This window comes from Pteronotus mesoamericanus, unplaced genomic scaffold (genome assembly GCF_021234165.1).
Source record: "Pteronotus mesoamericanus isolate MK-2021 breed Mesoamerican mustached bat unplaced genomic scaffold, CSHL_Meso_final contig_105, whole genome shotgun sequence".
Lineage (NCBI taxonomy): Eukaryota > Metazoa > Chordata > Mammalia > Chiroptera > Mormoopidae > Pteronotus > Pteronotus mesoamericanus.
Window position 1 is genome coordinate 12,695,611 of NW_026555006.1, and position 72,089 is coordinate 12,767,699.

Genomic DNA, 72,089 nt, shown 5'->3' on the forward strand with positions numbered 1-72,089 from the left:
AGGATTCCCCTCCCTCTTCGTCACTCCCCACTGTAGCTTAGATAAAAAATTCAGCTCCTTTTTCCTGTGCTCTGCACTCATTGTCAGTACTTCTCATAAGGTAGGCAGATCTCCACATGTGGGGGCTTCCAACCTCCAAGTCATGAAACAGGGCTGAATGCTGATACAATAAAATGAGCTGAGAGTTTGCCCATATTCCAGAGATTCCAGAGGAGGGTGCATTGTATGCAAAAGCATAGCCTAGGTAGGAAACTCAGCTCTCTCACTTAGTCATATAACTGTGGGCAGGCCACTCAGCCTCACTGTGCCTCAGTTTTCTCATCTGTGAAATGGGAAAGAATAACAGCATCTACTTCATAGGATATTATGAGGATCAAATGAATTAATATTTGGTGCTTGGTATGTGGTCAGAGCCATATAAGAGTTAATTCCTGTTGTTATTTTTTTTGTGTAACTCTCAAAGTAGAGACTGAGACAATGATCTTAAAATTTTGGCTCAATCCAGATTGTCAACGTGGATAAAGAGACCAGGATGCTTGCGCTCATTACTACTAGGAGAACTGGGTGGCCTGTAGAATTGGCCTCCTCCAGTTCTGAAGTTATCTGGATATGCCCCAAATGTAAACATGCCCACAAAATTGTGCAATTTACATATTTGTGAGATATATCGCTCATTCAACAAAAATGTCCTGTGTTCTTGCTCTGGACCAGGCAGGTACTAGAGACACACGCTGAACAAGGCTTGACCCTCATTCCCACAGAACACACAATCTAGATGGCAGCAAATAACCTAACCGTAATGCAACATGTCAAGTGCATAAATGTTTCAAGAAAAGCATGAAAACACAGATTTTTGTACTGCTGTATCAGAATAGTCATTGAGGGCTGGCCAAAGAAGGTAACACTTGAGCTGGGGCTTGAAAAATGAGTTAGAATCTGCCTGTCGGAGGTTGGGGGTTGAATATGGTCATCCAAGCAGAAAGGACATCTTGAAGGCATGCATGAAGCTATACAAATTCAGACAGTGTTTGGGGAGCGTTCTACGTAGGACATGGGGGTGAAAAGGAGAAGAGAAGCAGGCTCTGAAGGGAAATACTTGTTTCCTAAAGGGAAAAAGTAATAATGTTTCACTTCTTTGGTTGTAAGCAACAGAAATGGAATCTGGCCACTTAAGCAAAAGGAACTTAACGGGAATGATTTGGGGCACCAATACGAGAGAAGGTAAGGCTGTTCTATTTGTGCATTTTCCTACTGCTTTTATTATCTTTGCTTCACTCTGCCTGATTCAAAGTCCCAGGAGAGAAATTCTGATTGGCTGAGCTCAGGTCACAAGGTCACCTCCTGCCTGTACACGTGATGAAAGGAAAGATTGGGTGGGCAGAGCCCCCTGAGACCCCTTCAGCTTCCAAGGTAGACAATTAGCACACTAGAGGGCACCAAGACAACACCTAATCAGGAAAAGTAATTCCCCAAAAGGAAATCAGGGTGCTAATAGGAAGGGCAAATATTTAATGGACAGACCCAACATTACCGATGTTCATTAGAAATGATTATAATAGCATATGTTTGTTAACCATATGTTGTATATTATCTTGAACACTTTGCTTTTAAAATAAAACACATGCATGTGTTTTATTTAATCCTCATATCAATTGTAGGAGTAAGTGTCCTCCCACTTTGCAGGATTGGAATAGGTATATTCCATTTATACAAATGAAAGAAATGACAGCTCAGAGAGGTTAGGCTACTTGCCCAAAGTCACACAGCTAGTAGGTGAGCAAGTCAGAACTCAAACCCAGATGCCTCTGATGGCAAAGTTCTCAACCACAGCATGTTGTACATGAAGTTTTCCGGTGAAGTAAAAGCACCTTCATGTTGGCACTGGCTCCCCGCTGCCCCATCCCAGCCTTTCCTCCTGTGCTACTATCTCTGGATAAGCATAGTCAACTTGGCAGACCCAGAGATCTGCTCATGGAAAGGAAGAGACAAGAGCCTTTCTCAGTTGTCCTACCCGTATGTTGTATGAAGCAGCTGAATAACATCCTTTGCACTCTGGTGAAAACCCAGGCTCTCAAGACCTTTGTGGGTGTCACTTGGAAAACCCCAAATCAATGCATTCTAAAGCAATTTACAGCATCGCTTCCTTTTGAGCCCCCAGGATGGAAAGTTACACATCCCCAGGGCTCTGAAGTATGTTGTTTTAATTAATGACTGAGCAGAAGCTTCTGCAATCCCTGTGGGCAGATCTGCCCACTTTTTTTTTAAGAAGTCCACAAGAATTAAACTTACCTCAGAAGGTAGCGGGGATAACTTGTTCCTCTGGTGGTAACAGTTCCCAAAGTGCTGTGCCTGCCATTTTCAGATGGAGAACCCCGTATTTAGTGTAGCTCAGGAAGACTGTTTTTTCATGTCATCCAGTCGTTCAGTCAGCCAGTGAGTCATTAGTTTCTATGATCTGGAGGGCCCTGTGCTAAATGCTTATAAGTGTTACTTTACTCAGCTACACAGTACAAGGTGGGGATAAGATCATCCTTTATAGACAAGGAGATAGAATCTCAGAGAAGTTAAGAAGCTGGCTTAAGGTCACACAGCAAGGAAGGGACTCTTTCCACGATGCTATGCAGTATTCTAAATGTCATGAGCTCTCAGCAAATGTTCACTGACCTGGAGCTTGTTACAGATTTTGATCAACAGTGACTGCCCTGTGCCAATCTTCACAGACACCTTCCCTTGTACCATCCAGAAAGGACCCATGATGCCGGCTGTCACGAAAGGATGACTGAGAGTTTCAGCAAAATGGAGTCTTTTGAACTGATCTCCCCATTCCCAGAACTGTCTTCTTCAATTCACCATCCACACTGGCCACTAGAAATGTGTCTAAAATGCAAAACCAATCATGCTACTTCCAAGCTTAACATCCTCCAATGGCTCCCAGTTAGTTTCCTTCAATAAAAAAAAAAAAAATCCACATTCATATAGAGTGCAAGACCCTTCATGATCTGGCACTTGCCTTTCTCCTCTGTCTCACCTACCAAAACATGCCCCTACTCAACTCTCCCAACACTCTGGAAGGCACCAACACACCTCTGCTCACTTGTTCTGCTCTTTAGAATCCCCTGCCCTTCCACATCTGCCCAGCCAACTCCTATGCAGCCATCAAACTTCAGCTCACGCATCTCCTCCTCTGGCAAGTTCCAGCAGCATGACTCTGCCCACCCTGTGTGCTCCTCTGAAGATTCCCATAACCTACCAGGGGGACTAGTACTCTGGGCTGTTATAACATGGGTGACAGGAAATTTTGCGTGCTGCATGGGACATAAATTCCTACTCAAACAAGAACAACACAAAAGGAAATAATATATCTATATCACATAAAGGCCATTTTGAGGTAGAGTGGGCTTCAGAGGGTTCCATCAGGATTTCTACTTCCTTTCTCAGTAATTTTCTCAGATCTGCCCTCCCAAGTGTCCTAGCTTTGTCCTCAGGCTAACTTCCCAAGGATAGCAAGGCAGTTGCTAATAGCAATTGGGACAATACACTTAGAGGAGAAGAGAGAGAACCTTCCCTCTAGTCCTCCTTCCCTTATGAAGAAAGAGGCCAATTTAGGTCGCTTGCCCATTCTTGGACCAATTACTGTCACCAAGGGAATGTGGAACAATAATAGGCTGAAGTCAGGATACGCGAACCAATCACAGACAAGGGCATATGTAGGATTCCTACAATTGGTTTAGCCCAGTCAGGGTCAGCTTCGCCCGAATCACATAGCTTATGTGGAGGAGGGTGGGCACCTGAATAAAAATGGAGTTCTGCCCGGAGGAAAGATGCTGCCTAAGCCACTGCATTGGCCATGTGGGTGTGAGCGTATATCTGTCCTTTCGTGAGACTATAAACCTCCTGAGGACAATGACCATGATTCATTTACCTCAGTATTCTACTGTCTAGCACAGTACTGGAAAAAAATCTTGGGGGAAGAAAATGAGATGAGTTATCATTGTTAAAATATTGCTGGAACTGATATTTATTCAAAGTAAATTAGAAGTTCGGGTTTGCATAGGGGAGAGACATTATTCCTACCTGCTGGATCTCTGTTTGGTATATAAATTAGATATTTTAAAAAGACCTGTTTCTGTCTGCCAGGCTTTAGAAACAGTGATCTAAGAGTCAGACATTTTCTATTAAAGTTTTAAAAACATAGCTTTAAGTCATACATTATACTGAACGCTTTCATATCTCATCTGATTCAGTAAGTTTTAAACTTCACAGAGGTCACATTTTGAAACAGTAGTCACTTTTATAACATCTCCAAACATTAAATAAAAATAAAAATAATTATGAAGACTAGGGATGTCTGTAGAAACCATGAGCATGACACTTGAATATGATTATTATTAAGGACAGTCTTATTTGGGTTCTGGAGTTATAATGGCTGGTTCATTGCTAAGCTTCTTCTTTTTTTTTTTTTTCCTTTTATTGAATTGAAGAAGGAAGGGAAGATTCTATCAATGTTCATCTGTTTGTTTGTTCATTTGTTTTTTAAAACACCCCATTTTAGAATACAGGTTCTTAACCTGCACTAACCTCAAGGATACTACAAATGCCTAAGATATATGCAGAATTTTGTGCGTGTGAACATTTTTCTCCAGAGAGCGATCATAACTTTTGTTACATTCTCAAAAGGGTTCTTGATCCACAAAAAGGTTAAGAACTGCAGATATTGGAGAGAAATCCCCTCAACACGGTGGCTGTCCCACTAACTAGGGTTTCACACAAAGAAGAAAAACTATTCCCAGGGTCAGATTATTAACTTAGATTGATCGCTTCCAGGGAATAGGTCATTCCTGGGTTTTTTAGGATGTTTTAACTTAGAGTCACAGAGTTAGTAGAAACTCTAAATGAATGGGGCTCTGTAAGGAGAAATCAGCGGAGCAATTTCAAAGCTCACACATTCCCCCACGGCCATGCTGAGCCTTTCTTCGGCCTTCTCCTAAAAGGCCTATTCTGATGCTCAGGCCCACCATCGCTAGCTCCTACAGTTACGGGGGACAATTTGGAGTTTGCCCAGCCAGGTAGGGACACTTTCTCAGCTATCATTCGTAAACAGAAATAAAGCTAGTGGTTTATCGTTTGCCTCTGGAACCTTGCCATTTTGATGTGTCGTCCCCTCTGCCATAAGAGGTAAATAGTAAAAGGAAAGTCAAGTCAGGAGGGAGTGTGGATGTGTGTTCTTGCGTGCCTATGTGCATGCCCTGGGTGTGCACTTGGGTGCTGAGAAAGGTGTTGTTTGTTTTCCCCCCATGAAGAAGGATTTGTATTGTTAGTTCTCTGCTTTTTCTTTGTTTCCCTTGTTTCCGTTGCATTTTACTGTTCAGAGCTGGAAGGATGCATTCAAACTTATGGAGCATGACATTTTAACTCTCTCATTTCACCATGATTCATCTCAATTTACTTTCCTCCAAACTAGGCTTGAGGAAGTGCACCATCTCCGGATTCTCCAGTGGGTAGAAGACCATAAACAGCATTAAATGAGCCCAATGTCAGTTAACTTGTGAGCAAAGCTCACTCATTAGGTTCTTATTGTTCTCCTAATGAGATGTTTTACTTTAGGATGGGGAGGTGGGGAACATCAGCAATGGCTTCTGCAGCGCATTGCTGCACGTTCAGTATGAACCAGCTGAGGTTACAGGCTATGAGGAATCAAACAATCCCACAGAAATGTGGGCATGTGCTGAGCCCATTGGGGCCCAGCAGATCCTAACACTTCATGTTTGAGGCTTCTGTTTCCGCGAACCCTTGCTTTGCCCCCTAGAAGATGCATTACCTGCAAAATGTATCAATCCCAGGACCCAATGATATATGGCTGCCAGTATATATTTTTCTGTCATTAGTTGACTTCCTTTTTAGAGTTCAACCTCAAGTGAACTTTGGTGGTAAAAAATCAACTCTGTCTTCATTTGCTCCAGGAGCCTCTGCTGCTGAGTAGAATGAATCGATAATGAGGTCATGAACAAATATTATTAATGCCTTTTATTATTTATATGGATGTTAATGTGTCCAATTGACACACAACTTCCTACCTCTCTAGTCTAACAAGACTCTTGGCACCCCCTTCTCTTCCCCCCTCTCTCCCTCCCCATTCAGTCACAGTTACAGTGAGAGAATAATATATCACAAGCCATGACCCCTTGGCCTTTATGAATTATCTGTTTAGAAAGATGTGAAGCCACCTTTTATATCCACCATAATAGATACTTAGACAGAGTGGATCAATAGTGAACAAGTTTGCTGGTTATGGTTAATGGGCACCAAAGGGACACTCTGACAGTGACCTCTGACATTGTGTCTGACAAGAAATCTTTAGAGCAAAAAATAAGGAAGACGGACAAGTTATGAATGTAGATCCATAGCAAATCATGATAATTTTCTTCGGGTAATTTAGACTTGCAAGTAGTCACTCATTTCTGCAAGGATCCCTGATCTAGAAATGGCAGGCCACTTCTACTCTATTTTGGAAACAGCTATGGTGCTGGGCCTGACCCAAGCCCGTTTGTTATCCAAGGAGAACCCACTGATGTTTTCCTGTCAAAGAGGACTTTTCTCTTTGTGAAATAGGCTGTCATTTATAATTTTAAGCAGGCACAGATTTGTTAAACAGCCGCATGGTAATGGGTTTCTATAAGAAGATCCACAGACCCATAGTTCTGGAAAGAAACTGAGCTTATGAGAGATTTAAAAACCTAATGGGAATGGAATATTTTGGGTTTCTTGAAAAGATGGTTTCTGCTCTGCATACTGTCAAGGGAATTTAACAATAAATCCATTGTTGTGTGTCTGAGAGTCTGTTTGAGGCAATTATATTTTCATACATTCTATGGAGTTGATCTGAGGGGAATCCGCCAGGGTGCCAAGCCCACCTTTTTGTGTCACGGCATGCGGGGGACTCCCAGGGACAAACGTCAATGGTGGCGAGCAGGTTTAAAAGGAGTCAAGGCAACGGAGCTACTCTGAGAGTGGTCTTGAAGAGAGCCTACTGCAGCCTTCTGCCTGGCAGAGAAATTAATATGCACGGCATCCGATCCAAAAGAGACGGGGGTGTGTGTGTGTGGAAAGTCCTTCTACTGCACTCCACGCGTGCATAACGTATTATGATGTCACACTCCGGCAGCATTGCTCTGAAGTCTCAATGGTCTCCCTGCTGCTAAGCACCATTGAAAACACATTTGTCCTGACTGTTCTTTTCTTTGTATCCCCCTCTCCTCTGTGTAAGATGAATCACTCCTGGATCCAGACTGCCTCTGAGGGCAGAGCCGGGGCCTGACGAGGTAGCCAGCCTCCTATGGCTTAAACATTTTAATTAATTTCAACACTAACGCACAAATGAGAGTTAATCAACCTGCTGCCGTGCTTTCTAATTTACTCAGTTTATTCATTAAAACTTTCCTTACTGAACTTTGATTGAATGTCATGCTTTTTGGGAAGCCTTTCAAACTGCCTTAAGGGTTTTAAAGTGGTATCTCAGGCAGCGGCTGAAAGCCTTCAGTGTTTGCTTAAAGAGGGAAAATCTCCTCAGCAAGAAATCTTCTCTGTGCTGAACAAAGAGCCTTTTGAGCAGCAGGAGGCTTGGAAAAGCAGGCTTGTTTTTAAGCAATATATAAGAAAGAAAGGGAAACTTAAGTATCTAATAAAAGAAATAAAATCAGTCACCTTAATACTTGGCAAAACTTGGAAATACATTACATGGTCAACTGCAGCCATCCTTTAAAAACCAACGAAAGGATAGCAGCGCTTTGTATTCATGTAAGGAGAGAGATTTTATAGTGGGTGTGCCAACCTAATTATTTTGGAATCAGTGTAATACAAATGTTAGGTACACCGTTTTACCCATTCATTTCTAAAGTCCGCGTTTTTACTGAGATATTGTTTCAATGAAGCCTTTGATTTAAAATTAACTCAAATTAACTTCACAGGATGGTGGTTACCAGAGCAAAGGGGGCAGGGGGTCGTAAAGGGTAAAGGGGGGCAAACACGTGGTGACGGAAGATGATTTGACTTCGGGTGGCGGGCGCACAATGCAACAAATGCCCACTTGAAACTTATATGACCCTGTTAACTGATGTCACCCCAATAAATTTAATAAAATAAAAAAATTGTACAGGGGAATATAATAAAATTAACTCAAGAAAAATGCAACCTCTGCCTCTGTAATTAACAGTATTTAATATTAGGGGACAACATAGCTCATCCTGTCAGTTACATCAAGTCAGCTCTCAGGATGACATGCAAAATACACGCCATGGCTTATTCAGTAACGGAATATTAACGTCTTTAGGAATAGGCTTCTTCCCTTTTCCTACCTTCCCACTCCCCAATCCCCCCTCCCCCGACAGAAAAATACTTTTAAAGTTTAATAAACATTTCAATAATTTGGGAGGAAAAATTCAAGTCAGAGTTATTAATGAAAGCACCACTTCTAATATGCCATGAATCAAAAGACAAGTTTTCATATTCATTTCCACGTTCTATAAATACTGCTCAGTGTTATGCAACAAGACATGACAAACTCATTTTTAAAAGGTATTTTTAACTTCAGGGAGCGAGAAAGGTCACTCAAATTCACTCTGCCTTGGAAAAATGAAGCTTGATTGGGAAGGGCGCCCCTTCTCACGGGCAGAGGGCAGGTCTTACCGCTACGAGCTGGCTCACAAAATAGTCCAGCTTCCCGGACTCTTCCCAAATTTCTGTAGTAGAATCCTTTCTTCAGATATTTAGTCTTAGAGTCCGCCCAAACACAAGCAAGAAAGGAATATGTTAGCAGAAGACAAGGAGCATTAGAGCAAGGTATCTGAGCTCCGAAGTCAGGCCACCTGGCTTGGAATCTTGATTTTGCTGTCTGTTAGCTGTGTGACCTTGAACAAGTCATGTAACCTCTCTGTGCTCGCTTTTCTCAGCTATTAAATGAACATTATTATAGTAGCTATCTCACAGGACTTGTGTGAAAACTAATAGTTAATGCTTATGTAGCATTTGCTATAAATAGTAAGTGGCATTGGGAGATGCCAAACATCATTTGCCCCTCACCCCCATCTCAGGAATCAGTATTATTATTACTCCTGATTTACAGAGGAGGAAACTGAGTCACAGAGATGCGAAGCAACTTTCCCATAACCACGCAGCCGCTGAACTCCTTTGTTATGTTTAAAAGATAAAACATATGCAAATGATCTCTCATGCCTGGCCCACGGAAGTGGTTAGTAAGAGTTAGTAATTGTTAGCTTTTATTATTATAGGTGTTGCATGAACTTGCGTTGACTAGTTGACTAAATGAATTTTGTTGGGGATTCTTAAAATCCCAGAGTCCAAGTACTTCTGCTACTGAACTGCTGACACTGGGAATCACGAGGAGTGCCTTTCAGTCCCCAGTCCTTTCAGTGGCATGGAACGATCGGGTGCGCGTGATTGTGGCAGCTAATTTACTCCGATTGTGAGGATGAAAATGAAGATAGAAACCACAAGTAAACTCTTTTAATATACAAACAAGGAGATTAAAGTCAGGAAATCCAGATCATTAGTGACCTTATTCAGTGGTTCCTGAGCCTGGATATATGTTAGAATCATTCATAGAGCTTTAAAAAATATGAATAATTGAACCTTACCCCAGAGGTATTGAAACCAAATGTATAGGGATAAAATTTAGGCAGATGTATATTTTTTAAAAATATCTTACTAAAATATAACATTATACAGATAGGCGTACAAATAATAAAAACACAGCTTGATGACTTCTCACAAAGCGAACACATTCATGTATTCAGCACCCCAAACCCCCCCAAAAAGCTCCCTGTGCCCTCTTCCAGTCCCTTCCCTTCCAAAAGTTAGCCACTACTCTGACTTCTAACACAAAGGTTAATTGTTTTTTATTTTTAGTATGAAACCAAAATGGATCGTGCGATATGTGTTCTTTGCATCTGGCTTATTTTGCTTCACACTGTGCTTATGAGACTCATGCACAATGTTGTATGTAGCATGAGTCCATTCCTTTTCAGTGCTGTGTAATATTCCACTGTGTGCCTATGCTGCAATTTATATCTTCATTTGGCTACTTCTGGACATTTGAGTGATCTCTCATGGAGCTATTATAAACAAATAGTGTTGTCATAAAATTCTTGGAGTCTTTTGGTGGATTTTTGCATTTCTAATGGGTATTTACCTAGGAGAGGTGTTGATGAGCTTAGGGTATACTTAAGTTCAACTTTAGTAAATTTGTCACGTGGGTTTTTAAAAAGCATAAGTGCTTCTAATGAGCAGCTAGGGCTAAGAACCATTGGCCTCAGCATTGAGGCCTTATATCTAACCTAATTTGTGTTTGGGGTGTTAAAGTGTAAAAAATATTTTTAAAACCTAATGGAAATGGCCTCTGTCTACCATCTTGCAAAATTATTGGTTGCATAGCATTGGTTAGGATTAAGGTTGAGAACTTGGAACCAAGGCACAAGGAGAATACGTATTTTAGCAAAAATGCGCAGTACCAAATGTTTTCACAATATGTTATAAATTATTACAACACAGAGGCTCTTCCACAAGCACCTGGCTTAAAGGGAGCACCTTTTATTCTTCCGCCTGGTCCTCTGCTTTTAGTCTGTCTCTGAAATCACAACGCTCTTTGCCCAGGCTCCGCCCTCTGCCCTGAATACTCCCCACAGCCTCCCCTCCTTCCCCCTCCCCTTCCCCCTGTGACCCTCCATTTTGAAGAAGGCTTCCTTGTCTCCTCTGTTGTCACACTTGACTGAGAGCTCTTTCAAGGCTGTGTATAACCTTCATCTTGGTGTCGCCAGGCACTGCAGTACATTTTCACTCAACGCTCAGTCAGTACTTTAAGAAAACTATAATCAACAGGTATAAAATGAGATTCCTTGCAAAAATTTCAGGGCATTAGAAAACAGTTGCTAAGTGGTCCTTCATTCGGAGTCTTTCAGATCGACGTAATGCACATGACCCCACTGACCCTGACCAGGACACGGGGAGGGGACAAAGGAGGACAGGGAAAACCTTACAGGAACTAGTTAATGGATTAACCAATCAATTAATTATTAACATGATATACAAACAGAAGAGTGTCTTCTTGGGGCTTGCAAGGAGCCAGGGTTTGGTTCTAGGACTGGTGTGATGGGTGAAGTGAATTGGACTTTCTGTTCATTATTAACCCCTCCAGCCACGGTTGTCCAACGGTGGGAAAAGAAGCAGAGATCCACTTTTCCTTTGGAGATAATGCCATTCATAGACGGCTTAGAACAAGGGGTTTCTGAGTGGGGTTGCTGCATACAGCCGTGCAGGGCGTGCACCGCGCAATTCCAGGGTTCAAAAGCGAGCACCACGGAGCTGCAAACCTCCTTACTGTCACCTGTAAAACCTAATTCAGAGGGTTATAATGAAGATTACATTATATTTCTGAAACAGAGAACACAGTGCTTGACAATGATTCATTGAACAGATTTTTGTTTAAAACCTGACCTTAGTGGGTACTCGTGGAACTTATAGTCACAGGAGTATGCAGACTTTAGATTAATAAAGAGATAAATATAGACTTACAAGGTGCAGTGAGTGCTCTGAAGGCAAATTAAAAAACAGAACAGTGGAATAAATTGAACATAATTTGTAGTGGAGGGGTAGGTGTGGATAGGGATGTGGTCTCTCTGGGAAGTGACGTTTAGGCTGAGCACAGGGACCACTCTGAGGTTCCTTTGCAGAGAGTGGGAGAAGTTGGCTTTCCTGGCTGAGGGTTCAGCTTGTGCAGGAGTGTGGCTGTAACACAGTCAGCAAAGGGGACACTGGTATGAGCTGAGGCTGGAGTTCTTAATACACTCTAAGTCCTGCTCTCTTTCCTTGGTTCACTGGTTCTGAAACTCGGGCATCCATTCCTGTCCCTAGACACCAGCTGAAGAGTGACGTTACCTGGTGCTAAAACTCTATGATTCAGCTATGGATTTTACAAGGGTCTACAGGCATAAAAATGGCAATAGGGGATGCTGAACTTTGGAGACCCCATGGCCCCTTTCTCCTGCCTCTTTCCCACTTCAGTGCCTCCCCTTCTGTCAGTATTCGGGGCAACGATCTGGACCCCAAGCCCCTCGCTGTGACCGTCTATGTAGACCTTTCCCGGAAGCACCCAGGCTTCAGACCTTCCCCATGCTTCCTTCCTTCCATTCCCCATCAGATCTGGTCTGTTCTGTGTCCACTTCCCTCTGGGCCTGGCTAAATGACTGACTAGCTCATTTGATGATTTAAATTAAGTTCATAATGGCTTGATGGGTTGACCCTCACATGTTATTATGTCATACTTACATTTCAGCCATTCCTTGCAGTATTCTGGCAAAGACAAATACTCATAGGGAAATTTCAAGCACAGTGGAAGAGCAAACAGGATAGGTTTTTAGGTGGCTGCTAATCCCCAAATCTCATCGTAATGGTCATTCAGGGGGAGCATAGTAGGCAGCAAGAAACTTCCATGCCAGAGGCAGGCTCCAGGCCTTAACGGAACCTAATTCAGAATAATGCTGTTCTCTGCAGAGCGCTTCTGGGATTTTCCCAGTCACAGCAAAGTTTCTGGTCAGGCAGGGAAAGGGCAGGCAGTGAGCCATGAACGCTGCGAAGGCATCACCGGCCTTGCGGAGACAGGCTCGCAGGAGACTCCGCTCAGGGCTCTGCTTGGCCACCAGGCCTCACAGTCTTCTGGTTCTTCTGGTGCTGATCAGTGTCCCAAACTAGAACTTGTGCCCTAATTTCTTATTGTCAATTAAGATGCGATGGAAGAAGAGCTGGCTTTCTTTGTAAATATTAACTAGGCAATGAGAAAGGAAAACCGTCTGCAAATCTAGATGACTTTCCATGAGGTCGGGGGTAAATAGGACGTTACCTCAGGATTGTGAAGACTAACAAACACAAATGTGTTGTGCCTACAAAAGGTGCCAAGAAAAGGGTGTTGCCACACCTCCTTGTCCAAAATCCTCAGGGCCTGATATGTTTAGGAATTTCGACTTTGTCTGATTTTAGAAAGGTTAATATAGTGCAGTACTGTGTAATAATTCCGGTGGGGCTCAGGGAACACATTAGTATTCCTGCAATGAAACGTTAAGACTTCTTTAACCAAATTATATATATTCACACTGAGTAGAATAAATAAAGCCTATAAATAGCTCCACATCAACTCAAGTTATATTTTGTCACTGCAATGGACTGAATCTTTGTGTCTCCTTCCCCTGTTCATATGTTGAAATCTGAACCCCTAATGTGATGATATTAGGAAGTAAAGCCTTGGGAAGAAATTAAGTCATGATAGTAGAGCACGTATGAATGAGACCTCCAAAGGCTCTTTCTCCTTTCCACCAAGGAGAAGTCAGCAGCCTGCTACCTGGAAGAGGGCTCTCAGCAGAATATAACATACTGGCACCCAGATCTTGGACTTTCAGTCTTCAGAACTGTAACAAATGCATTTGTGTTCTTTGGAAGGCACCCAGTCTGAGGTACTTTGTTGCAGCTGCCTGAACTAAGACAGTCACCAAATGAGTTTGCACCAAACTTAGGAAAAACACCTTTGTTTTTAGAAGTTAATGGATTACACATAAGAGATTTCTATTATGTCATTTCTATAACTCAACTAGTAAGGTTATTTTCCTTTTTGCTCCCTCTACTAGCCACTCATGGACCATTTTTCTTATTCTGATTATACTTTGATATGTAAAAACTGAAAATACCAATATGTTATTAACTGAGGGCATAAGAACTGATATGAAGACATATGGGAAGGTAGATCTTCGTTTGTCAATTGAGGATGAAACCTTAAATCTAAAAGATACAGATCTCATCTCAATAGGAGAAGAAATGTGACAACTCAACAGACTGTGTTTTGAGTGGCTGAGCTCCCTGCCACTGGAAGTGTCTAAGCAGAGAAGGCAGAGGATGCTCTAAGTGAAATTCCGCACTGAGCTGTGGGTTAAGATGCATGATGTCCAAGGTTCCTTTCAAGTTTAAAACCCTATAGTTCTATGTTTTTATTAAGGTATTTAGTCACAATCAAGGGAGATTTCATCTCTATTATGCCAGGGTTTAAGGAGAATCAGGAAATTGTTACTTCCATCTTAATCATTTTATCTGATCCCTGGGCTCTAAGTTTGCTAGCAGATATCTAAGGCAGTCAATTGTTAAAGTGTGCGCTGTGGGACGTCAGTAGAGTTCTGTGGTCAAGTTCGGTTAGACACTCTGGTTAGATGACACTAGGTTAAACAATTTAAACAATTTAAAAACATTTCTAAAGCACTTATCATTGCCTTCAAAATGCTAATACACACCATAAATCTCCGAGAGGAAAAAGTGAAAGACAGCATTTCTCAAACTTATTTATACACAGGTTCCAATTTAGGGTTTGTCCCCAATTTAGGGGTTCCAATTTTAGGGTTCCAATTGTCAGGGTTTTTCTTCCAGGGGACACATTTTGGGAAAGCAAGTCTAAGAATGAAGATTTATTGAGGTTACCATATGCCAGGTGATGTGCTAGGTGTGGGGAAATTACTGATGACTAAGGTCCATTTTCTGCCCTGAACTCAAGAGCAAGAATAGGGCATTGTGGTCAATAAAGTGTTAATGAAGCACCTTATATTTTCACATTCACTCTTCTGGATTTTTTTGTCTTTCCTGCCTTTATATATTATGAGAAATCATTTGCTGAAGAACCCAAGAGGTAGAGGTAGGAGAGCAGAGGACCGAGCAATTGCAGCCTCTGAGTTTGGAGACTTCTCTTAGGCCCATAAGCCCAACACTGTCTGCTCCCCCAGTCTCAGCGTGCAGCTTTATTATGTGTTGTCGCTGGGCACTAAGGAACCACTTGGAGATCTCTCTCAGATCATCAGTGGTGGCTAGAAGAATCCAGGGCTCTGGTGAAGCCAAAGGTGCTCAGTACTGAAGCCATTTATTATCAGCATGATAAACGCTGACAATGGGCTTATACTGTCCGATTACACACTTAATTTAATTAATAAAAAAATTAAGATCGTCACCATTAACCTGCATTTGCTCAGAATGCCACAGGGGTGATTAGTTAGAATGGCAGTGAAGGTTTTATAGTCCACTCTAGTACGTATTACTTTGGTACCAATTAAGATTTTTCATAATATCACCCGCGTAATACTGCTATTACACTGCACATTTTCTACAAGTGATTGAGTTCAATACAACGCAGCCACGATGTCACAGGACTCTCCCTCAGAGCATGCATGGGAACTCCCACAAATGTTACACACTCACTAAGTGCAGAGGAGACCCTGATTTTTTATATTATGCAAACCCATTTCAAGGGTAATGATTCTCTGTCACAGATTGCCAGGGCATTGGGGAATTAAACCGGCACATGGCTACAGAGGCTTAGGCAGCTAAAGGCTCTCCGTTGCACATCTCAAATCTAAAGCGTTTCTTCATCCATGTGGGGATTTTTATTTTTTCAAGTCTATTTGACTTTGAATAGCTTACTTTGAGAGACAAAGAAGACCAAAGCATCTGGACAACTTTTTTTATAACTACAAAAAAATCAGTACATGAGCAATTCCTGTTCCTTAAAGAAAAAAAACAGGGGGGAAACACAGATAGAAAACAAGAGTATAAAAATCACTTATGATCCCACCACCCTGAGAAATCCACTTTTTCTTGGTTAGGTATCTTTCCAGATTTTTCCTATGCAAATAAAACTTTATAATTTTTTAATGTAAATGGGAATATATTATACAGACTGATTCATTCAACAACATCGATATCTTGTCAGGCCAATAAATTTTTTTTAAATATGGAAGTGGAGGGTGGGCTAGGTAGAGGCAGAAAAGGAGAAAATTGGAACAAATGTAATAGCATAAATAATAAAATATTTTTAAAAATTTTAAGTTTCATTATAGGTTTTTATCTGTATTCATTCAACTAATCATTTATTGTAGACTTTCAATTCTTAACATTGTAAACATCAACTGTGGTGAACACCTTATTGGAAAAATATATGAGCACATTTTAACTTGTTTCCATAGAATATATTCTTAGAAGTGGAATTACTGGGTTAAAACATACATTTTATGGCTTTTGATATCCTTTGCCAAGTCATCCTCCAAAGAGGTTTTACCAATATTCCTTCCCATCAGCATCCTCACCAAAAATAGGCTTTTAAAATTCTCATTCTTTTTTTGTTCTTGCTGATTAGATGGATGAAAATGGTATCGTGTCAAAGAAATGTTCATAATCTGGGTCAAAGGGGTGGGTGTGATGTGAGTAGGTAGAAAACGGGGAGAGCTGGGAATACGGCATATGATATTAAATATTCAAATATATGAGACTCCAATTATTCAGTAAACAACTATTGAGCACTCAGTATCTGCCCAAGGGAGTCTCAGTGTGGGTTGGGGGCAGGAAGGGAATGGGGGGCTCAGGAAGTATGCCATGACAACAGACGGGAACATAATGAACAGGTGTGCAGATGTTATGGCAGTATCTGCAGTCAGGGAAGGCTTCCTAGAGGAGGCAACCTTGAACAAATATCTGAAGAAGGAGGAAGAATTGGCTAGGGGTGGAGTGGATGGCCAGCATGGTTTAGGATAGGACTGGATAAACTCTCTCCTTTCTTTATTCTACAAATTTGTACTGATGCTCTGCTGTGTGTCAGGCACTGTTCTTAGCAGGTGGGGACATGGTGATGAACAAAGAGACTAGTTCTAACATTGGGATTAGGTGGAGCCACCGCTTCCAGAGCCTATTGCACTTAAAACTCTGATTAGAGGAGCCTGGCCTAGCCTGTTAAAGCTTGCTATCCTGGGCACTTAGAACAGAGCCTCAGTGAAATGTGAAGCTGTCAGAGGTCAGAAAAGAAACAAGGGTAACCCAGATAAAGGGAAAGAAAAATGAGTGAGAGAGGAGTTGCCAGGGTAAAAGAAGGAATTCAGAGAAAAGAAGAGGCAGGCAAAAGAGGAAGGGAGAATTAGGAGAGCGGAGAGAAGAGAGGAGAGGCTGGTCCTTACTGGGGGGCAGCACCAGGCACTTAACCCTCATGGCACCCCTTTACCCAGCGAGGCCAGGCTGCAGACTGTTTCTCATCCCCCGCCCCACGCCAGAGCAACTAAAAGGGGGAGGAAAGATGGCCATCCCCAGAAGGCAGAACAGGCTGTTTCCCTCGCTCAGATGTTTCTGTGCGCAGCAGGCAGCTGCAGCCAGGTGGCTGAGCTGACGGAGGCCCTTCGGCGCCGGACAGCTTTCTCATCAGGCTCCTGTCACCTTCGGTTCTGTGGCCTAACCAAATCGGACTTTTCATTGCTTAAAAGTATACTGGACCCTCTCCCAAATGTTTCTCCTCTCTTGGCTTTTCACAAAGAAATAATAAAAACTTACATCTTTCATCCCGTCACAGTTCCCGGACATGGCACATCAGGCTGTGAGGGTCACATCTACTGAAGTCTTAGATTGGACATCTTGTGCCTGACTCAACCTGGCATGACAACTTAGAAAACAAAAGATGAGATGAGGATGTCAAGCAGGAATGGGCAAAAAACAAAAAGTCGTCCTGCGTTTTCTTTCTTTTTCCTTTTCGGTCAGCACAAGTTGACAAATAACGTTCACGTTTTTGTCTCACTTTTTCCCTCCCTCCTAAAGCTGTCTGTCCATAAAAATTCAGGATGGATGTTCATTCCCTAAATGTCTTGGGTAATTGGATGGAATTTCCAGCAAGTGTCAAGTATTTAGGATAAAAAAATATCTCCTGACTTCAGCACTATAATCCAAAAATTCTCATTAGTTACTCCACTTTATTTAAATATATATATTTTTCTTCAATGTTTTAGGTGATGAAGATTAAAAATGATCCCATAACAGTCAGTATAGTATTTTACATTCCCTGACCTTTTTGTGTCATTTGATATGTTCCTTTAGGAAGTCAACTGTGGCTACGTTAGCTGAAAGCTTGATCTATAAACATTGTTCAGGGGTGTGTGGGGAAGTAGGAGGAGCATGCATTTTGTTCGCATCCTGAGTTTTTATCTTTTGAATCAGCTCACACCTTTCAGCAGTTCCTTAATGTATTTCTATTCTTTCTCCCTAAATTACTGCCACATTTTCTCCATTAGTGCTCAGTTCCCCAAGAGAACGAGGCAGAGCTGAGATAGGAGGCCTTAGGGCTGGGTTGAATGGAATTTGCCAGAAGAAATTCCAGGTGATAATTTAGGGGGCAACAAGGGTGTGGCTGGGGGAAAAAGAGCATCAGATCTGAAGGGTAAATCTCAGTCAGGACAGAACCCATTTCTGGAGTGCCTAGACCATGGCCTGTGGATCGGTAGATAGATAAGACCCCAAAACGGCCAGAGTGGGCAGACTCACAGTGACCGGTGCATATGACATGCCCCCAAATCTCATTACTAATTACTTTAACCAATAAGTTATGCATTGGTAGAAATACCTTGTTGGCTTTTCTGAAGTACCTCCCTCAAATATTAGTACCGTTTCTCCCAAATAGCCCTAAATTCCAAATTAGGCACATTGTGACCAAGGTTACAAGGCATTTCAGATCCGTTATCTCATTTAATCCTTAAGTAAGTCTATGAGGTGTGTGTTTATACTGTTTGCAAACAATGAAATGAAACTTGATAGCTTGTGAATTGCCTACTAAGATTAAAAGTACATTATAAATATTACATCTAAACTCATATGAGGGAACTACAGGACCAAATAGGTTTTTTCAAAAAAGATCTAAAACTTACCAATAAGAAAAGACTGATCACCTTCCAAACAGTATGACAGCAGATTTCTCTACAACACAACAAAGTGATGGTTTCGAAATGTTGAAGAGAGAAAAAAACATGACTCTAGATCTTATACCCAGCTAAACCATCATTCAAGAATGAGGATAAAATGAAGATATTTTGTCATAAAATTCTAAGAAAGTCTACCATCTCTAGACCCACTGAAAATTGAATCCAAAAAGGAGTGGGAAACAAGAAACAATGATGAGTAAGCAAACTGGAAATTTAATTTAATTTTCTTTTCAGAAGCCTAAAATGGCATGTAAAAGTGAAACAAAATCTCTGCATAATAATAAATAAGAAAATGGAGAGAAGTTCAATGAGTGGTAAAAATAGTGAAATCTTTTTATTATGAGAAGGAAACTACTAAGTAATTTTTAATTCTGCTTGAAAAAATATAGTTTGTATATAGGTTAACAAAAAGTTTCAGTTGTTTCAACTCTTTGTACTTTCTAAACATCTCAAAAAAATATGGCTACCTATTAGCCATATTTTTCAGTCTGGGTAATGGACACCAAAATTTCCACCATAACATTTAAAATTTAAATTGATCCAGCTATGATTTATATTTTGACATGAGTATAAATAACAATGTTTATGGTCAAATATGCCAGCATAAAGCAACTTCCTGACCTTCTCTTTCCTGTTAATTTTTTCTCCTAAATGGGTCTCAGTGAATTTCAAGGTAGGGGTGCATCAGACTTCTTGGAGGCTTAATATTTTTCATCTTTCTGGTCTAAGGGCCCTGTCCTTCATCCCAGCGGTGTTCCCTCCCCGGGTCCAGCTGCCTTCTCGGTGTCCTGCACCGAACTGTTTCCCTCCTTTGCCATGAACACTGCTTCTCCTCTTGTAGTCCCTACTTTGATGAGCAATAATCAAATAAGAATTTATAATGTTTTTGAACACCCACAATGTACTGGTTATTACCTGTATTATCTCATTTTAGTCCTCAAACTATCTAGGTATTAGTATTACTCCCATTTTTACAGATGTGGAAACTAAAGCAGGGAAATCAAGGAACTTGCCCAAGGTTAGATAGAGAGCATGTGAATTTGGCACCAGAACTTAAGCTCCTGACCTGTACAGTAGCCTACACCCACCCAGTAGCTCAAGGGGAGGAAAAGGAGGAGGTAGAGGAGGAAGAGGAGGTACAGAGGAGGAGGAGAAAGAGAAGGAGGAAGAAGAGGTGGTGGTTGAGGAGGAATGGCACTGGGAAGTCTCTCTTTCCTCACTTCTAACGGGGCACCAAATCCTGTAAATTTTGTCTCCTCATAAGAACTAACATTTTAAAAGTACTTGAGTCTGTTCTAGAAGCAGTTCCGAAGGCGTTCAACAACCATATGAGGTGGAATACCAACATTATCATCCTTATGGGTTGAGAAACTAAGGCACACAGAAGGTAGGTTTCTTGCCCAAAGCCACCAGGCTAGTAAACAAAGTCAGGATTAAAAGCTGGGTGGCCTGGCCCTGGAGCCACGTTCGTTCATTCGTAGTCAATCCTCTGGAGCGCTTCTGCGCAGGAACCCCCAGTTTCCTCCTGCTCGGCCCTCTGCTGTGGCTTGACTCGGGCTCCTAGCATCTCTTAACTAAACTATCTTCATGGCCTCCTGTCTCTACTTCCAGGTTTTCCCTTCTCTCCTCCCCTGACTTTACCCTGCATACTGCCACCACAATGGTCTTTTTTCTGCTGAAAGAAACTTGAGATGGTGTCTTGGCACTTGAAGAGCTGAGCTCAGGCTCCTAAGCCCAGAATTCCAGGCTCCTCCCAGGCTGGCTGCAAGCTCCCAGACTCCCTCCCCACACCATCTGCCCTCTCGCAAGGAACCTCGCGGCATTACCGGAACATGCTGCGTCCCTTTCCGTTCTCTCTGCCTTTGCACATACTGATTCTTCTGCACGGAATGTGCTTGCCTGTTTTCTTTGGCTGGGGTACTTCTCATCCACCCCCAGCCCATCCCTCTGGCCCTCCTCTGCACCTCCTACCACTGACCGCAATGATCATCAGGGTCATCTACAGTGAGTCACACATCAGCAGAACCTCCCTGGTCACAGAAGGTCAAGAGCTCCCAGCAGACATACACCTAGACCCAACTTGTCCAGTCCTGTGTGTTCTCGCATCCTCACTCCAGCAGTTAGGTTTCCAGCACAAAGTGCTAGACTAATCTATGAACAGCACATGGTTAACTCACAAAATGAGGGTATGTTGCCCATTGAGATGCATAGGAAGCTTCTGAGTGAAGTCACTGTCCAATCCGAGGTGCAAGCCAGGGTCCAGGTGAGCAGGGCAGAAGGAAGAACACCATTATGGAAAGGCGAGCACACATACAGCCTGAGGAGACCCTAGATAAGAGACCAGAACCGTGTCCCCCTCCATCCATCTTCAGGAACAGGTGTCATGATGAGACAACAATGAGATAAAAAGGCTGGACGCCTTGGAGACGACGAAGAGTTTTTCTGCTCATTCAATTTTAAATGCTCACTTTCAGCTCAATCCTGTGATGCAGGCCAGGCAGACTTTATGATCCCCATTTTTACAAAGCAGGAAACTGAGGCTCAGAGAAATGACATGACTTACAAAAGTTATGACACAAAGGAGTGGTAGAATTAAAAATAAAATGCATATTGGCTTTCTATCTCCAGGTCACGGCTTACACCTCCACCCGAGGCACCTCCAGCCCATGAGGTTCATTGTGGGAATTTGGAAACTGTGCCCTCTTCCTCTGCGCATGAGCAGGAGGTACTCCCTCGGGCCAGCTTGGTGAGCAGGAGACTAGCTGGATGGCTGCCCCTCCCCCCACATGGCACAGCCTACAGAATCTAGGGGTGACATTCTGCTCCACCCCACCCCGCTTTGCTCTTGGGTCCCGCGTCTCTCCCCCATCGGAGTCCCCACTCACCTTCGGACTCTCTCCAATGAGCAGTGGCTTCGGTGCCAGGGATGCCAGAATGGATGGTCGTCAGAGGCAGGAAGTCTGCGGTTGGGGCCGTGCTCCCCGGCCTCAACCCCTTGGGTGCGTGAATAGCATCCATTACCCAGGTCTTGCTGAGCCACCCCCCCAAAATATCTCTGTTCCCACGAAGCCCCCAGTTTATTTAATATCTCCCCTGTCACCAACGTCTTCTCTGGCAGCAAAGGACACCCTGTGATGCAGGCTTCACACAGTGTGCGTGCTCCATAAATATTGAATGATGACAGGATATTTTTTTTCAAAAAGATGAAGGTTTTACCTCTCAGAACTCCTACCCGTTGTACATCTTTGCCAAGAGTGTGTTAAGATGGTCCATCTTTTAGCAAGAATCAAGGTCTGGAGATTAGTGGAGTGAGAATTGATCAGGTTTAATGGCACAGATAATATTTTATTTTTATTTCAATTTTAATATACTATCAACATGCAATGAAGTAAGATATACGGCAACACTTGAGGAAGGAACTGCCCTCCAACTTATCTTCAGTTACCAATTTGGGACCAGTTTCTGAAGTTATTTTTCTGCCAGTCTGGAGAATCTCAGAAAATTTTGGCTTCATCAAAATGATATATTAGGAAGGGTAAAGGTCACCTTAAACTTTGCACAAGAAATCAGAGCAGTGTTTGACCATGACACTTGGAAATTTTTTCCCCCAAAGATAAAAAGAAGCCAGAAAAAGGGAAAACTTCTTTTCTCTGAACAATGAACTTTCCCCACTCTCTGATGGCATCCAAGCTATTTATTTTGACCCCAGATACCATTAGAAGTACAGATGGCTTAGCAAGTAGGAAACTGATCTAGCTGTGAAGACCCCCAGGACCATAATTCTTTATTTATGGCTATAGTTCCATTAGACTGGGCATCCTTTGGGTCAGGGACCTTAATTAATTCATCCTTGAATCACTACCACCCAGCATACTGCTTGGCACATGGAAGTCACCTATTAGAATTTTGATCAATAACATGAATAATAACAATAGTTAACATGTGTTGGGTGTTCACAGTAGGCCAGACAAATTTGAATATTCATGTGTAGCATTTTATGGTTAATATTCAGAATAAGCTTATGGCTTGGTGTTCTGTGTTGAATTGTGTTCTCCTAAAACTTATTTGTTGAAGTCCTAACCAGTGCCTCAGAATGTGATTTTATTTGGAAATAGGGTTGTTGCAGCCATAATTGTCACATTAAGATGAGGTCATACCGGAGTAGGATAGGTACCTACTCCGGTATGACTAGTGTCCTTATGAAAAGGGGAAATTTGGACACACACACACACACACACACACACACACACACACACACACGGAGAACACTGTGTGAAGATGAAGGCAGAGGTTGGGATGATCCATCTACAAGCGAAGGAATGCCAAAGACAGCCAGCAAACCAGCAGAAGTTAGGAGAGAGGCCTGGAATAGATTCACTCTCCCGATCCTCAGAAGAAACCAGCCCTGCTATGACCTTAATCTTGAGCTTCTACCTTCCAGAACTATGAGATGACACATTTCTTTTCTTTAAGCCATGCAGTTTGTGGGACTTTGAGACACAGCCCTAGGAAAGGAATTTAGGACACTATTATTATTGTCATTTTATTATTGAGGAAAACAGAGCCGCAGAGGAGTTGAGTAACTTTCCCGAGATCCCAGAGCCAGGACGTGCTGAGAACAGGATAGCCACTCAGGCTGTCTGACCCTGCATGACTCACTACATAACTTTTCGTGTGTGAGAGAAGGATGTCCCTGGCCTGCTGACCCACTTTAAGGAGCTCGTTCACCTTTCATTCTTGATTTTCTCTTCACTGAACTAAATTCACTGAGTTCCCACTCTGGGCACTGGGATGCTTGCACTAAAGTAGGAAATATATAATTTTTTCTCAAGAGTTGACAGTACAGTTGGGAAGGTGAGAAAAGTGAAAAGCTTGCAACATACCAGGTGCTTTGCACAGGCCATGCTAAATAACTCTCATGCCACACCATGAGGAAACGGAGGCCTGAGAAGTGACATTGAATGTCAGCATCCGTGTGGCTGGGAAACGATGGACCTGACAGTCTCCACCAGGTCTGCCTGACTTCAAGACTCAGGATCTTTCTATTTTCCCCCCATCCTGGAAACCTCCACAAAACAGACCAGGACCGAGACATGAGCAAGTGACTAGTAACAGTCCATGCCTGACCTGCTCAGACTGGCTCCTGCCAAACCTGATACTGGGGCAGTGGCGAGAAGAAGGGGTGGGGTTGGAGAGATGAGTGGGGATGTATATCTAATGGTGTGAGGTTTGAATATTCACAGTTATCTCGTTTAACTCTCCCAACAACTCCGTGAAGACAGCACTTAGACTCTAGATAATTCTTCTCAACCAGAGGAATTTTGGCCCCCTCAGAAGACATTTGCCAATGTCTGAAGGCATTTTTGATTGTCACAACTGGGGATGGGGTGGAGGAAGTGCTACTGGCCTCTAGTGAGCACAGACCACCAATGCTGCCAACGCCTCTACAGCGCACAACGCAGTCCCCCCTTCAGACAAACAGTGATCCTGCCCCAAGAGTCAGTAGTGCCAGCATTGGGAGATGCTCTTCTGGTTGATGAAACTGAGGTTGAGACAGGTGAAGACATTTGTTCAAGGTCACACCGCCAGTAAGTGATGGGGCCAGGATTCACACTCAGATCTTGTCTCTATGCCTAGCACTCCTCTGGCTGTTCCACATTGCCCCCTTTTTTTATATGAAACAGAAAGTTAGATCCTAAGTGTTTGGAAAGAAGTTGGAAGTGTTGGTTGGAAAAAATATTTCATGTAGGTGTACTGTGAGGAGAAATAGAATAATACAAATGATTCCCCTGCCTTCCTAGAGATCTTCTCGCCTCCCCAAACTGCCTGGCTGTCCTAAGTGCTGGGGCGCTCTATCCATATCTGTCTAGGTTCCCCTTTGCTCCTTGCTGCTGAGGCCCTCTTCAGGGATTGTCCTCAGCGCAAGAGAGCCACGCCACCCTGTGTCATGTCCCCTAACATCACACCCTCTTGCCTCAAGATGGGACAGCTCTGAAGGCCGTCCCAGCTGCAGGGCTCCCATAGCATTGTCGGGGTCTCTTTGTGGTTTACTTCTCCCTCTGCCTCCCTCACTCTCTCAAAGCGGATGTTCTCCGATGAACCGCCTGCTCACCAGTCTACATCTCAGAGTCTGTGTCCTAGGAAGCCTGAACTAAGCCACTAGACAAAAGTTATGAGTTAAGGACTGGGACAGCTCACAATGTACAGTAAGTGAAGAAAACTGTAACAAAAATGGGATATATGCTATAATACCAACTCTATATGAAAGAAGATGGCATAATGATTAAAAACTTGAGTTCCAGAGAAAGGCAATCCTGAGTTCAAAACAAGCTCAACAAGCACTAGCTGTGAATTTTAAACAAATTATGTAACTCCTTCAAAGCTGTTTCTTCATTTACAAAACAGAGACATTAATAATGTCTGCTTCTTGGGTTGCTATGTTAAGAATAAATCATATGGTGCTTGTAGAATATTTAGCAGAGTGTTAATTCTTTCAGAAAAATGACTGGGAAGGACATCTGTTACAATGTTAATGCTCAGTACCCCTGAGTGTTGGGGCAAGAGGGGATTTTTATTTTCTTTTAACTTTCCTGTATTTCTTACATTTTTTTACTGCTAACAAATTATAAAGGACATTTTTGGTGGCAGCATCCATGCCAGCCGTGCCTAATTCCCACCTGGGGATCCACGTGGTGACCACTGCGGCCATGACTAAGGCGGAGTTTGCGACTGATCTAGTCAGCTTTTTGGGTCCTGCTGGCCCCAGGGATTGTTTCGGGGTGGGCACATGACCTAAGCCATTCCAATCAGAGTGGGCCTCTGGACTCTTGCTTGGAATACGGGGACAAAGTAGGGCGAGTCTGTCACATGCTACGAATGAGGACATACTTGTCTTAGGAGTCGCTGATAGCTAAACTCGTAGTCACAAGGGGAAGCGGGTGCCTTGGAAAGCGGAGCTGAGATAGAAAGCAGTCTTGTCCTTGGTGACGCGACTGACTCTCTGAATTGAAACACATTTTGTGTACCTCTAGCTATATCTATCTCTATATCTTTATCTATATTGATCTCTATTGATATCAATCTATATCTGTCTTTCTATCTATATCTATATTTATATCTGTACTTTTCAATTACATGAGTTAATAGATTGTTCAAGCAAATTTAAACTGGGTTTCCCATTACTTGCAACCTAAAGACTTTTAAAACACTTTCATTTTTTTCATAATCAGAAGTTAACAAAAGATAGTCTATTCAATAAATGGTATTGGGAGAATTGGACAGACACATGCAAAAAATGAGACTAGATCACTTTCTTACACCACACACAAGAATAAACCAAAAAATGGATTAAAGGCTTAAATGTCAGACCCAAAACTATAAAATTCCTAGAAGAAAACATAGGCAGTAAAATCTCGGACATTGCTCCTAGCAATATTTTTTCTGATATATTTCCTTGGGCAAGGAAAACAAAAGAGAAAATAAACAAGTGGACTACATCAAACTAAAAAGTTTTTGCAGAGCAAAGGAAACCATCAACAAAATGTAAAGACAACCCACTGAATGGGAGAACACACTTGCCAATGATACACCTGATAAGGAGGTAATATCCAAAATTATAAAGAACTAATAAAACTCAGCAACAAAAAAACAAACAATGCAATTAAAAAGTGGGTAAAGGACCCGAATAGACACTTCTCCAAAGAGGACATACAGATGGCCAATAGACATGAAAAGATACTCAATGTCACTAATCATCAGAGAAATGCAAATTAAAACGGCAATGAGATACCATCTCAACCTGTCGGAATGGCCACCATCAATAAACCAACAAACAAATACTGGTGAGGATGTGCGAAAAGGGGAACTCTTGAGCACTGCTGGCAGAAATGCAGACTGGAGCAGCCACTGCGGAAAGCAGTATGGACTTACCTGAAAAAAATTAAAAGTGAAACTGCATTATGACCCAGCAATTCCACTTCTGGGAATATATCTGAAGAAACGTAAAACACTAATTCAAAAAATGTATGCGCTCCTATATTCATTGCAGCATTATTTATAATAGCAAAGATTTGGAAGCAGCCCAAGTGGCCATCAATAGATGAGTGGATCAAAAAGCTGTGGTACATTTACACAATGGAATACTACTTGGCTGTAAAAAAGGAAGAAATCTAATGAATAAAATAAGCTAACACACTAAATACAAAGAGATTCATAGATAGAGAACAGACTGATGGCTATCAGAGAGGAGGGGAGGTGTGGGACTGGGTGAAAGAGATGAAAGGATTAAGCAAAAAAGATCAAACAAAAACATAACACCCACAGACAGAGACGCCAGAGGGGAAGGGGGGTCAGGGAGGTCCTAAAGGTGTAAGGAGGACGCATGGTGATGGAAGGAGACTTGACCTTGGGTAGTGAACACATAGTACAATATATAGCAGATATATTATAGGACTGTATATCTGGAATGTATAATTTTATTACCTGATGTCACCCTAATAAATGCAATTTTTAAAAAAGGAGTTAATAATGAAAAGATAATAAAAAAAATACCACTCTTTCCTTAGTACCTGGGTCAGGCCCTCCTCCCCCGACATTGGTCTCAGACAGATTTCCCTGGTCCAGCTTGACTTTCCTGTGAGTGAATGGCTCCAGTCCTCATTGCCTGGATGCTCATCTGACATTAAATGAACTCATGCCTTATATTGCTCTCTGTCCCAGGTGTATATATTTTGTCTTCCCAGGGAGTCAGAAAGCAGCTTGAGAGTAGGGGTCATGTCTTATCATTCTTTCCTAAATCTCGCAATGTCATTTTACAGATCCCACACTGTCATTTTTTCTCAGGTCTCGCATTTATGAAAAGCCATGATTTAGACTTTAACATTATCTCCAAAAGAGGCTAAACAAATAGTTGTACCTTGTGTATTAAGCACATTAATTTGTCAGTAAACACATCAGTTTGCCAGTAAAATGATTGAAACACCCAATTTCCATGATCCTACTTAGATGTTTCTTAATTTTTTGTACATATCCATACATATATATGATATATGAATCTCCAGAGATTGAGGATGTCCTCTGACATGTTCTCGATGTCAGTCACTTGATGCCAAGGATGGCATTTACAAGTCACTGCAATCTGAGAGCCCGAAGGAGCCCCAGCGATCATCTAGTGCAATTTCTTCACTTCCCAGGTGGGGAAACTGAGGCTGGCGGAGACAGAGGGACTTGTCTAGGCAGCACTGATGACTGGTGGCCCAGCCAGGCCTTGAACTCAGGTCTTCTAAGTGGCTAATAAATACTCATTAAATTAAATAAAACCATACCAGTGGAATTACCTACAAAGCACTGTGCAAATTCACCTCGTAAGGTGCTCCATAAATGCTTCGATTAAGAGTTTTATGGCAGGTTCAAAGTTGTTAACTCATTTTTCAACTTGTCCGAGGCCCCGTATGATATAGAGCACTGGGCTGGTGCAGGAAGGGATTTTTCTCCACCAGTCAGCCAGGTGGCTTATTTCAGCCCCCGGAGTAGCTGTTAATCAGGTTTCAATAGACTTCAGCATTTCACTCAGAACCTGTTGGCAATCCTAAAACTCCACTGATCCTGTCATCTCTGCAAAATGAGCTCTGGCTATGGCCCCATCCATTTTCAGTTTTATTGAGGGATCCCTCAGAACAGTTCCTGCTGCAGCATTAATACGGGCCTCAGCAGGGACCCCCTTCTTTACCCCGAGCAGCTCTCTCAGGGTACAAAATGATGTGCTCTTGCTCCCAGAGATTTAATAGCATCTAGGCGAGTCTGTAATGTGCTCTTTGTCCCAGTGCCAGTCCGGTTCTCCCGTGCACAGGGTGGTGCCTATTTGAGCCAGCAGTATTCTCCTCTGGGGCTAGATCCCATCCAATTTTTTCCAGTACAACTTTGCAGAGAATTCTCCTGCCCTGCTTCTTGATTTTTATCAGACCTGTTGAATCACTCGTGTGACACTTCTGCATTCTTTTATCCCAACTTCCTTCCCCAAGCAGATCTCACACAAGTATCATCTAACACAATGAGCAACTACTGTGTCTCCGGCTTGGATCTAGGGCAACAATTTTCAACTGGTGTGCCACAAAATTTTTTAACACATGCAATACCTGACTATTTAGTCAGGGGCACTGACTTCTTTTTCTTTAGACTGTCAAATTAAAAAAAAATGACAACAGCCAACACAGCAATAGATGCTCGGTGTGAATGCACAGTCTTGAACCACAAATATATAGGTCATATAACAGAGTTGCATCTTATTGGTCATGTCACATGATAAAGTTGTGTCTGATTGGTTAATTCTTGGTACCAGAAATCCTTGTATATAAGTATAGACACTGGATATTTTAAAAAGTCACTTTGGAGCAAAAAGGATAGGTAATTACTATTACTATTTTTGTAAAGCAATTAACATTATACCTATTTTTTGTCAGATTGGCAGAAATATATTTTTTGGCATGCTGCAGAATTTAAAGAATTAGTTTATGTGTGCCATGAGATAAAATAGGTTGAAATTGCTGATCTAAGTAGATTTCCTCATTCAAACTCTTGACCACCTCATGCTAAATATGACTATCAGTTTTTCTCAGTTGAGGAAACTGGAACTTTAGGGAGCTTAAGTGACTGGTGCAAAGCCACACCATGAAGAAATACTGGTGTTGGGATTTTTGAACCCAGGAAGTTCAATTCTTGAGTTAGGACCTTCTACGACTATATTATGTTATTTTGTCTCTAAGTTTATGAAATTGACTCTCATGGAATATGCCCACAGCACTTCTACTCATATGCAGATGACCACCAAGCCTATCTTACTAGCAGGGCATTCTACCCAGCAGGCACTAGATCACGGTGTAAATTGCTAAGGCTCTCTATGAAAAGTGTCTGAAACCTAAAAAACTTACTCTCCCCAAACTATTAAAAGAATATTGCAAAAGGGCAACATGAGGGAATCTTTGTGATGCTGGAACAGTATAGTATCTTAACTGGTGTCGGAATACACACAGATGAATAAATTGTATCTTAACTAGTGTTGGAATACACCCAGATGATTAAATTGTGTATTCATGTGTTAATACACACACATGAATAAAAACAAGTAAAATGAGAAATCTGAGTAAGACAGTGGGTGGTATCAATGTCAATATTCTGGTTGTGATACCATATTGCAGTTTTGCAAAATTTTGCTATTGGGGAAAACAACAGGCTGACCAAAGCATCGCTCTATATTCTTTCTTAAAACTGTATGTGAATGTATAATTTTTAAAAATGAGGAAGAAAGAACCTTGCAAAATAAAAACTAGTACTTGTTTAATTAAATGTTTACAAAATAATATTATGTCAATTGGTTCAGTGTAATAAGTCAATGATCATATCATTACATATATAAGTTTATATCACAAAAAACTAAGTAATTCCTAGCAAACTTACTATTATAAAAATAATTCAAATTTTGTATGACAAAAAAAAATGCATGTGAGTTTGGATATGAGTGAATTGTGGTATCTTTGGTATGAGATGGGTAGAGCCTTCGAAAGGAAGAATGTCTAAGGCCTATAAAAGTCTTACGATGACCTTCTTTGCCAACCAGACCTCTTCTCTTGCCTCTGATGAAATATGTGCCCTCAGACTCAAAACTTACCATCTCTAAAACTAGCCTCGATGTTCACTATTTCTTTCCACATTTTCTAAACCGCTAATGGTCCACAAGTTGACACAACCTTTCTGAAGACAAACTTGACAATATGTATCAAAAGTCTCAAAATTCTTGTATCTTTTGCCCCAGAAAATAGTATTTCTCATTTTTGGATGGCTGTGACCTCAGAGGAGTAAAGTTGGGGGAATTTTTTGAAAAATACTTTTCTGTATTTCCTAATTTCTAATAATTGGAAGAAAAGAAATCTGAAAAAGGCAATTCCAGTGCTGTTAGCTGCAAGAGAACTCCTTCATCTCAAATTCAGTGTTATTAATAAAATAGGCACAAATCATGAAAGATAAAAAACTAACACAAGAAGTATGAACTTAAAAAATTCAAGTAGGTATTAAAATGTTCAACTTCCTAGAAGTCAGGGGAATGAAAATGAAAAAGCTGGTTATTGTATTTTATTCAACAAATTGTTGGAAATTAAAGAAAATTATAATACCCATGATTGGTAAGCATACAGGGTCAGGTACTGCTGGTAGAAGTATAAATTCTTATAATTCTGAGGTAGTAGTTTTATGATATGTACCAAGAACTTAAAAAATTCACTTACCTTTGGATCTAATAATTGTTTCCAAAAATTTACCTAAGGAAAGAATCCAGGTTGTACACAAAAATAGCTACGCTGGATGCTGTAAAACATTGTACAAAGATGTTGTTGAGTTCTTTATAATAGAAAAAATAATCTAAATTGTCCAACATTAAGAGAATGGTTAAATAAGCTATTACATATTAATGTTATGGAGCAGTGCTCAGCACATAAAAATGATAACACAGGGGCATACTTAGACATAGAAAGACATAGAAAGATAATTATATTGCTTGATAGAAAGGGGATAAAAGCAGATTACAAAACAAGAACAATAGGATCCTGTTTACATATATACCTTCTATACACATACATACACACATACTTACACATCAATATAAGAAATGAAAATTTTGGCTATGCATTGAAATGGCAAAAGCCATATTTTTAAGAGGTAAAATGAAGGAGGTCAGTTCTCTTTGAGTTGGCCTATATTTAAAAAAAATTACTTTTGAAATGAAAATAAACCCCATAATCTTTTAAAAATAAAACAACAAAAAATATATTTGAGAGTGCCTTCTGAATAGACTAGAACTTATTTCTAAAGAACAGTTACAGACATGAGGTGAAAAGAACTCTGTGTGTGTGCAATATGTGTAATGGAGCTAATAGTACTATTTTAGTTCACCACACATGCGTGTTTGAGGGTTAGAAAAGAAAGTAGATACAAATAAGACATTTTGGAACCACATTTGTAATGTTTTTGCTTTTACTATACTTGAAAATATGCTATATGTTATATGGAAAGAAAGTGTCACTAAGAAAAGGTGGTTTTTCTTTCTGTTTAAGAAAACCATTCTTTATTTTTTTCCATACACTTTTTACACAAGAATGAATCTGGTAACCACATAATTATCTCAATAAGTGTAGAAAAAGCACTTGATAAAGTCTAATAGCTTTTCATGATAAAAATACTCACCAAATGAGGAATAGAAGGGAACTTTCTTAACCTGATAAAGGGCACCTATAAAAACCTACTTTTAACATCACACATAATGGTGAAAGTCTGAAAACTTTTCCCCAAGATCAGAAACAAAATAAGAATGGGTTACTCTCATAACTTCAATATTATACTAGAGGTTCTAGCGTAGTCAATTAGGCAAGGAAATGAAATAAAGGCATTCAGAATGAAAAGGAAGAAGTGAAAGTATCATCTATTTACAGATGTCATAATCTTACATATAGAAAATCCTAAGAAATCCACAAAAAGACCTATCAGAGCCAATAAACAAGTTTAGCAAGATTATAAAATATTCAATACAGGATCAATATATAAAACTCAATTGCATTTCTTTACAGTAGTAATGCACAACCTGAGCATAAAATTAAGAACACAATTCTGTTTACAATAGCATCAAAAATACTCAAAATTTAACAAAAGAAGTACGAGACTTAAACACTGAAAACTACAAAACATTGTTGGAAGAAATAAAAGAATTTCTGCCAAAGTAAATGACAAGACATCCCGTGGATTGGGAGACTTTGTACTGTTAAGATGGTGATACTTTCCAAATTGATCTAGAGATTCCATGCAATCCTTATAAAAATTTCAACTTCCTTTATAAAATTTTTGATGAAGTGGAGAAGTTGATCCTAAAATTCATGTGGAAATACAAGGGATCCTGAGTAACCAAAATAATCCTCAAAAATGAGAACAAATTTGAGAAGCTTATACTTCCTGATTTCAAAACTTACTACAAGTCTCCAGTAATCAAAAAAGTGTGGGATAAAGAAAGACATATAGACCAGTGGAATAAAACTGAAAGTCTAGAAATAAATACATGTGTCTATGGCCAATTGATTCTACAAGGGTTCCAGGACAATTCAATGGAAAAAGGACAGTTCTTTTAGCAAATTACATTGGGAAAAATGGATGTCCACATGAAAAAGAATGGATTTGGACTTTTACCCCATACAATATACAAAAAGTAACTGAAAATGGACCAAATTCCAAAATGCAAAGGCAAAAATTATAAAACTCTCAGAAAGATTCATAAATATAAATCTTTGTAAACTTTAGTTTAGCAATAGATTCCTAAGTATGACACCAAAAGTACAAACAACCAAAGGAAAAAAATAGATAAACTGGACTTGATCAACATGAAAAATTTATGTTTCAAAAGATACTATCAAGTAAACAAAAAGTAATTCACTGAATGGGAGAATATATTTGCAAATTATATATCCTGATAAGGGTCTAGCATTCAAGATATATAAAGAATTCTAGCTACTCCATCATCAAAAGACAAAGAGCCCAATTTTTAAAAGGGGAAAGGATTTGATAGACATTTCTTCAAAGAAGATATGCAGATAGCCAATAAGTGCATGCACAACATTACTTATTAGGGAATGCAAATCAAAACCACATTGAGATATCACTTAACACCCACAAGAATGGCTATAATAAAAAAGACAGGCAATAAGAAGTATTGGGGAAGATATGTAGAAAACATTCATACTATACACTGCTGGTAGAACTGTTAAATAGTATACCCATTGTCTAAACCAGTTTGGTGATTACTCAAAATGTTAAATACAGAGCCTCCACATGGCTCAGCAATTCTACTCCTAGGTATATATTCAAGAGAATTAAAAATATATGTTCATACTAAAATGCTCATAAAAGCATTCAGAATAACCAAACAGTGGAAACAACCAAATATCCATCAACTGATGAATTGATAAACAAAAGGTGGTATAGCCACGCAATGAATACTATTTAGCCGCATAAAGGAATGACGAACCGATGTATGCTACAACATCAATAAACCATAAAACATTATGTTAAGTGAAAGAAAACAGATACAAAGGGCCACATAGTACATGATTCCCATTTAAATAAAATGTCCAGAATAGGCAAATCTATAGAGGGAGGATTTCTTTTGGAGGATGATAAAAATGTTCTAGAATGAGATAGTGGTGATGGTTGCACAACCTGGTAAGTATACTAAAAGCCATCAGATTGTACACTTTTAAATAGGGGATTTTAAGTTATAACTCTAAAACATATATAGAATGAGTCTGGGGCAATGTGCCAATCCCAACTGAAACAGATCCCACTAGGATCATCTCAGCAGGCAATTGACTATGGTTCTAACCAGCTGGAGCCTAGAGGGGCAGCCCGGCTGTGCTGCTGCCGGAAAGCCATGCAAATACTGGGTCAGCCTGGAGCTGGAAACCAGGCAGGGCTGCTAACTTGCACATGCTCAGACTGCTTCGGCACAGAGCAACAGATTTCCCCACAGGCTCTCATCTTTCCCTCCTTGACATCATTTTACTTCTTGAAGATGAAGCTCGGAATATGGGTCCCTCTTCACCTGCAGCACCAACCAGCCATTGCAATCACCTTACACAATGCTTCCCCTCCATAATTGCCTTCTTAGGACTAATAGAAACAGAAGTTTTAAAGATTTTTATTTTAAAATTTAGCCAATAAAGTTAAGTGCTTCTCAGGAAAATCATCACTGGACTGCTGTCGCCCTCTCCTTCCCCAGAGTTTTGTCAATATTTTATCTTCATTAAAAAAGCTAAAGATTTTCCTATTTTCCAAGCTGAGCCAGCCCGGAGGGAACTCTCCCCTGAATTCTCTGGACTAGGAATCCCTCTTGGTTTTTTTTCTGTGAATTTGAGGTTTGGGAAAACAAGATCTGGAGCTAGGTTTCACTGGCTTCCCCGCGGGGCTAAGGATCACCTGCGATACTAATAATTGTTGTTTTTGGTAACTTCAACTTGAAGAGCAACAAAAAGTATAAATCACCCCCAAGGCTCTTAATTACTCCCATTAACAGTTGCTTTGTTATCCCGGATGCAGAACAGTTTCACTTTCTGTGAGTACACACTGTGGGTACGGAGCTACAGGCCTGGCTTCAAGCCAGGAGTTAAAATAAGTTATGCTAATGGATGGCTCAATTGTTCCCCTGGACTCTCTCTAGGTTTGGGGGATGTGGGCCTAAGCGAACAAATGCTATAGGAGTCGGGGGTCTGTGCATCTTCTAGGAGTTCTTTGGGGTGTTACACTGCCTCTTGCCATGGATATGCTATTTTTCTAGCCTTTCTTAGTTTTGTCTCTAGCATCATTGTTTTCTTTCTCCCTCCCTCTCCTTATCCTACCCTGTGCCACCACAAATCTTTCTCTTTTTCTTCCACACACTCTGTAACTGGCAGAAACTAGAGGTGTAAAATTTAGGAGGGAATCCCCCAAAGAAAGAAAAGCCACTCAGCCAAGCCATTTGAGCTGGAAATCTGGAGATTTAAGTTAGCGATGCAGTCAAACATGAACTGTCGCAAGGAATTTAAGAAGCTCCATGGTGTGGCCCGAACCTCCCTGCAAGACCACACCCAGGCGCTACCATGGTCTGTGGTTCTTAACAGCTCAGGCTTTGGAGACTGGCAGTTGGGGGTCTGATCCAGCAAGTCCGCTTCCTCACCAGGAGACCCTGGACAGATCATTCAATCTGCTGAGCCTCAGATGTCCCACGTGTACCTACCTCATATCATAGGTCAGGAGGATTCAGTGAAATGATTGACACATGATGGTGCTTAACACAGTGTGGCACAAAGTAAGTTCTTAATAAATGAGGGCTGCCATGCCGACGATGGTGAGAATCTGAAAAGCATGCTCTTTGCTTTCCGTAACTAATTACTTTCGAAGATTTTCCAGTCAAACGCCCCAGCTGCCTTCACCAGCATCTTGTCCCATTGCTCTTGTCTCCTGCTTCTCCATCCGTGTTCTTAGAACTTGCAGTGAGCCATTAAGGTAGATAGTCTTTCATTCTGCCTTGAATTCTGTCTCCCCTACTGGGCTTTAAACTTGTTGAGGGCAAAGATTATACGCTGCCTGTTTGTGGAGTGAATGAAGAAATAATAAAGAAATAAATGTGAGCACAGACCATTTAGAAATAATGAACCTTTTCCAGACATCCTGATGTGCCAAGAGTCTTGAAGGTGCTACCTTCTGAGAAATACCTGAGGCTTTAAAAAATTCATTCAGTAAGCAAAAGTATGCTCCTTCTTTTCCTTTCCTCCTTGGCAGGAGTCAAAACCTCTTTCTAATTAATTCCCCTTCTAGTGCATCACCCAAACTGGATCACAGAGCCGCCTCTGCATCAGGAGCCAACGCCACCTTCCCCTGAGATCAAGGAATCTCCATCTTATACGTGAAAATAAATACATACATACATACATACATACATACATCCAGGTTCTGATAATGGGGTCAAAGAACTTAAAAGAAAACAAATCTCAATCTTTCTCTCTCCACTCATGTACACACACATATACAAATGAAGCAATCAAAAATCTTAACTATGTTAATCTTTGGATAGTAAGAATTGGGGTGATGTTAATTTTCTCTTCTTTTTTTCTTTCTGTAATTTTTAATGTCTCTACAATGCGTGTTATTATCATTGTAATTAGAAAAAAGTTAACAAGAAAGAGTCCTAGGAGAGGAAAATAAAGCCTCCTCAGATAGAAATACATGCTGAAGCCATAAGCCCAGGTTGTCTAGGACGGCTCTGATTTTGAATACTGTGACAGTCTGGATGAGACGCTCCTTTGCAAATTTAATTTACCTAGAAAAGCATGCCCTCAACAGGGGCCATGAGGTCCCGCCCCAGTCCTTGCTTGCATAAGTCCTTTGCATATTAGCAGCTGTATGCCTGCTGCAGCTCTTCCAGAGCACTGGGGAACATTGGAATGATCCTCTTCCACAGCCAGCTATCGATGTACAGAGTTGAAATAAACAGGGCTCATGATCCTATCTTCATTATCATCAGTATCATCACCACCAACATTTAGGGAGCTCTTGCTGCTTGCCAGGAATAACATCAAACGCCTGTGTTACTTCGCTCAGCCTCTCAATAACCCCGAGGCAGGAATTACTACTGTTTTCTATTTAACAAGAGGAAGCAGAAACTTAGAAAGGTTATCATCAGAGAAAACGTTCACTTCATCGTATTCTACTTTAAAGCGTTTCATGGGAGGAAGACATAGACAATTCAGTTAAGGATATAATCTGTGGGGGGAAAAACCTCTGAAAATACACTGCAATAAAATGATAGGTTAAAAAGGGGCAGGGGGACTGGCTGCCAAGCTCAAGTTAAGTCAAAATATGGAGGTGCTTTGATGCAGCCCAGAGATGAGAACCCAGTCAGACTGACAGGGGATAGGAAGACCCCAGAAACAAATGTTTCACTTATGTCAATAGTCCCAAAAGGCATAACCTAACTGGAACTCTGAACTGCATCTGTCCACACTGAGTAGACTTGTTCCAGGCTGGGTGACAAAGCCCTTGAGTTAGTCTGTTGTCCTAATTGTTCAACAGTTATTTTCCTAATAACTTAATAATTATTTTGAAAGGAATAGCACGTCTGAGATCTCTTGTATTCTTTTATAGGCTTTATGGTTGTTGCTATATAGTTTTATTTCACTGCTAAGGCTAAGGTAAAACAGCAATTCAGTTTAAATATTATATGTTACAGGCAAGTGCTGCTCACAATGTGTGATCTCAGGAATTTTTTGAAACTTGTTTTTAGGTATTACTGGCACAAAATGACAGCCTAGAATTTGGTCCTCTGGATGTAAAAAGACAAATAAAGCTTCCTGTGGCTTGATAACTAATAAAAGTTAACTCTGCCACAAAACTTGTGCGAGGGGAAAAGGCTCTGACCTTTTTTCCTAGCTCTGGAATAGGAAAGCCAGGGAAGGCGGTAAGAATCCAGAGAGCATAATACTATGATCAGTAAAAGGTCAAGATTTCACATTTAAAAGAAAAGTGACAAGCCACAGAGTAGGAGAAAAATCTTTGCAAAAGACACATCTTATATAGACTATTATCCAAAATGTACAAAGGACTATTAGAACTCAATAACAATAAGAAAGCCAACAACCTGACTTAAAAATGTGCCAAAAACCCTTAACATCGAAAGACACCTCACCAAAGAAGATAACAAAGATTGAACATAAGCATATGAAAAGATGCTCCACATCATCAGGGAAATGCAAATGAACACAACAAGTTACTACTGTTATTATTAGGATGTCTCAAACCCAGAACTCCGCCAATACAAAATGCTGGCAAGGATGTGGAACAAGAATTCTCACTCATTGCTGCTAAGAATGCAAAATGGCACAGCCACTTTGGAATTATGACAGACAGCTTGGTGGTTTCTTACAAAACTGAACACCCTCTTTACCACGCCACCCAGCAATCATGCCCCTTGGTATTTACCCAAAGGAGGTGAAAACGTACATACACACAAAAAACCTATTTGTGGATGTTTATAGCAGCTTTAATCATAATTGCTTCAATAGGTAAATGATAAGTAAATTGTGGTACATTCAGACAATGAAATATAATTTAGCACTGCAAATAAATGAGTTATCAAGCCATGAAAAGACATGGAAGGAACCCAAAATACAGATTAATAAGTGCAAGAAGCCAATCTGAAAAGGTTATGTACTACATGATTCCAACCATATGATATTCTGGGAAAGGCAAAACTATGGAGACAGTAAAAAGATCATTGGTTGTCAGGGTTTAGAAGGGAAGAAGGGATGAATACAGAACAGAGTACAGAAGATTTTTATAGCAGTGAAACTATTCTGTATGAAACTATAACAGTAGATACATGTCATTACACATTTGTTAAAATCCATGGAATATATAACACCAAGAGTGAACCCTACTGCAAACTATGGACTTTGGGTGAAAATGATATGTTAATTAGGTTGATCAGCTATGGACTGGGAGGTAGGGCGCGTGTGGGGACAGTGGGTATATAGGAAGTCCCTGTACTTTACGCTCAATTTTGCTGTGAACTTAACACGGTTCCACAAAAAATAGTCTACTAAAAAAAAAGTGTGTGTGTTATCATCATCATCTTCTTCTTTCACAAGACTAATTTTAGAGGCAAAATTTTGAAATTGGGTGAAATTTATCCTTGGAGTTTCCCAGGCTCTACTTTGAGTCCCATTTCCTCATGCCAAGTACTGGGGCTTCGCCACCCTATGCTCAGCATGGTGTTTAAGGCCACAACACAGTGGTGAACCAGTGCCTGCCCTCATGAAGTTTAGCATTTCAAGCAGAAGGGAGGCATCCAACAACTAATTACAGTAACTACACAAATAGCAGATTGAATTGCAATGAGTGCCCCAAAAGCACATAGTAAAATCAAACCAAGTCAATGGAGTGAGGGATGGTGTCCCTGAGGAAGAATTGTAATCTTCCGCCTTAAGGTTGGTTAGGAGTTATGTGGGGCAAGGCGTATTCTCAGATTGTGGGGTGGAGGTTGACCCAGGGAGGAAACACCATGCGGGAAGGCTCTGAGGGAAGGGGGCCCTGGGCGGGGAACTGAAGGGCCCGGGTGACGGCAGCCGAGGAGCAGGAGAAGGGAGGAGGGGTGCGGCTGGAGGGGTGGACAGGGGACGGACTGTATTTAAACCAACCTGACAGTGAGGGCCAGCTACCAAAGATCCTAAGCAGAAGAATCATGGTGCTTTATCTCTCGTTTTATTTCCAGAATCTGGTTCATCACTTAAAACCCCACAGGGGGCTCAATAAACATTTGAGAGAGGAAAGACAGGAGGAAAAACAAACAAGACATGGTACCCTCATTCACTCAATATACTCAAGTAGGTATTATGTAATAAATGGAATTCCAGTTGTCTGAAATTGGCAAGCCACCTACTCAAATAATTCATTTTCCGGATGAAATCATCATTGCTAATATCGTCACCATCATTTGTTAGTCAGAGAAACACTTCTCTTTTTAAAAAAACAAACACAATATGTTATTAGAAAATTTTGTTGTAATTTCAAATCAGAATGCTCTCTTCTCAATATTTTTTGTGTCCAAGGTTTGAGGGTCACTTTACTTTCCAAGTGTACTGCATCTGAAAATTTATGTGTATCTCCTGATGAGAGATATAAAACTCAACAGCAACTTTATTACTAATGATGAGAGGTATTGGTTTTTATTTGTATTCATTGCTCTTTAATGACCTAAGTAGCTTTAGCACTTTGCCTAGCTTAGACAAAGGAATATTGATTTTCTCTTTTTTCCCCCCGCTTCCTAGTCAAATCATCTTGCTACAAGAGTGACTTAGGTAATCTGGCTATTTTGGCATTGTTTTTCCCATGGTTCAGCTAGAATTCTACATGAGGACATAGAAATTCTAAGAATGCAGGGATCTCCTCATTGGTAATTCTGTCCCAAAGGTAACTGACTTCTGTTCAGATGCTGAGAGAAGTTCCTCCTGCTGTTTGTAACATCCTCTCCAGTCAGATAGAAAATATGATCAGGTCTCATTTAAGTGAGGAGAATGTGCCTCTTTAAATTAAGAGAACTAAGAAGGAGGTGGAGGAGACAGACATATTTACAAATTAAACAAAGTAGGGACAATGAGAACACAGCTCTTTGTTAGGACCGTGGGCACATATGGAAAGGAAGAAAATGAAGCAGGCCAGCAGACCGACCAGGCCTTGGACAGGTCTCACTGAAGGTGCCCAGGTCCCCCCACAGTGCTGAGCTGTGTCCTTCCCCAGACTGTGGCCAGTATTTCCAATTCCTCTTGTCTTCCCGGAACTCAGGGGGTGTCTGCCTTATGGTAAATTAGAAATATGTGTTGAATGTAATGGATGAGAGAAAGGATGAGTACATAAGTGGGTAAATAAATAAAACAAAACAAATGCATTTTGGCTGCTATATCTTGAAAAGGGGTCAAATAACCCCCACCTTGAAATAACTCGAGCATATACCAGGACCTGTGTGTATGGGGCTGAGGTGAGAATGTAGAGGCAGCTTGGAGTGTCCTGAAGATATTTTTTTAGGTCAGGAGTTGCAAACTATTGCCAGTGGACCAGTCACCTGTTTTTATAAATGAAGTTCTATCGGAACACAGCCACACCTATGCCTTTACATGTTTATGGCCGCTTTTGGCTATAATGGCAGTGCTGAATAGTTGCCACAGGGACCGTATGACTACAAGCCTAAAATATTTACTATCTGGGTCTTTACCAGAAAGTCTACACACACTTGCTTTAGATCAAAGACAGAAGAGGATCAAATTCAAGAAGATCTAAGCAGGTAGAATCTGGAGTTGTAGAGGTCTCAAGAGAATAAAGGTGATACTGAATCTTAAACACACAAAATGTTAGAATTAGAAGAAACCTCAGAATTCACTGGACAATTTTCCTCAGATTTAGGAGAAAATATTTTGGCACAGAGAGAGAAACTTGCTCAAGGTCCCATGGTCAGCTGGTGGAAGCTCATGGGCTAGCAGAGACCAGGTGGGTCACCAGGCACGGACTGTAACCAAATGTTTCTCAGAGGTGTAGGGTGAGTCTGTTCCTTGATTTGCAGAGACAGAATGCCTGGGATCATCTCACATCTTGGGGCCCAGAGTCACGTGACTATCTTCTTTGAGGAAAAAAAGCAGCATCTGGGTGAAGAAGGAGATAGGTGACTTCTTTCTTAAATTCCTTTTTGCCTTTTGGATTTATGGCTGATCTTTTTCATCAAATATGTAAGGGCCAATGCAACCCAACTCAAAGTTAACTTTGCAGGAAACCTCATGGAGCAGCAGTGTTGACAGACTCCCATTGAGCATTCTGTCAATTGGTAATGCCTAGTTTGGAATCAATTCCAAAACAGAGCATTCAGGATGAATAAAGAAATAAACATAAATGCCCAACAGGCTTGGGGCCCCTCCAATATAGCACATGTTGAAGAAAAACAACAGTTACTCCAAAACTCCAGAGAAGCTCTAAGTTCTGAAAGTTTAAATAAATCCCAGAAGTAGAGGAAGGCTTCACTAGTCATGGTCTAGAAAATTCCTTGGTGGGGGCATTCCCACCAAGCATCATTGGTCAGACAAATAGTCTCTTTGCTACCAAACTCTGGGCCAAGAACAAATTCAATGAAGACTGCTGGTCAAGATGGAGGTATAGGTAAACACACTTCACTTCCTTGTGCAACCACAGAAAGAATTACAGCTAGACCTCAAAACAAAAAATACCCAGAACTGTTAGAAAATTGAGCTGTATGGAAGTCCAACAACCAAGGATTTAAAAAACCACATTCATCCAGACGGGTAGGAGGGGTGCAGACATAAGGATGGATAGAGAGGCAGAGACACAGTGTGGCACAGAGAGGCGGTGGTGGTGGTGGAATGGGCAGCCCCAAGTTCATGTGTGGTGGATAAAAATTAAAAGGGATACCTTGGGAATGAGCAATCCCAGCTCCAGGCCAGACCACAAAGCCCAGGGTTCCAGCACCAGGAAGATAAATTCCCATGGCTGCTGATTGTAAAAACCAACATGGATTGGGGTGGCAGAAGAAACTGGTGGAAGTTCAGGAGAATCTGCTTAAAATGTACAGAGACCCACGCTCTCTGGGATTCAGCCCCAGAGCAACAGCTGGAAGGGTGCCAGGCACACAGGGTGAGTGCCAGGCAAACCTCTAGAAGCCAGGCAGTGGCATTGAACCCTCTCTGAGCATCCCCTCCCCACACAGAGCCACAAAGCAGTGAAGTGGGTTGCCCCACCCTTGTGTTTACTTAAGGCTCCACACCACAAAATTTACATGTGCCCTTTTTACAATAGGTCATGCTACTAAAACAGGGAATCAAAGCAGCTCTACCTAATACACAGAAAGAAACACAGGGAGGGTGCCAAATAGAGGAGAAAAAGAAATATGGCCCAAATGGAAGAAAAAAACAAAACTCCAGAAAAAGAACTAAAGAAAATGGAGATAAGCAACTTATCAGATGCAGAGTTCAAAACACTGGTGATCAGGATGCTCAAAGAACTCATTGAGTATGGCAACAAAATAAAAAAGACTAAGGAAGAAATGAAGGTTACACTAAGCAAAATAAAGAAAAATCTACAGGGAACCAACAATGAAGGAAATGAAGCCAGAATTCAAATCAGTGATTTAGAACATAAGAAAGAAATAAGCATTCAACCAGAACGGCAAGAAGAAACAAGAATTCAAAAAAAAAATTAGGATAATATAAGGTACCTCTGGGACCTCTCCAAATGAACCAACATCCAAATATAGGCGTGCCAGAGGGAGAAGAAGAAGAACAAGAAATTGAAAACTTATTTGAAAGAATAATAAAGACAACATCTCTGATTTGGTGAAGGAAATAGAAGTGCAAGTCCAGGAAGCACAGAGTCCCAAACAAGTTGGACCCAAAGAGGACTACACCAAAGCTTAAAATGCCAAAGGTTAAAGACAAAGAGAGAATTTTACAAGCAGCAAGAGAAAAGCAGAGAGTTACCTATAAAGGTGTTCTCATAAGACTATCAGCTGATTTCTCAAAAGAAACTTTGCAGGCAAGAGGGGACTGGCAAGAAGTATTTAAAGTGATGAAAAGCAAGGACCTACAACCAAGATTACTCTATCCAGCAAAGCTATAATTTAGAATGGAAGGGCAGATAAAGTGCTTCCTTGACAAGGTAAAGCTAAAGGAATTCATCATCACTAGCTATTATTACATGAAATGTTAAAGAGACTTATTTAAGAAAAAGAAGATGAAAACTATGAACATTAAAATGACAACAAATTCAGAACTATCAACAACTGAATCTAAGAAAACAAACTACGCAAACGCCCAGAACAGGAACAGAATCATAGGTATGGAGATCATTTGGAAGATTATCAGCTGGGAGGAGGAAGAGGGAGAGTAGGGGAGAAGGTTCAGGGATTAAGAATCATAATTGGTAGGTATAAAATAGACAGGGGGAGGTTAAGAATAATATAGGAAATGGAGAAGCCAAAGAACTTATATGCATGACCCATGGACATGAATTAAGGTGGAGATTGCTGGAGGGGATGGTGTTACTGGGTGGAGAGGTCAAAGGAGGAAAACTGGGACAATTTTAATAGCATAATCAATAAAATATATATTTTTTAAAAAAGAACCAGTTCATCAAAGATTTGGATTGCTTTCCTGTGGCCTTGGAGGGTTGGCCTCCATTCTCAAGGAAATGGTGGCTATGGAAGAGAAGAAGGAGCTCATGGGCCAATCCTTCATTCTGGAAGTAAGGAGACTGAGACCAGAGAGATACATTGAATGCTGTGAGTCATAAAGCAGGAGCAATTTTGGAACCCTTGCTTGTTTCCAACAAACGGCACATGAGAAGGCTTACCATAATGCCTAGTGCACAATGAGCAGTCAATTGCTTGCAGAATGAATGAGAAATGACTGAATAAATTCAACAATTGCACTCTCTGAATGCTCTAAATGATCTGGACACAGTTTTAGACTCTAAAGATACAGTATTGAATAAGACTGATGAAATCTGTGTCCTCATAGAGCTTGTGTGTGTGTGTGTGTGTGTGTGTGTGTGTGTGTGTGTGTGTTTGAGAGGGGAGAAAGATAGTCATAGGGCAGTAGAGGTGATGTATATAGTAGACAAGGTGTAGTAGAGGGATAATTATAAAAACATCAAAATAATTTCCATCCTCCCAATTACGTATTTTCTGTGGCTCTCAGTAACAGTTAAACTCAGGGTGGCAATGCTGGTTCCCTTCCAAAAGTCTGTATGGGTCCATGCTCTGGCTTTTCTGATCTGCCCAGTCCACTGGCCCGGTCTTCTTAGCTCCACCTTTATGGAAGATCAAGTGAGAGTAAGTCTGTTATATCCCAAATCACTCTTAGTTAAGAACAGCTCTCCTTTGTTGTACCAGAAACTGTAGTAGGTGCTTACCATCATTGTCATGACTCTTTAGCTCGAGATTCGAGGGAGCTCAAATCTCTTTGTTAAGACTCTTCTTTGCCCTGTATAAGTTTTAAACCAGCTGAGATAGGAGTTAGGCAGGTGGAGATCACAATGTTAGCTTTATTGGGGTAAATTTTGGAGAACATGGGGTAGGCATGAAGCAACACGAACTTCTACATACTACACTCCAGAATTAAATATTGTACAGAAATTTAGAAGATGAACAGATGTAAGCAAAGCTGGAAGAGACACTCTGGTGGTGCTGTAATGCATGTTTATAAAGACTATATAATTGTAAGATATTGTGACTAAAATGGAAACTGCACAATGACCACTCTACTCAGGGCAGGCATATGCTTGATTATTATTAAGGTTGCTACATTAGAACAAACTAAACAAATTTCCCTCAATCTACATGTAGCCACTATTTGCTGCACAGCAACACCCCCTGCCAAAAAAAAAAAATGAGAGAAAAGACTTTATTGTATTTTCATCTTTTATACTGTACTTATGGGCGCCATATGCAAGACACATGTGAGAGGCATAGCCACAGCACACCCCACATGGGCATTGCAAGCCATTTACATTAGATTTTCCTGTTACAGTAGCTGCAGGAACGTAAAATGTTTATTACTGTTATATTGCCATTGCTTTCATTCTACATATACCTGCTGCTGAGCATCTGGTCTGGTCTTGAAAGAATAGGAACACATTGATGTTTTCTCTGGAACTCCAGTTTCCTTACTTTAACCAGTTACTGGCTTTTCCCTGGCCATTCCCAGAGGCTAGGCAGAATAACCTTGGTATCAGCTAAACAAAAAGAAGTCACAACAAAGACTGCTTTTGCTTTCAACAAGCAATCAAACAAACAAAAACAGGTCTTTTCAATACTGAGGTAATCACTTTTCAAAGAGAGAGAAGTCCATGGAGTTTTTTCCCAGGTTTACTAAGGAAGTGGTAATAGTACCCCACATCAGCCCTTCCAAGCCACTTCACCAGCCCCATTGTTGGTGAGTTAATTGCTAGCCTTTTCTCTGATGCCCACAGTTGTCTAATCACTGTCTTCACAGATTTTAAACTCAAGAGATAACCCTATACATTAGGTTAAACAACAAAACAAAAGTTAAATACAATAATAAGCAATATTATATGTTGGAAAGCTCTCTGGACTTAGACTGAGATGGGTGGGAGAACTGGCTATCAGTCACCAGCTTTGGTCACATCGTTTGAACTTTTTGTGCTGTCTTGTAAAATACGGGCAATATATGTGGTGGTTAAGAGGTTAGGCCTTGGAAGATCAAGATGGCGGAGGAGTGAGTAGAAGTTGCACTGACCTCCTCCCAGGACCAACCTGGAATTACAACTAAATTGTGGAGAAATCACCTGGAACAAACAACTGAACAATAGTGAAAGAGGAACCTTATAAGCTTGGACAGACATAAAAAGCAGCTTTAGCACAACCTGACTGGTAAGGAGTGTGGTAGAGACTTGAGAACGCTGGCTGGGTGCCCATGAGCAGCAGTGCCAGAGGGATATTGAAACGGCCAGTTGGATCCTCCTGAGATGAGTGGGGTCTAAATCATAAGCGGGGATCCCCAGCCTACAGCACCAGAGCCCAAAAAGCACACAGATAACAGCCAGCTGTGAAAAGCAGCAGGATTGCTCTCCGCCAGAGACAGGTTGCTGGAGACACAAAGAGCCAATTAAAGGGCCAACACATAAATTTTTATTTGCTGCCACCTATCCTGGGCTTTGGCAAACGCAGGGACAGGGTGGGCTAGAGATGCCTGAGGAGAGACTGGGGATAGAGGCTTTGGGGAGAGAACTGAGAGAGTAGCCAGTGGATTCCCAGCGCTGACTCATCCTCCATACAGCAGCAGCCATGTGGCTCAGGCAGACCACTCCCCTGAGCTGCAACTGCATGAGAGGACACAATAACCCTGCTCCCAGGAGGGACTCTGCCCACCCTGTGGTGTCTCTAAGCTGGCCAGCTAAGTGCAGAGTGACTAGGGTAACAGCTGAAGGAGACAGCCACAGGCAGTATATTCCTGGAAGTCTTGAACAGACAGCCTAAGGTCAGACAGGTCAACATCATCAGAGGCATATCCAGAAAGAAAAAAACAGTGGTCTCTTACCATAGAAGTTCACACCACAAAGCCAGGAAATCAAGACAGATCAATTTAAGAAGTATAAGCAAAAAAGAAGATTCTCAAAAAGAATGGGAAGAAACACCCCCCAGTCAAAGGGAAAGGAGGAATCCCCACAAAGAGAACTAAATGAAATAGAGGCAAATAAACTATCAGATATTGAGTTCCAAACAACGGTTCTAAGGAAGCTCAATGAGCTTAGTGAGCTCAGAGAGAATTACAAAAAAGTACAGGGAAACTATGAGGAACTTACTGCAAACTATATCAGTGTGAAAAAGGACATAGAAACTATCAATAAAAGGCAAGAGGAAATGAAGAATACAATTTCTGAACTGAAGAACAGAGCAGAAGGAATCAAAAGCAGCCTAGATGAATGAGAGGAACGAATCAGCAAGCTGGAGGATAAGGTAGAAAAAAGCTCCCAGAAAGAGCAAGTAAATGAAAAAAGACTCTAAAAGAATGAAGAGGCATTTAGGGAAATGCAGGACAACCTGAAATGTAATAATATCCACATAATAGGGATACCAGAAGAAGATGAGAAAGAGATAGAGAACCTGTCTGAAAAAGATGGAAAATGATGGAAAACTTCCCTAATTGGAGGAGAGAAAAAGTCACACAAGTCCAGGAAGCAGAGAGGGTCCCATTCAAGAGGAACACTCCAAGACACATCATAATTAAAATGGTAAATATCAACGACAAACAGAGAATCCTAAAGGAAGCAAGGGAGAAATGTGTAGTAACACATAAGGGAGTCCCTGTAAGGCTAGCAGCTGACTTCTCAACAGAAACGTTACAAACCAGAAGGGAGTGGCAAGAAATATTCCAAGTCATGAAAAGCAAAGGCCTCCAACCAAGGCTGTTCTACCCAGCAAGGCTCTCAATTAAAATGGAAGGCAAAATAAGCAGTATCTCAGACAAAAGAAGGCTGAAAGAATACACCTCCACCAAACCAGCATTGCAAGACACGCTAAAGGGATGTTTTAAGAAGAGAAAGAAAAAAAGTCTATGAATACCCAGCTCTTTTCACAGTTGCCAATACTTGATATTACCAATATTTTTAATACTTATTAATCTGATTGTGAAAATGATGTTATTTTCATTGTTACTTTATTATTTGTTGAAACTAAACCTATTTTTGTATATTTCATGCCTGTTTCTATTATTTTTAAAAAAGCTTTAAATGACTTTTTGGTATTCTTTATCCATTTTTTGATTAAATATTTGTAGATTATTTTCCCTAAAAAAAAAAATTAACCCTTTTATAGGTGTGTTGCAAATACTTTCCTATTTTATTACTTGTCCTTTAACATTTTTATATGTCTATTACTTTATAGTCTTAAATATGTAAATAGTCATAAATATTTAAAATAAATATTTGTCAATATTTTATTTTATAGCTTCTGGATTTGAATATGTTACTTCAGGATAAGAAAAATATTATTTTGTATTTTCTCCTAAAACTCCTTAGATTTTACATATTGATTTTTAACTCATCTGAATATTTTTTGTGTAATGTGTGAAATAGGGCTGTATGTTTGTTTTATTTTAAGTATTAGTGGTCCATGCATTTTATTTGTTGAATAAGCCTTATTTTCCCCATTGATCTGAAATGCCAATTTAATCATATATTACATTGTTAGAGAGAGATATATGTTTGTTTCTAGAATGCTCATTTTATTTCATTGATCTACTTGATTATTTCTGTGCTGGTATCATGTTGTTTTAATTGCTGAGACTTTATAGTGGATTTAAATTTTTTAATATTTTATAATGTATCCTGATGTTTAAAAAAATAAATAAATAAAACCAATCTGCATTAAAAAAAATAAAAAGAGGTCAGGTCTTGGATTAAACCAAACATGTGTGAACCTCATCTCTGTCATTTTTCAACTCTGACTTTGAGTGATGTACAAAACTATTCTATGCCTCCAATTCTTCATCTGTAACAGGGGGACCTCCTATGTAATGTGATGATGAAATTAAACATAATGTTCCTAAAGGACACAGTGGATGCCAAGCCTATTGTAGGTTCCATAAGAGGCAGCGATCATTATTAAGAGAAAAAAAGACAGTGAAACCACTGGTAAACTAATGATTATATAATCCATTGTCAAATGATGGGTGCTGATGGCTAGTAATTTCTGAGTTGAGGGGTAAGAAGGTATATACTGAGCTTAGCTTTGAAGAAGGCCTAGAGCTGGATGGGCAGTTGGGGGATGAGGAGAATATGAAAAGAGGGAGGAGGGCTTAGCCACGGGCAAAGAAGCAGAAGTGTACATGGAATAAATTATGAACAGTGACTATAACAGTTTATTGGACCAAAGGATGCACACAGGGAGGGAGAAGAAGGAGACTAATGAGTAGCAGAAAATTGGATTGGGAAGGAACACTGGGAAAAGTTGTGAAAGTCCTTCTAGAATAATGATTTGGGATAATCCCAAGACAGTAGCACACAGTTAAATGTTTTTGAGTAGTGAGAGGACATGAGGAAAGAAAGATCATTCTGGTACTAGTGGACAAGAAGGAGTGTGTATCTTGGAGGCCCTTTTTTTTTCCTATCTTATCAGTGAACAAGACTATTTAAACTTTGATGAGGTTCAGGGACCTAACAATGATTTGTAAAAAATTAACTTTCTTAGTTTTTGCCCATAACTTAGTAAGTCATTAAATACTACTATAGTTAACATTTGTATAGCTCTTTATAGTTAATGTAATATTAAGTAGCCCATACATATTGGTCTTAAAAGAATAAAAATGCCAGGATGCTTTCACCATGGGAGTTGTTTAACTGAGCCACAAAAAATAACTTAGTGACAACTTCAGGGTACTTCATTGGGTTCTTTTGGAATAGAGTTTTACTCTGGAAGTTTCCCCTTATTGACAACATTTAGAGAATAATAAATTGGAAACGGCAAGAATTAAAGGGCTTGTTTAAGTAAAAGGAGATGTGTCTCCTAATCAAATGTAAAGTACCAGTAAACAAGTTGGAGTCGTTGTGTCTGATAGTAACTAATAATGTCATAAGTTATTTGTTTTAAATAACATTGGGTTACAGCATTTCTGCGCCTTTTTGCCTTTTTTTTCTGATTTGGAATTGAGTCAAGTCAACTAATGTATATCAGTCACCCATCACATACTAGACTGGGCGATACCCCCTTGCATAAGCCATGATCTCTGCTTTCAAGTATCATGCATGTGACCTGGCCATTAATATAAATAATCGCAATATAATATGAACACTTTATAACAGAAGTATGAACAAATCATCATAGCAAAAAGAGGCGTTACTGACCAGCTTTGCCATGAAAAGCAGGGAAGCTTTATGGAGGGGATGACACCTGAAAGAGCCTTCATGTAAGAATAGGTGTTCACAAGACAGCAGAGGGAGAAGGGCACTCCAGACGGAGAAAGCAGCCCATGCAAAGACAAAGAAAAGAGAGCGGGAGTGCATAGCACATTTGGAGAGTGGAGATTATTTTCGTGAGGTTGATGTGTAGATTGTATGATAAGAAGTCATTCAAGCTGAGGCAGGAAAGGTAGGTTAGGACCAAATTATGGTGGCCCATGCTGAGGATCCGGGGCCCAAGCTAATGCATCATGCATCCCTAACACCTAGTAGAGTTCCTAGAAGTAAATCCTCAATAAATATTTGTTGAATGAGAAAACTATTGTTAGTTATGGTAACCAAAATTGTTTCCCATTTATCCAACTAGCCCAACTCTCGATCCCTTTTGACTTCAAAAGAGGGAACAATGTATAAAGGAAAATAAGTGTCATTGGGAAAGAAAGAGAGAAAAGCAAACAGAATGGGGGGGGGCGGGGAGAAGGTACAGAAAATGGTGCAGAATAAAGCCACCAAGAAATAATGACATAGGACTTGTTGCCGGACCTCTGGGTTGGAAATCTTGCCTTGCTATTTACCATCTGTGAAAAATCTGGCAAGTCAAGTAACTGCCTGAGCTTCGGTTTCCATATTGGTAAATAGAAGTGATAGATGGTATTTTTTTACTAAACTGTAGTGTGAAAGATCAGACTAGGTTGCTATAAAAGCTCTTTAATAGTGGCAAAAATTATGCATGTTTTGGGCAACTCTGAGGTTATTCAAGTGAAATTAAGGGTCTCCGAGTGAAGGAGTGCAGGGTGCAGAATTACACACGGAGTACAGACACGGAACCTGACAGCCCAGGATGACTGATTCCAGTTTTCAGGAGCAGCGAGAGCCTTGCTAACACTGGCAAATGATTGCCATTTCCCTTGTCAGGCAGTGACAGGAGTTAGTTGACCTGAAAATTCACTAATAGTTCCATTAGAGAGGCCTTGGAAGTAGCCATCTTTTTACTCATCCTGGTCAATTAACAATGAATTAATGCCAGACATATTTTCAATTGAGCTGAATGCTGATTTCCCCCCACTTGGCTAAAAATATCTTTTTATAGAGGAACAGCTAGCCAGGAAATATCCCGCTTTTCTTCTCAAGAGTGTTCTGGAGCATTTCCCAACCAAAGTCAGCTCTAGGCATTGATGAGGTAGCAGGTCAAACCCTGAATTTGACATGGGAGACCTGGTTTAAATACCAGCTTCCCCACACATCAGCTGTATACTCTTGGACAAATAACCGAAACTTTCTGAAGCTCAGTGTTTTCACATGTAAATAAAAAGGGTAGAGAGAAATGCTAAGATTTTTTTCAGTGATAAAATGCTATGAGAATATTTTAAGTGGTTTCAGGCGTGTTGGTGGGATAGCAGGCTAGGGCTGGGGGTGAGAGAGAAGCACTGGATTTCTATGCATTTTGAACTGGGAATCAGGATATTGGGTTAAGTCTTGGCCCTTGCTCTAGTTCAGTGGTTCTCAACCAAGGAAGATGGATGAGGGTGGTGGGGTAGGATGCATTTTGTCCCCCCCTGGACATTTGGTGATATCTGGAGACATTTTTGTTGTCGTCAGTGGGAGGCGGGGTGGGGGGTGGGAGGGATGGGTGCTATTGGCATCCAGGGTGACAGCCATACACACTACAATACACAAGACAGGTTCTCCCCACAACAAAACATTATTTGGCCCACAGTATCAAGAGCACAGAGATTGAGAAAACTTGTTGTAGTATATTGAATAGTTTTGGCCAAGTATAGCTTTTTTTGTTGTTGATATCAGAGTCCTCATCTGTGAAACAGGGATGGTAATAAAATCTGACTCTTTTTATCATCTCACAAGGTTGACAACCAAATTAGGCAACAGATCAAAAGTGCCTTGAAATTTAATGCATTTCAAAATGGAGGAATATCACCCACTTTTCCTGCTTCATGAGTCACTGCATGAGGGTCTATCCTTTTATTCTTCTCTTGGACAAGGGGTCTAAGATGCTTCTCCAGCCTGTGGCAATGACTTCAATATCCGACATTGTTAAATTAAACGAGGAGGCCATCAGACTGGGGTAACTCTAATGCTGTGAGAGTCCACATAAGCAAACCAAAATCTAAGCCTGTAAATGCCTCAAGGTTATGAAATTAAAACCTAAGGATAATTAATCACAAGCAGCCAGCTGGGCTTCAAGCTACAACCAAGCAATACTTTCCTTACTTTGCTTCCATCTTTTCTCTGTAGAAGTCTCTCCTAGGCCCTGTTCGTGGAGTGCTCCTAACCACTTCCAATTTGGTGCTTCCTGATTTGAATTGACTTTTGCTCAAATAAACCCCTAAAAAGTTTTAACATGCCTCAATGTACCTTTTAACAGACTCTTGGAATTACGAACCTTGCCCCCAAACTCGAGTAGGCATGAAACATCTTTTATGTTTTTGTACTAAATTGTTTTTGCAGTACAAGCCCACATCTGGCAGAGGTCAAACTCTCCATCTAGGACCATGAAGGGGTTCCTCTCACATTTCCCTGAGTTGTGTTCATGTTCCAAGGGTTTGGGTGTGGCCAAGGCCCTGGGGCTCGAAAGGCAACCATCATATGCTCCATAGTCACCTTCCTGAACTAGCATCCCCTGGAATGAGTCATTGGTTGTTGGGTCACCTATCCATCTAGGTCAGTGCATTGTCCTCCTTGTTAGGACTGCTACAGCTCATGAGCGCACAGAGGGCACTTCACACCCATTAGGATGGCTACTGGAAAAAAAAATTTCTTTAAAACGGAATGCTGATGAACATACAAAGAAATAGGAATCCATGTGCTTTGCTGGTGGGAATGTAAAATGCGGCAGCTGCTGTGGAAACAGTATAGTAATTCCTTAAAAAATTAAAAATAGGCCCTGGCTGGTGTGGCTCAGTGGATTGAGTGCCAGCCTGTGAAACTAAAGGTTGTCAGTTCGATTCCCGGTTGGGGCACATGCCTGGGTTGCTGGCCAGGCTCACATTCGGAGCATGCAAGAGGTAACCTTCTCTCACACATCGATGTTTCTCTCCCTCTCTTTTTCTCTCCCTTCCCCTCTCTCTAAAATAAATAAATAAATACTATCTAAAAAAAATTAAACATAGATTTACCATATGATCCATATATTCTACTTCTAGGTATATACCCAAAAGAAGTGAAAGCAGGGACTCAAATAGAGATTTGTACATTCATGATTATGGCAGTATTTTTCACAAAAGCCAAAAGGTGGGAGCATGTCTATTGATGAATGAGTGGATAAACAAAACCTGTATGTACATACAATGGACTTATTCAGCATTATAAAGGTAGGAAATTTTGACTCATGCCACAATATGGATGACCCTTGAAGACATTATGCTTAGCAAATTAAGCCAGTCACAAAAGAACAAGTATTATATGGGTCCACTTATATGTGGTACCTAGAATGGTTAAATCCAGAGAGACAGAAAGTAGAATGGGGGTTGCCAGGAGTCTAGGGGAAGAGGGTATGCGGTGTTAATGTTTAATGAGCACAGAGGAGTTTCAGGTGGGGAAGATAAAAACATTCTGAAGATGAACAGTGGTGGTTATACAAGAGTGTGCATGAACGTAATGCCATGAAACTCAAAAATGATTAAAATGGTAAATTTTATGTTACGTATATTTTACCACAATTAAAAAAATTTTTTTTTCTTCTGCAGCCAACCTTACTTCACAATCTAGTTGAATGAGTAAATGGTACCACAGGACGTAAACTGCTAAAAACAAACCAAAAAAATCAGTTAATATATAAAGATAAGAAAAATTCAGTTAATGTGTAAAAATATCACTCCAGACATATCAAATAGACTTTCCCCCCTTTTCTTCTCAGAAAAGCAGAATCATCTCCAGAATGAAGAATCTGATTGTCAAAGGAGGAAGAGAAATCATCCCGAGCAGAGTCGATCAGGATCGATTCATCGTAAGCTTCCTGTATCTTTATTCCAACCCTCCAGTCTAAATTTGGATTCCTGGCCAAACATTCACATTCTCACTCTCATTCTCTCTCTGCCCCACCTCCCTCTTTCTCCTTTTCAAGATTTACTTAATTAGGAACAACCAATAGTGGTCACCATTTTTCCAGTTTTTGAGTACATCATTAATAGAGTAATATACATGGGTTCCAGATAATTTAACAAATGGTACTGGGACAATTGGTTTTAAAAATTGAGTTTGATCCACTGTACATCTTGTACTAAAATAAATTCCAGATGGATCAAAGATTGTTTTTAATGATTCATAAAAGTTGTAGAAGAAACACGAATTTGTCTTTACATACTTTGCAATGGGAAGGACTAAGTGTGACATAAAATTCAGACGCCATAAAGGAAAACTTTGATAAATTTAAACTTGTGAAAACTTAAAAAAAAATTCTTTGTAGAAAAAACTACCTTAAAGTCGAAAAGCAAATAAACTGGAAAACATTCTTGCCTTACATAATGCAGTCGAAGAGCTAATTTTCTTAATATATAAAGAGTTTCCACTATACTGTAAGAAAAAGGCCCAATAATAAAACTGGACAAATGATACAGACAGCCAGTTTAAAAAACAGGAAAAAAGAAGGGCTCTTAAATATATGAAAAAGGGTTCAACCTTCTTCCAATATAAGGAATTCACAAGATCGACAAGACAGAAACTTGGATAAAACATTGGTTAAGAATGTGGATTCAATGAAGTATCACCTTACACCTGTGAGAATGTCTATCATCAATAAATATGCAAATGACAAGTGGTGGCAAGGGTATGGAGAAGAGGGACCTCTCGTGTAGTGTTGGTGGGAATGCGGACTGGTGCAGCCACTGTGGAAAACAGTGTGGAGTTTCCTCAGAAAATTAAAAATGGAACTGCCTTATGACCCAGCAATTCCAATTCTGGGGATTTATCCAAAGAAGCACAACACATTAATTCAAAAAAAAAAAAAAATATATATATATATACACCCTATATGTTCATTGTAGCATTATTACAATAGCCAAGATACGGAAGCAGCCCAGTGACCATCAACAGGTGAGTGGATAAAAAAGTAATGGATAAAATATATATATATATATACACAAAATATATATAAATTATATATAATAGTCCATATGTATATAATGGAATATTACTTGGCCATAAAAAATGAAATCTTACCATTTGCAACCAACACCATGGATGGACTTAAAGGGTATTATGCTCAGTGAAATAAGACAGAGAAAGACAAATACCATATGATTTCACTTATATGTGGAATCCAAAGGCCAAAATAAATGAACAAACAAAATTGAAACAGACTCATAGACACAGAGAGCGGACTGGTGGTTGCCAGGGGGGAGGAGGATTGGGGATTGGGTGAAAGAGGTGAAGGGATTGAGAAGAACAAATTGGTTGTTACAAAATAGTCACAGGGATGTAATGTAGAACATAGGGAATATAGTCAATAATATTGCGATAACCATGTATGTTGCCAGGTGGGCACTGAAAATATTGGGAGGAACCACTGTGCTGTACCAATACAAAATAATATTGAAAGTAAACTGTAATATAAAACAAAGACTATGGGGAAGCAATTACTTCCTATTTTAAAAATATTTTTACTGATTTTAGAGAGAGAGGAAGGGGGAGAGAGAGAAAGAGAGAAAGATCAACAGAGAAATATCAATTAGTTGCCTCCCATACACACCCTGACCGGGGATTGAACCCACAACCTAGATATGTGCCCAGACAGGGATTCAAACCCCTAAACTTTTTGGTGTACAAGACGATGCTCCAACCAATTGAGCCACACTGGAAAGGTTTTTTAAATTTAATTTTTTAATTACAGGAAACAATCACTCTCAAAGATTGTTGGAAGGAATGTGTATTAATAAAATCTTTATTGATCAAAAATTTAAATTTCTTTTTTGTCCCAGCAGTTCTGCTTCTGGAAATTTACACCACAGAGAGAGTCACAAAAAGAGAAATAACATACATGCAAGCAACTTGTCTTCCATTGATAGGGTACTGCTTGAGTAAATTTTGATATATCCACAATATAGAATATCATATAACCATAAAAGGAATAAGGGAGCTCCATAGTTACTGATATGGAACTATCTCCAGGAAATACCGTGTAGTGAAAAACACACAGAATAATCTGTGTAGTATTATACACTATTTGTATAAACAATGACAAAAGAATTTATAAATGTATATAGCTGCACTGGCATAGACTCGGTCTCAAAGAGTGTATACAATCCTGGTTGCCTGTGGGACCAAGGGCAGAAGAGAGCCTTAGCATTCATCAGAAGTTTTTGTACCTTTTGAACCTTGTACCTATAGTGTCGATTACACAGTAACAGCAACACCAACTTCAGCCCCTACACCATGGGCTTCATCTGAGCTTCTGTCTGTCCACAGCCACCATGGCACCTGCCTGGGAGTTGAGTTTCACACTCACGTTTGCGGCTAGCTCTTTGTATCCGGCATTGAGGCATCTCTTTATTTCTTGCAAGCCCAGCTTTATGTTCACACTTTTTGCTGGTAAATAACATCTAGAATACTGTGCAGTTTCAACAAGAGGAGGCCTACACAAGGCAGGACCATCCTCCAGCAGGGACATGCTGAACCCTGATGTGATCACGCACAGGAGGGTGACATAAGACCAGGGGTTGGAGCGAGAACCCAGAGGGGTTGCTTTTTGCCAGTCAGTTCTCCTCTTTGGTCTCAGTCTTTTTATTTGTAAAATCAGTTTAGATTAAATTATGTTCAAGGTACTGTAGTAGTTCTAAGACTGTATGAATAACTTAAACATATTCCTAGTAAATAGAATATTGGTTTAAGGCAAATGCTATGAAGCCGGATCATGGGGTTTTAAATTCTAGCCTTCCTACTATTTAGTTGTGTCCTTAGGCAAATTTGTAAACATCTTTGTGTCTCAGTTTCCTCATCTGTAAAATGGAAATGGTAATAATAGAAATTGCCTGAGGATATTGGGAAGATTAAATGAGTTATTATGTTGAAAACACTGAGAAAAGTGCCTGGCACATGTAAAGCACTACCAAGTGCTGATTATTGTTGTTGTTGTTATTATTATTATTATTAATAGTAGGAGTAGTAGCAGCAGCAGTAGTAGTAGTAGTATTTACTGTTACTGTTATTTTTACTGATTTTTGGAAGACTCAAGGGATTATGAAAGGTCTGGCCTGGGTAAACTGAGCTTGAAAAGACAATCACTCCCTGCTACCCCTCAAAAGCATTATAACTCTAGATAGGTTCCACTTTCAAATGAAGCATGAACAGAAAAGGATCTGCAGGTCTCATCCTACCTCTGACAGCTTCAATCTATCAAAGAATTATTTTCAAATACTTACTTTACTACTTCATGGCCTGCAGAGAAAATATGCAGCCTGGTCTTCACCCTTGGGAAGACAAGTTTCTGAAAGATGAGGCAACTAAAAGAAGAATGGGAGAAATTTTCATTTATTGAGACGTATTATGTGTTGTGTTATACCCTTCACCAAAATATTCTTTTTTAATTTGGGAGCAACCTAAACTAATACTATATTGATTCCTAAATTGTGTCAAACAGCTTGCAAGTGCAGAAGAAATTCTGAGACAATTCACCAAGAGAGCCTGATTAGAGTGTTTGCAATCTCTCCTAATGAACCAGCTTGGACAGCTTGTTAAATATACATATTCGCAGGCAGCAGTCTAAACCCACTGGCTGAATCTCCAGGGGTGAGAGTCCTGGGCAGCTGTATTTTTAAGAGGGCCTTCAGGCAATCCTTCTCACCAGAGTAATTTTGGAAACTCTGGATTAGAGGACACCTTAAAGGGTAGAGGGGAGAGAGTTCTACTTTCCGCACCTGGGGGTTTTCCCTCACCTGTCAAAAAACAAGGCGAGGAGTGGACTGGGTAGGAGCCCGCAGCAGGTTTGGTGCTAGTTTCTCTCGTTGCCCACTTGGGGGCACAGTGGACCTTGACCTGGGAGATTACACCTTGAAGTGCTTTACTCCTTTGAAAATCACTCAAGGAGGACTGGGGTGTGTGTGTGTGTCTTGAACCACAGGCCCCATACCTAAGTGCAAGAATTGCCTGGCATTTTAAAAAACCTCTTTGAGCTGTCTTCTCACTCACTGTGACGTCAGCAGAACCCCAAGACTGAATTATAGCTTTGCATTCAATCAAGAATCATGTATTATTCTCTATGTTATCCATCACTGCTTCCCCACTGCTCAGAAGACAGAGTGACAGCAATACACACAATGGGCAAGCACCTCAGGTGCTTTAAACCTATCAATAATAAGCATTGTTCTCAGAAAGATTTTGCTCTGTGGAAAAAGCAGAATGGAACAGCCTTTCCAGAGACTGGCAGAGGCTTTGAAATTGTTTCCCATTAAACGTGCAAATTCTGAAGCCACAGAATTCAGCCACTACCTCGTTTATGTCTTAGGGATTTGGTTTGGACTGAATTTTTAAAAAAATATCTATTCATATTAAATACAAAATGATTATTGGATGTCCTGCTTCTTACATTTAATTGCATACAAACACTAAAATTCAATCTATGTGAAATTAATGAGTTGGTGGTGAGTCGGGTGTATGTGTTTAATCAGAAATTCACATTCAGAGTACTTGAAGGCATATTAAGTGAAGTTTATCAAGAGGGCAGTAGGTATTTAGATACAAACACAAATGCAGAATATATCAATACCCATACCTGTAATTGTCTACCACTGTTGCCTTGCACATTCTAGTGCCTTAAAATAAAAATGAAATGTAATACATGCTTGGACCATTTTAGTCATTAGAAACGTTTGATATAAATATCTTATTTTATTTCTCCTTTTAAATTGGATTGAGTTACACATTTAAATACAGGGAATGTGCACTTGCAGTAGTATTGATGAATGGAAGCACTTGTAATTGGCATACAGTACTTCCCTTGATATTATTAGCTACAAATTTCTGAGTTAGAATGAATATAAAACATTCCTCTACACAGCTTGATTCTTTGTGTAAATAATTAAAGAAAACAAGCTCTTGACACCATGGCCCCATAAACGCTATCATAATAAAACATTATTTACAAATCAAATACAGCAATGACCAACTTAGTACCTTTAAATTTGTATTCCCAGGTTTCGCCCCCGGGGAAGCAGACTTGGCTGACCCTTGTGGCATCGTACTGTACCACTAATTCCGATGGTCCCATTAATTCACTGGTTGGCCAAATGTTGGTCTGGGTGTCTCAGATATGGGAATTGAATTTCCCTTTTCTATTTCCTTAGCTGTGTGTCTACCAATTATTTCTCTCTGGTCATCTGGACATCTGAGACTTTTTTCATATTTGAGAATCTTAAAATGAGGCAATGAAAAACTTGACAATTTCCAAATATCTTCCTGGAGGCTAAATACCCAGAAGCTTAGCTGCTTCTCTCTGCAGTCACTGGACCTTGGGCAGAGTGTGGACAAGGCCACATTCCATTCAGCAGCTCTGAGGTCAGCACCCCACTATGATGCTGCGCAGGACACGAGGTGAGGGAGACTCTCGGCGCTCCAGCAGATGGGGACACAGCCCACAGCTAAGAGTTCACCCTGCCTCAGGAACTCCTCTGAGCCCTGGACATCCACCATCTCGTTTGATCCTCATAACTACTCTGTGGGGTGAAATATTTCCTTGTTTAGCAAGTGAGGATACTGAGGCACAAAACAGTTATGTAACTTGGTCAAGATTCAGATATAGGAGAAAACTAAAATGAGAAAATAGCAGAATTGGGATTTAAACCCAGGGCCGTTGGCTTCCAAGCACACACCTTGCTGGGCTGGACTACCTTCTTTATGAATACTGATGCAATATATCTTCCTATAGCCTATAGGTTTAAAAAAAATTATGAACTTGGCCATTGAGCCTTTGGTAGCTTGGTTTTTTAATCCATTTCCAAGGGGAGAATCAGGAGGTCAGGGGGAAATCAGAAGGCATTTTATTTATTTATAGCAGGGACCTAGACGGTGGATCTCATGCTTTTTCCTTAGCATCCAAGTTTTTACCCCATTTGTATATGTTATCACATACATTTATTTTATTAAATTTTATTTGCCCCAGCTTTCCTTCAAGAAAGGTAAATCTTTGCTTATAGGTTCTCAGGGCAGGCTGCAAAGTTCAAAACCAATATTTATTATTCAACTTGAGCGATGCAAGTTGCTTAAGTTTTTTAAGTCTCAGTATCTTCATCTGTAAAATGGGGATGATGATGGTGGTGGCGGCGGTAGCAGCTCTCTGTGGATTAAACAAGATAATGCATAGGCACTGCCTGATGCCTAGTAAGAACCTGAAAGGAATAGCTACTGTTATTTGCATGAGCATCAGGCTTTAACACAAGACTAGGCTAAGGAGACTCACTAACCATGAGGCCCCATTGTTTTTTCTCTTTCCAGTTAACCGGGTAAATAATCATGATTCTTAAGTCCAGAGGCAGAAAAAGGTCATCTTCCAGGAGTAGGCCGTATAGAGTCCCAGCGAATTGGAAGCAAACAGGTCGTCTCAGTTCTACCTTCAGCCCTACTATTATTAGTTGTGTGCCTTTGGGCAAGTCACATTTGGCCTTTAGTGTCTCATTGTCTCAAACGTGGGGAAATCAACTTGCCCCCTGAGGTTCCTGCCAGTGTTAACATTCTGCGATGTGCCCAGGCAGTCATACATGAGCTAACTTCCAAGAGCTTGCAATTTCCATGCCCCACCTAAACACCGCCACCTAGCTCAGGAAGCCAGGAGCCCAGGCCATTCCTAAAGTTTGCACTTGAATGACCGGCGCAGCTGCTAACACTCCTAGCCAGGCGAGGCCTACACCTCCTTAATCTGAAATCCTCATTAGCTCCAACCGCAGGTCATCTATTACCTTACACCCATAATGGGAGTTAATTTCTGTTGGGATCAGATGGTCTTCCCCCTGGAAATTTTTATTCATATTTCTTTCCTGTTTTGTGATTCTCAATCGGAGTTTTCTAATAACAGATCATTTCTTTTTGTCTAACTTTAATCTGGTCCTGCTTGACAAGCCCCATCCTTTTCATTGAAGGGTAAGACCACTTAAAGGAAGGCCAATAAGCCCTTGCACTGCTCGGCCGGCTGGGGTGATTTGTCACCCGGTGCAGTGGTGGTCACACCAATGGATTTATCTCAAGGTAAATGGAGATGCTGAGACCCGGGACCTGGAGCTTTGATTAAGGCGCCCTTTTTGTAGTGTTGATAGATGTTGCTTGTGTTTATCTATTTGAAATGCCACTAAATCTGTGAATACAATGGAAAAAGAGAGTACTTTGCCGCGGAAAACATATTAGTGATTTATGTTTCAGTAAGAAGCACAATAAAGAGACAGAGGCTATTAAGAGTGGCTATTTTCATGAGAAATAGTTCTGCTTTAAAACATTATTAACCCCACCTTGATAAAGACTCACATGCATGCATAATCATGTTTACTTACCCCTTTAGTTTGGTGCGATATGCATTTGAAGCACACATTGTCCAAAAATTAATAAGTTAGTCAGCACAATATTTACAGCAAAAGACACCTCACCCAGGACTGTTCTGCATGTAAATTTCCTTATTTCAAGATAGGGACACATAATAAACTTATCTAGGAAGCTCTGGAGTTTATATGGACTTCATATATTTTAAAGCACTCTCAAAGCCTACTCACCCTCATTTGCTGTCCCTCCAGCCCACCCCCCACTCCCTAGCATTGTAGTAGAAATAACCAGTAGGGTGACACATAAAGATTATAATGCATGGATATAACTTATAACATGAATCAATGTCATCAAGACGCACCCATTTAAATGAATAGGGTCAGATGAGAGTGCTGTATCACCCTGACTTGTGTGACAGTTACAAATGCATCACCTCGTATGCATAATAGGAGTGTACAAACCAGAAGAGATTTGTAAACTTGGTTCATTTCAAGCAGAACTGACCCACAGGAATGGAAACGAGAGAAAAGACAACTGGGTTGGAGCTGTCGGGGAAATAAGTGATTCTGTGTTTTGTGGTTTCCAAAACCCTAACGAGGATTTCGCGTCTTCCAGCTCCACTGGGGAACTGAGTGAGAGCAGACCAGATCAGGCTCAGCAGGCTGGATGTTTCTTTACCACGTTCACTTTTCAAGGTGGCAGTGCTTGTTCGGGGCAGAGTTGAAGGATAATACCATGGGGGAGGGGGGCGAGGCGCAAGGAGCGTGGAGGAGAGAGTTGGAACTGTGTATTTCTTACCAAGCAACACGGAGCGGGGGTGAAACAGGCAAGTTGGGCCTGCCAGAGTTAACAGTGTTCAGAGTGCAATTAAGTGTTTGGAAGGTTCTATGCCGTGAGCTCTGATTTATTGATACGTTCCAGGGATGTCTCTGCAGCGAGGTGCACAGCGTGGTGGGGGGCGGGGGCGCCCCGGGAGCAGGGTCTGGGGCTTGGCACCGCGGCGTGCCCGGCTTTGAGAGCAGCGCTTAGCACAGGCCACACCTGCACCTCATTTGCTTCCGAGCAGCAGCGCCATGACCCGCCTGCTGATGGGGCGCCTTCCCTTTCATCCTCGGGATTATGACAAGTTATTAATTGCCACCATTAGCCGCAGCAGCCTGCCCGAGATCTCTGCTGCTCTCTGGAGGTGAGAAACCGCGCGTCTGAATGCGGAGGGAAGAGGCGCTGAGCAGCGCGGGGCAAACGGAGCAACAATCTGCCCAAAAGGGATTGTGAGATGGTGAATAATTTATTAGAAAACATTTTTCTTTGTCCTTCCCACAGACCCACAAATCCTCCCCAAGCGCTCTTTACCAGCCTTGCAGATAATGTACTTACACATCTCAGAGCCTGCTAAATAGACTGAAGAGGCCATCGGGTTCACTCTCCACACTGCGGCTGCTAGGCCCGCGCAGGCCTGACGCGGCCTCTGCCAAGGAAGGGCCTGCTGGTGGAGGCGAGGTAATTAGACACATTAGCAGAGGCAGATCGGAAAAGCTGATGTATGGCTGCCCCGCCTCCTTCAGGGCTCCTGCCTCCAGTATAGAACAGGTATTCCTGCACATATGTCTTATATTTACACATAACCCTACAATTTCATTCCGTACGACAAGCACTCATTGAGTTTCTCCTACCATAGGGAGATGCTCTGTCCCTGACACTTTCTGGACAAAGGCAAGGCCGGGGACCACGGCCCGCATTCCTTTGACAGACAGAAGGGTGAGCTTACTCTACTAGAGATGCAGGCCTAGCCCTTGGAGCTTAAAGTCTATGTTTATGCCAAAGATGCAGGCTCAGATATCGTGGGCTCTCCATTGCCAGAGATCTGCACAAGAAGGATGTAGTCACATCTCCTCCAAGGTTTTGGAAAATCACTAGTTTGGAATCCCACCAAGCATATCTGACTTCGGTATCTTCTAAGTCAAGGCTTCTATGATGCCATGATCTTTTCTTCCTTTAGGTCTTAGAATCTCTTAAAATGGTGCCCTGTGACCTGTCTTTCTGGCGCCTTGGTGGATTAATCCAGTCATTCACCAAACCTTTAGTAAGTGCTTACTATGTGCTGTGCCTCATGCTGGATTCTGGGGATACCGTGCTGAATAGGTGTGCTCGTTCCCTGCCATCTGGGGGGACTGCTCGCAGAGACGGCATCAAGCCTGCAGGTGCCAGACGGTCATCTTAGCTGAGAAGGAATCAAGCAAAGATGAGATAACAGGATTGGCAATCTACTTTATATGAGTTTGAATGTGCTTTAATGACAAGCATGACCAGTGTTCTGATTTTCCTGCAGTTACTGATAGCTCCAATCTTATGTAAATTGCATACGAAATAGAGGAGCGCACACACACACACACACACACACACAAACACACACACTAGAAGACTAACATATCATATAAGCTGGAAGATCTCTTAATCCATTAATTTTTTGACCAGCACAGTTTGGGCACCTGTATGAGTCAGGCCCCACTGCAGGTGCCAGCCCTCATACCTACCAGCCCCTGTTTTGTACAGGCTCACAGATCAGTGTAGGAGATGGTCTAGTGCATAAAAAAAATTATAATTATGTGTGATCAGTACCCTGGCCAAAGGAGATATCGAGTGTCCCAGAAGAAGAGAAGAGGAAACAACTAGTTCAGGCTTGGGAAGGTGCAAGAGGGTGATTTCCTCAGGGCAACAATGTGCTGGTTGGGTCTTGAAGGTTGAGTGGGCCTCACAAGGAAGAAGAGTGACAGAGAGAGGAAGATGGGGAAAGGAAGATTAAAAAAGTGGCATGTGCTCATGGGCTGGACACAAAAGGAAGGCTATTGGTTAATTGGAATCACTCATTTATCCATCCATCCATTCATCCATCCATTCAAAAAAAATCATTGAAGCCTCCCATGCTGTTAGAGACTGAATGTTTTATCCTTATGTCCCCCTAAAACTCAGATGATGAAGCCTAAACCCATGTGTGGCTGTATTAGGAAATCATTAAAGTTAAAAGAGGTCATAGGGTGGGGCCAGACCCCAGGGAGCTCACTCTCTTCCCATGTTCACACATCACAGAAAAACCATATGAGGACATCGTGAAAAGACAGTCATCTGCAAACCAGGAAGGGAGCTGTCACCAGAAACGCATGCCAGCAGCTTGATCGTGGACTTCTCGCTCAGGAGCTATGAGAAAACTAATTTCTGTTGCTTAAGCCATCCAGTCTATAGTATTTTGTTACTGCAGCCCAAGGTGACTAATGCACATTCTCCTAGCACGGTACCAGGCACTAAGTAATCAAAGATACTTTTGCCCACTCATTTTGAGACCACTCATTGCTCTCAAAAGCTCAAGGCTATGTGGAAGAGACTGCTCAATAGACAAAAATGGCCAAATAAGACATTCAGGTAGATTATGTGATCGCCTGCTTGAAATAATCATGACTTATTTTATTATGTGAACAATTTTTTCTGTTCTTAATTAAGCATATTTGAGTACAATTGAAGGATTTGGTGGGGGAGCCATTAATGTTATTTACCAATATTTCAACTTCTCATTTTAGGCAAATGCCTCACTCACTTGAATGTAACTGGGTCTATGTGATTTCCTTGTAAAAATGAATTGTGAGCAAAAATGGCATCAACTTGCAGGCAGGTATCTTTAGGAACCAATGATTGGCAATCATTGGTAGGAGTATCCTTCTCCTACATAGATAGCAACCATCAACATTCCAGGTGTGGGAGGCTCCATCAGCCCACATCTCTGTCTGAAAGGAGCAAGAGCAGAAGGCCTATGAAGAAGATGCATCATGAGTAAGAAATGAACCTTTATTGTTTAAAGCCACTGAGATTTGGGGTTTATTTGTTATTGGCACAATCTAGCCCCATATGCCCTAATATAAGTAAGAAGAAGTAACATTCTGACCCTGGTAGACATTCTGGGATATTGGTTTTGCCACTGGTAGCCCTAAAAGTAACCTACTGTAAAGGGGTCAAGAGACTAGGCTTCCAGTTTCTGCTCTGCCTGGGCATTGCATTTACCCCCCACCAAATTATAAAATACATTAAGGATTTCCTCACGAGCAGTGAGAAGTTAGGGTTTTTCTTGCTCATCTACCCTTTCAGTGTTACATCCTTCATTCCCCATATAAGATCTGTTTAGCAAAGAAGGCCCTATGAAAGTATGTCCTTTAGAGACTCAAACTGTAGAAGGTATGTAACACTACACTTTCTAGTCTTCCAGAGGATTTTGTCCTTTCATGTCCTGTTTGTTGACCCAAGAGCAGAGGTCTCTGGAATTGCATATCTGGCTTTAAATCCTAGCTCCACCACTTACAGGCTACGTGGCCTTGGACAAGTTGCGTAATCTCTTTTACTCTCAGTTTCCTCAAGTATAAAACATGAACAATAATAGGACCTACCTCCTGGGGATGTTTTGTGAATTAAATGGGATAATGCGCACACAGTTCAGTAAATACTAATCATGGTTATTGTGGGCGTGATCATTATTTTCCACCACCAGGATAGGCTTAAAAGCAAGTGTGACAAATCCTTACCATGAAGCTATGACTGTTCTTAGAGAGATTACTCAGGGATCAGGTGCAAGGCAAGGGTTTATAGTAAATGACCTCCCAGCTTGTGTCCAAGGTTTGTGATTCTCCAGCAGCACAGAATTTCTTAAGGGAGATTCAAACACCTCAGAAAGTTTCTATTCCAACGCGAGTACTGCCAGGGGAGGACCGAGTTACAACGGGTGTGGATGCAGGCATGCTGCCTTCTCGTATGGCTTCCCTTTTGGATATGTAGCAACTCACTTTTAAGAAAGATTATCTCCTTTTAAAAAGTAACCTGACCACCTGTCAAAACTGGATTTGTGAGGGGAATTGCAAGGCTAACCCTTGGCAGTCAGGCTGGGCTCTCATTTGGGTAATTACAATGGCAGTGACTATTTTATTCAACATGAACTTGGCTTCCAGTCCCAATCGTATTCTGAGGCTTTGATGATGCAACTGAAAGAGCTTCTGGGATCTGCCCAAGACAGCAGAAGAAGTAGGAAGCGTGATTAACATAGAAGCTCCATGGTGACCACTTGTGATTATGGAAATGGTTTTCTATTTGAAGAAAAGTGGCGACCAAGAACAGAAAAGATTTAAAATATTTCGCTCTAATTAACTTTTGTCACTAATATAGAATATTCTTTTACATTGGGTTTTTAAAAATTATTTTATAAACTTCCAATGGTGTTTGCCAAGTGCCGGGCCATGTGCATTAGACCAGTGATGCAATGATCAAAAGGCTTGCCTTTCTGTACAAGGAGCTCCTAGTCATTTAATCATACACCACATTTACTGACACCGATTATATGCCAGGAACTGTGTTGCTTTGAGTATACAATGGTGAGCAAAACAGAAAGCTCCCTGCCCTCATGAAGCTTAGAATGTAGTGGCATATTTGTAAAGTGATGCAAAAATAAATAAATAAATAAAATGATTCAATAATAAATTTTTTTGATGTCAGCAAAGGAAAACAATGAGGACACCGCCAAGGACATGTGGTGGGTGTCAGGGAGCAACATATTGACCAAAAATGTAACGCACTGGGAAAGGGACACGTGTAAAGGGCTTTCAGAGCACGAATGTCAGTGTGCTTGTCCATCCTGACTGCGGGCTCGGGCTGGGCTTGGGGCGATGTGCACCCAGGAGCCCAGGTGCACAGCAAGGACAGAAACCAGTGCATGTACATTATGGAAGTATTTTCTCAGAACATAAACCATTAGGGACCTAAAAGCCTGACTTAGTAAAAATTTCATTTTATAGTGTTTCTGCAACTCTGTAGATACACAAGAGTCGTTTTACAGATCATTTATTCCACAAATATTAAACTATTTTATAACATGATACTTATCATTGAAGCAAGCAATTAACACATCTTGTATCATCCCGCAAGCTCCCTCTGACTGCTCCACATCACCCACCTACACACTCCCACGAGTCTTCTGTGATCCTTCTCTATATTCCATAGCCCCTGTGTGGGCCTTTACTATAGCATTTCCACACTGTTATAATCACTGGGTTGTTTTGTCTTTCTCATTGTCTAGACTGCGAACCTCTTGAAGGTAGAGGCTATCTTGATTGTCTCTATATGCCCAGGGCCTAGCTGTCTTAGCTTGGGTTTCCCCTACTCAGAAGTAGACCCTGAGACAAGCATTCAAGTGCACGTAGTTTATTTGGGAGATGGTTCCAGAGGACAGCAGGAGGGGACTGAAGAGGGGAAATAGCAGAGGAAAAGAAGCTAATATGAAGTATGTTCTCAAGCAAATTACCAATTGCTTTGAGAGCTTGGGAGGCCACGTAGAAAATGCTCCAGCATTGACCCATTCAGGGGTGAGGCGGCTGGGGCATTCACCCAGCAACTCCCCATCTGTTGTTGGTTGAGGGCTCCTCCCAGGGGTATGAGCTCTCCGGCATCTCTGGCTCGTTGTCCTCCCAGGTCAAGCGTGTTCCTGTGACTTGGAAAAGCCCTCGTGCAGAGTTACAGGTGCTTGCTGTGAGCCACCTTCAGAACGTGAAGTGAGTGCCAAGAGATGTGGGTGTGGCACCAACAGCCTCTACTGGGTTAGCTCAGTGACGAGCACCCAGGGGCTGCCGGGAAGGCTTTGCTGGCAAACCTAACAAAACAGCCACGCAGCACACATTGTTAAGGAACACAATTTGACATGGGCTCCGTGGGCAAACCTCATGTTATTGACATGGCATCAAGCAAGCAGTGAACTATGAGGCCTGGAGGCGGCCTGAGTACATTTGAGGGGGCGGGGCAGATGTTTGTTTCTGCAGCAGTCATGAATAGAATGGCTAAGAAGAGCAATGTGACTTTAACCCTTCCTCTCTCCTTTGCTCAGTTCACATGTAACGAAATCCCAGGTTAGTGGAGTCATTCCATCTGTATTTTCTCACCTGAGGGTATTAGCTCTTGCTAATAGTTGTTAATTTCTGAAAGGATGTGAATTATAGCAGATGCTACTTGTGAATAATATTTGGTAGCAACACATCCAACTAGTTTGTAATCTTACATACTCACAGACAGATGAGGTCTCTACATCTGATCTTGCGGAGAGAGGACAACCAGCCTCCTGAAACCCCGTCACATTTCTGGAAGTCCTTCTGGTTGCTCTTCCTGTTTAAAGTGACAGTGAGGATACTAGTCCAGGACTTCACCTGAACTGGAACTTCTTGAAGCACAGTTTACATGAACAGCCCCATTCAAGGCCTAGACCCATAAAAATTGACTCACTACACCCTATAACTTAAAGAAATATGACTCCAGGGAAATAACAGTAACTCCTATATGCTCCAGTGTATTCCTTTCTGAGACTAACCTTCGGGCAGTGTGGCGCAGTGGGTAAGGGTGCAGTTCCTGGCTCCGGACTCCCTAGGTTGTGTGCCTCAGTTTCCTCGTGGGTAAAATGCGGATGGTAACAGTTCTCATCTCAGGGTTGTAATGACGATTAAAGGAGTTAATGCACATCAAACTCTTAGAACAATGTCTTTAAAGAGTTTCCAGCACTATACTAGACACTGGGTGATCAAAGAATGAATTCATTAAACAGATACTTACCGACCCCTCGGTGCCAGGTATGGGAGTTCCACGGCGGACAGAGTAAACCTGGGGCCTTGCAGAGTTCACATGGCGCCTGGGAGCACAGAGGCTGATGATGGACAAACAGCAGCTGACGGGGCAAGGGTCGGGGGAGGCTTCCTGGAAACCAGGACCATGCCAAAACCTGGGCACTGGTGGTAGTCAGGCAAAGAGCGTTCCAAGCGGGGACTGGCCTGTGCCACGTTCTGAAGTGAGAGGTGGCATAACAGAGACAGAGTGGGTCACTGTGGCTGTGATATGGAGGAGAGGGATGATGAAGGGCAATCCGGAGAGGAAGGCAAGCGGGTGGGTCATGACCTGTTATCGCTGTTAAAGTGCTGCTCTCTATCCTTTGAAGAAACGGGTGGGAGGCAGGGAGTAAATACACCATTTTTTACTTCTTCCCACTCTTCTGACACTTCTCCCACGTGGCCTTACCTTGTAATTCTCTTACATTGTAAGTGCACACATACTTTTGCCCAATCACATTGTGAATTCCTTGAGGGCAGGAGCCATGGGCCTTGTATTTCTTGGAAGCCTCCCTAGCCGTTGCCAACCCCTAGCTAGCCACCGTTTAGCCTCTTACATACGCTCAGTTCCGGTGTTATTCCCTTTGGTCGGAGGAGTACGTCTCCATCACCCGCGGAGGCCCCCAGCACCCAGCCCCGTCTTCTCACCACCTTGGACTGGACTCCTCCCTCCACCCCTTTCCTGAGGCTACAGCCAAAGCTTCCCAACGCTCTTCACCTGGACACCGGCTCCTGATTTCCCTCATCATGCCCAGCAATTTTATCACTCGCCAGACTGTCCTTTTCACCCCAATGCAAACGGCTTGTCTAGACCAACTGTTGTAACTTTTTAATCTTTAGATATCGTGTAGTGGAATAGCAATGGCTTTGGAGTCACAAAAAGCCTGAATCCTACCCACTCGCTCCGAGATCTTACGCATGTTGCTTAATCTTTCTGGGCTTCATTTCTCTCATCTGTAAAATGGGACTAACAATACTTACCTGTAGAGCTGTTGTGGTGAGGATTACACAATGGTTATATAACTCAGATGATCATAAAATGTTGGTACCTGTGTCCCTGACAATAATAGATAGAGTGTGTTTAGTTTCCAAGGCTTCTGCTCTCCACGTCTGTATCTTCTTTTGTGGTAAATGACTCAGATGCTAGAAATCTTGTGAAATAGTCAGTGAGGGCCAATGAATGATAATTTCTTGGCACAAAACCTCCCATTTCAAAATCTATCATCCAGGTAAGTCGTTGTCATTCTAAGATGCTCAGACATGTTTCAAACTTACTTGTAAATGGTAATTCTGGACCTAAGAGACATGTTTCAGCAGTAATCACTGAAAGAGAGCAAGTGATTCTGAAGCTGTTTTTCTCTAGAGCAACATGTGTACAGCATCCAGAACAATTAGATCCCGATTGCCAGGCCAAATTTCCATCAAGACACTGATGAGTTATAAAGCCCTGGAGCTTTGCTCAAGTAACTGATGGAAATAGCAGCAGCATCCAAGCCCTTTGATGGAATCACAGCCTTATAATTAGTATGAGTCCATTCATTACTATAGGCCTGGGCATGTGCTTGTAAGAGAAAGAGTGAGGGACAAGGAAACAAATTAAAAAGTGTAAACTGAGAAAGGAAGAAAGATTAAAACCATTTAAAACTCAGGAATATAATTACAGAATCTTCTTAATTACTGAAGTTTGGGAAACCCAAACCGATTGCAGGGAGGTTTAATGACTATAGGTACTGGCTGCAGGACCACCTGAGGGAGAACCGTGAAGGACACCTTGCCTGTTAACTCTGCCCCTTTTCTGTCTTCTTCTTCTCTCTCTCCCCTCACTACCTGGGCACTTCAGAGTGGAGGAGGGAAGGGGAGGTAGGTAGAGGGGCTGCTGACTCACGCAGCACCAGTTACACTGTGTGCCCAGCGCTCTGCCAGCTGCTTCCCATTCATTAGCATGGTGTCGAGAGCAAGCGCATTGACAGCAGACAGCTGGGCCACCCTGGGCTGACCTGAACAGGTGGCCTCCATTTTCTTAGGTGTAAAATAACATTGAAGTGATTGGGATCATGAAATAAAACAATGTATACAAAGCTCTAGGCATACAGATCAAGTGCTCAATAGTCTCAACATTATTTTTTTTATTTTCATTTTTTGGCATGAGGTGGGGCTCTTTCCCCATTTTGTGGATGAAGGCCCCGGTGATCAGGGACTTTAAGTGGACAGTGAGCTCCACAGAGGTGAGGGCCATGTCTGCCCTGAGTGTGGCCGCCCCAGCGCATACGCGGTGAGGCAGAGGATAGGTTCCCCTAAATATCCCTGGTTGGGAGGAATTCAAGTTTGACCTGACTAATCCAGAGTGTTTTCCAGGGTCAAGATGCTGTCCCCAAACAATCTTTTGTGTTTGTAGGTAGACGTAGAAGATCAGTTAAAAGTATGTCATAAGCCAAAGAGCCAGGGTTCAAGCCCCAAGTTATGGAACTGTTTTGTGACCCACTTCTCGTGTTTTCCCTACCTCAACAGCGTCACTTCATCTTTTTTGTTATCCCTGGGCATCTCAAAGGGAACCAAAGAAGAAGAGTCATTTGGGGACCAGAGCCTTAAAGAAGAG